This window comes from Ruditapes philippinarum, unplaced genomic scaffold (assembly GCF_026571515.1).
Source record: "Ruditapes philippinarum isolate M1 unplaced genomic scaffold, ASM2657151v2 ctg16_1_1_1_1, whole genome shotgun sequence".
NCBI lineage: Eukaryota > Metazoa > Mollusca > Bivalvia > Venerida > Veneridae > Ruditapes > Ruditapes philippinarum.
In genome coordinates, this window is record NW_026867154.1 from 99,967 (window position 1) to 160,914 (window position 60,948).

General features: G+C 32.7%; 3 protein-coding genes across 3 annotated transcripts; 2 read left to right on the forward strand and 1 right to left on the reverse strand.

Annotated features, from left to right (window-relative positions):
- Positions 1-854: 854 nt before the first annotated feature.
- Positions 855-36,610, reverse strand: LOC132735053 (tetratricopeptide repeat protein 27-like). The gene is made up of 24 exons (XM_060721953.1): positions 36,481-36,610; positions 35,387-35,582; positions 34,748-34,865; positions 34,055-34,195; positions 28,314-28,416; positions 27,442-27,481; positions 26,768-26,892; positions 25,443-25,582; positions 23,790-23,899; positions 23,364-23,433; positions 22,738-22,851; positions 22,084-22,179; positions 18,673-18,795; positions 17,009-17,182; positions 12,465-12,518; positions 11,773-11,871; positions 11,143-11,195; positions 6,750-6,828; positions 6,349-6,435; positions 5,523-5,636; positions 4,991-5,053; positions 4,402-4,513; positions 2,597-2,697; positions 855-2,022 (listed from the first exon to the last, which is right to left on the reverse strand). The coding sequence occupies exons 1-24, from the start codon at positions 36,533-36,535 to the stop codon at positions 1,897-1,899; spliced, it is 2,493 nt and encodes an 830-aa protein (XP_060577936.1). The 5' UTR covers positions 36,536-36,610; the 3' UTR covers positions 855-1,896.
- LOC132735056 (uncharacterized) lies at positions 29,581-31,621 on the forward strand. The gene has a single exon (XM_060721958.1). It carries the CDS (start codon positions 29,725-29,727, stop codon positions 31,489-31,491), a length of 1,767 nt encoding a protein of 588 aa, XP_060577941.1. The 5' UTR covers positions 29,581-29,724; the 3' UTR covers positions 31,492-31,621.
- Positions 36,611-36,613: 3 nt separating the features above from the next.
- Positions 36,614-60,557, forward strand: LOC132735057 (uncharacterized). The gene is made up of 8 exons (XM_060721959.1): positions 36,614-36,708; positions 45,685-46,825; positions 47,234-47,583; positions 49,054-49,257; positions 50,025-50,190; positions 51,279-51,395; positions 52,541-52,688; positions 53,233-60,557. Exons 2-8 carry the CDS (start codon positions 46,506-46,508, stop codon positions 53,452-53,454), a joined length of 1,527 nt encoding a protein of 508 aa, XP_060577942.1. The 5' UTR covers positions 36,614-36,708; positions 45,685-46,505; the 3' UTR covers positions 53,455-60,557.
- The last annotated feature ends 391 nt before the right edge of the window (positions 60,558-60,948 follow it).

The window sequence follows — 60,948 nt, forward strand, 5'->3', positions numbered from 1 at the left end:
TGTCGCCTCATAATGGCCAATTTCATGTTGGGACAAATTTTGTGACAGACGGACAGACAGACGGACAGTGCACAACTAGACTAAGTACTGATTCATCATGTAAAGTTTGGATAAAATTGCACCAGTAGCTTATGAGGAATTATCCTGACAAGCTTTTTGTGTATCTGGCTAAACACACAGAAAAAAAAACACCTTTTTTTATCAAAGGGCCATAACTCAGCCAAAAAAATCATTCAACCGGAAAAACCCGTGCAATATGCGCAAGGACTTGAGCTACAGATCAATCCTGTAAAGTTTCATTGAAATTGCATTAGTGGTATAAAGAGAAGTAGTCCGGACAAACTTTAAAAATTAAAAATTATTAAAGGGCCATAAACTCTGACAAAAATCATTGAACCGGAAAATGCTGACAATATGCACAACTAGACTTGATACTGATCATTCCTGTAAAGTTTGGATGAAATTGCACCAGTAGTTTATGAGGGGTATTCCGGACAAGTTTTGTGACGGACAGACAGACGGACGTTCTCACAGGACAGTAATTATGTGGCTACTCTATTGTTCTCTCTACTGTTCTTTTTAGCCACGCAAAAGAAAATAGCCACATAAAAGCATTACAGAATGAATGACATCAAAGAGAACCTATTGTCCCTCTAGCCACATAATTACTCTCCTGTGAGTGCGGACAGACAGACAGACGGACGACAGAGAAGTGATCCCTATATGTCGCCACTACTCCGTAGAGGCGACACAATAAATGTGTTAAATATTACATAATCTCTAAAACAGTCTTCATAAAACAAAACTGTACAATTGAGAATGACAATTTTATACTAAATGGTCTGGGCATCAATTTTCCTATACACTATAGTACTAACATATAAGGTGAAGGTAAATGTTTTAATTTGTAGTTTTATTCTTTGTACAATAAAATAAGGGGCTCACAGGGCTTGTGAGCAAAACATTTTTTTGGTCCCAGATGTAAATTTATAATTACTTTTGTCAGGGTCATAATTTAAATAACTTTTATAGAAAACTTCATGATAAAACCTCCGCTACTAAACCATCGATTTAAGTGACGATTATTTAAATGTATTTTCCTATGCAAATCTAAGTAAAGTAAGTCACTAAGTGACCATGGGAAAGAACCAGTTATGATCCTGCAGGAATGATTTGCATGATATTTGCAGAGGACCAAATGATACTTTTTCTTATCAATTAAGTTAGCTATATAGAACAGGTTCTTCTGGAGAAGTTTAAATGGTTTTATACATGTAGAAATTGATCATTTGACTCCCAAGGGTCAAGATAACTGTTTGTTTGTTGCTATATTACGGTTTATTAATCAGACAGCAATTATCTTTTATGCTTAAAGTGAATAGGTCTATAATGGAAGGTCTGCATTAAATAATCATGTTGAAAGTATTTAGTATCATAAATCACAGCAAACCTAGAAAGAATTATAAATGGATGTTGTTGGCAAGAGTCAACACAATATTATAACATATATTTATATAGCAGATAATAAATTGTTCTAGAACAATATATTTTTAACCACCATAAAAATGTTTATTCTAAATCATTTTATCAACATTTTTTCTTTCAAAGCAATATTTTATAAAATAATTACAAATGATACACTTCTATTGTTTTTATTAATTTATTTGAAATACTTGTAGAAAAAGTGTATATTCAACTATATTGTAGACCTATTCACTATAAATCAAGATGATTATTTTTCTTTGTACATGTACATAGAACCATTGTCGTTTCAAACATACAATTCAATATATGAATAATATTCATTTATTTGACCATAGAATTTAGTATATTACATGTAAATTGATTGATTTTCAGTTTTTTTAATTTCCAGTTTGACCATTATCACCAGTCACTCTATTGGTCAAGTTTTAACTGTTGTATATTGTGTATAAGATTATCTAGTTGTTCTTGTAGCTGTGAACATAAATCTCGTATCTTGTCTGATGGTATACTCTCTGTTATAGGATCTGTATGTTGTTGCTGAAAATATAGAAAATGATATGTTGTCAAACAACTGAATAGTTAATATAAAATATTGACTTACAAGTCTCAATGACACAATTTGGGTGTTTAAACATGGTCACATTGCCACAATGATGAAACACTAAATACATCACCATGCAGAATTATTTTATAACAGTGGTTAAAGTCATTAAATCACTTCCTTTGAGAATGTAACAAGACAGACAAACAGATAAGATGCTTACAACAGAACATTTGTTGAGTATTTCTATTTTTCAAAAGAACACAACAATCATGTAAGGATATCAAAGGGCAAAACAATTGCAGACAACAAAATAAACAGAGTTAACTGATCCTCTCCACTTGTCTCCATCAAAGTTCACACCAGACATACACTACCTGGCTATTCCTTTGACCTTTTTTATACTATCACTCCTAATTTTGTTTTTTCTATGAAAAATACCAAATAATGTTCGGTTATACACAAACAATTAGCCCCAGTATCTGCTTGGCCTGTACAAATCTAGGACTACCAGAGACAAATAATGCTAGGTTCCCTTTTCATTAAAGAACAAAAAACTCTAACACTGACCTTAATTTTAGTGAGAACACCTTTTATCATTAATTTTGCTGATGACATCAACTGTAGAGACTGCGTTGAAGTTTTCGCCACACTACTAGCTGAGACGTAGCCTATAAAAACAAAATAACATACTTAACACTTTAACAGCAACCAACTTTTCCATTTTGTTAAGTTTTATTCCTTTGATATTAATATAAATTAAGAAACAAGGAAATACTAAGTTATATTGGTAAATGAAACATAGCATAATTTGAAAAATAAAACCTCAAATGACCAAGAAGGAGATATAACTATTTTGAATGAACACCTAATTAATACATCCTGTTAACTTTCTGTGGCTATTTCAGTTATGAATAGATACACAGATCTTTGTTAAATGATTGGCATTTTGCCAACAGTTAGTTAGAAGGTAGTTTTAAAGTGAAAGAAAATATTTAGAGAAAACAGAACATATATGTTTAGCTTTGCTGTAAAATAGTCTTTCACATAAGGTTTTGTAGGGATGTGGCACTGAAGTAATCTAGCCAAGAATGGACAGAGCCTGTCACAAGATGACATACTATATGTTTATGTCTGCCACAAAATTATAATTATGTCATAATCAAACAGTTCTATTCTGTTTAGAATATCAATAGACATGGTCATTTAACTGAGGTACTTTACAATGTATAATTTAGCTTTGTTTAAAATATTACTGTTTTTATGTTGATAGAACTTTATTTAGTTCAGTGAACAATATCTTATTATTTGAGCATTCAGTTGGCCATTTATATTTCTTACTTCACTGGCTCTATGTTTAAAAATATATACCATATTCAAGAGTGAATATATAAAATTCATAAAGACAAGCAATTATCACGGGTTAGAACCCCAGCAACATTCTGATGGGCCATTGGCCATTCAATTATCCCACTGAATGAATGACATCAATGAACTTAAATCTTTTGAGTTCTAAGTTTGTCTATATCATAGATATGTGTGTTAGTTTCCCTGCCAAGTAAGGAAATTATGTTTATACAACAGATTATCAAAAGGTCCAATTTGTTGGAAAAAAATCTTGTTACATTATTATGATGTGGGAGTTTGAAGTAAATCCTAAAAGGAATGAAGAAGTTGGGAGAAAAAATACCTATTTCTCGAAAAAGTTCAAGAAGGGCATAATTCTGTAAATAGTCTTGCTAGAGTATTGAACCTTCTCACATATGTTGAGTGATAATAAGAAACATACATATGAAGTTTGAAGCAGATACATTAAGAAATAAAGAAGTTATTAAAAAAAAAAACTACATTTTTTTCATGAAAATTCCATGTTCAAGGGAGGTAATTCTGATAATTTTTGTGCTAGGTTGTAAAATAGCTAAATACAGAATCCCTAAAGAACGACCAACACGGCAAAATTGAAAATGTTGCAGGCTCGGTTTGATTGAGCCTGTTCATGGACGGTACTGGAAAGTGCAAGTTACCATCCACGCCCCCTAGCACCGGCTTAAGCAGAATTCAACATTTAAACATGAAGTAGTAAAATTTTGAATTTAGAAACATCCGCAGATGTGTTCATACGGCGGTTATCATGGAACCTTCAATGTGACACTTCCGTGCCATTCCATGAAAAACGGCGTATGGTCCCCAAGTGATAAACCTTGTCACATTTAATGTGGTTGATGACCAGAAACTAATATTTAATGTTTGAAGTAAGTACCTTAAGGAATAAAGAAGTTGTAGTGAAAAAGCGTAAAAATCAGACAGACGAACTGACGGTAAACCTAAAGTCCCCTCCGGTTAAACCTGTAGGGGACTGATAAGAGTTGACATACTGTCAGCAAGTTGTAGAGACTGCTGGGCTACAGTATAACACTGATCTATATCTTTCTCCCAGTTTGATGCCTGCATCACACATCTATGTGCTTTCTGAAGGTACTGTAACATCTGAAATAATGTAGTCATGATATTATTGCATACAATTCTATACCTTAGGATAAATAAATGTTGGTACAGGAAAGAAAGAAACGCTTTCTAGATGTAAGAAAATACAGAACCATCTGAAATTTCTATCAAAAATGTATTTTTATTTCTTTGTCCAGTAGTTATGTTGATTACAATGTAGTAGGCTTTTAGTTATATCTCAGTAGTTGGTCAAACCAGCCAGCTTTCCTGGATAACTTATTTACAATCACCAATTTTTGCACAAGTGACCGACTACTTATCCCCCATGATTTCTGGACAACATGACCATTAGTCTCCATGTCCGACATCATATGTCATGGAAATTTCGCCTTACAATAGAATCAAACCAGAGACTGTAACTATTGAGGTAAGCTTGCAGACTTTTATTTATTATTTTATTGATAAAGATAGTAATGACATTAACTGATGATGAATATTATATATGGTAATAGCACACACCTTATCTTGATCATCAGTACACAACTGAGCGTACAATCTCCAGATTTCAGCTTTATCAGTCACCTGAAATAAGTATTCAAATCTTTATACATGTATGTATACCGTAATCCTCTGAACTATAAATGCTAGTGGTTGATTGAAATTGATGTTGCTTAAAAACCTTAAACCAGAAATTTTCTAAGTTCTTAAAAAGCCATAAATAAGTCAAAATACATGCCAAATTTACAACGAATATGTTAAGTAGTGTAGGAGACTGGTGTTCTTGCAAAACTTAAACCGGTTTCTTTAAGTTCACAAAGGGATATAATTCAGTCAAAAACATTTTCAGAGGTCTTGGACAGTAACTATGTCATGTATGAAGTTACAAGCAAATACCTTTAGTGGTTGACAAGAAATGAATTTGTAGTAGTTGTTCACACTACTTTAACCAAAGCGTTATGTAGCCCACAGATACTGACTCCCTGGTTAGGTGAATAGGCCCATTATAAATCAAATATTTAACCTAAACAATACAATACACAGCAACATTTACCCTTGAAGTGACTCTTCCAAACAGTTCACGAAGTTTTGGTTCTATTCTTTTTGCTGGATTACCTTGAGCATCTGGTAGGTTCTCATTAACAGCTCTAACAAGTATACCCAATATCTGAAACATGGTTTAACATGTACAAGTTTACAATGGTTTTACATTTAATAGTTTACCCAACAAGTGAAATATGGTTTATAATGTACAAGTTTACCATGGTTTTACATTTTATAGTTTATTCAACATGTGGAATATGGTTTATAATGTACAAGTTTACCAAATAGTTTACCCAACATGTGAAATATGGTTTATAATGTACAAGTTTACCATAGTTTTACATTAAATAGTTTACCCAACTGGGCCAACATGTGAAATATGGTTTATAATGTACAAGTTTACCATGGTTTTACATTTAATAGTTTACCCAGCATGTGAAATATGGTTTATAATGTAGAAGTATTATAGTACATGTATATTAAAGAACATATTCATGGTTTAACACCTACTACAAATATCCAATATACTAATAAATGAAAAAAAAATATCCAAAATACTATAAAGGAAATATCTTAAAGATAAGACTTTACAGATTTTCAAAATTAAAGTATATTTAAAATAACATTGGATAGTACAACTAAGCTCATGTTGTTCTGAATAGTAGAAATCAATATGTTTGAATAAAATGTTATACATCCATTTATCAAATAAGACGAACATGAGCCTTGACAAATTTCACTTGGCTTACAGGACAGAATATATGACCTACAGTAGCTAACTATATCATGGATGAGGAAACACAGGATGGTATTTTATTACAACACAAACCTCTTACCTCTTCATCAACCCATTTCTCCTTCAGATCACATAATCTGTGATAGGCCCTTATAACTTCACCAAACTCCCCGCAATCTGTTCCAACCTGAATAATATAATATATTTTAATATCTAGCTTTTAATTTTACTGACGTTAACAAGATTCCATACAGGACAATGTTATTTGCTTGCAGCTGAAAATAAATTAAAAGGACTTGAGTTTTTTTTTAACATTTGACTTTTCCTTCCCTGAATAGAACTGGCAATGCAACATTCTAAGAAATTGTAACAAAGCGTTTAATGTTCAATTTACTACTATTTAGGCAACATCTAGCCTTGCTGTTCTATATCTCATTATATCAAATTTTCTTCTCTAACTTTAGAAAAAAAAAAACGGATAATAAAAACTGAATAACCTACCAGTAAATAATTTTCCCAGATCCTCCAGTTTTCATAGTTACATTTTATTGCATCTTTTAACGTCATAAATGCTTTATTCCTAAAATTAAATTTCACAGACAGTTATTCTCAAAATAAATATAAGTGAACAAAATAAAGAGTCAACCGTCTTCAATACAAATACATGTACATGAAAATATATCTGATATGTAAAAACTAGAACTCCGCGAGTCGGATGTGTCGCCTTGTGAACAATGTAGTTTAGGGGAAATGGCCAGGACAAAAATGAAATATGAAAAATAACGATGGGCAATAACTAAAAAAATAATATGTGCAGAGCAGCATTTCTGTATACTGCACTTCTTATCAATAAGATCTATCATTCTATAATGTTTCAAGTCCATAGCTTTCATACTTGAGGAGAAATGACCAGGACAAAAATAAAGTAAGAAAATCAACAAAGGGCAATTACTCAAAAATAAGAAATGCAGAGTATCAGTTCTTATGCACTGCACTTCTTTTTAATGAGATCTATCATCCTATGAAGTTTCAAGTCCATAACTTTTATACTTTCGGAGAAATGGCCTGGACAAAAATTAAGTATGAAAATTAACAAAGGGCCATAACTCAAAAATTAAGAAATACAAAGTACCGATTCTTGTGCACTGCACTTCTTAATAATGAGATCTATCATCCTATGAAGTTTCAAGTCCATAGCTTTTATACTTAAGGAGAAATGGCCCGGACAAAATTAAAAAATGAAAATAAACAAAAGGGCAATAACTCAAAAAATAAGAAATGCAGAGTACCAGTTCTTGTGCACTGCACTTCTTCTTAATGAGACCTATCATCCTATGAAGTTTCAAGTCCATGGCTTTTATACATTAGGAGAAATGGCCCAGGAAAAAAATAAAGTATGAAAATTAAAAAAGGGCAATAACTCAAAAAATAAGAAATGCAGAGTACCAGTTCTTGTGCACTGCACTTCTTCTTAATGAGACCTATCATCCTATGAAGTTTCAAGTCCATGGCTTTTATACATTAGGAGAAATGGCCCGGACAAAAATAAAGTATGAAAATTAACAAAGGGCAATAACTCAAAAATTGGGAAGTGCAGAGTACTGGTTCTTGTGCACTGCATTTCTTCTTAATGAGATCTATCATCCTATGAAGTTTCAAGTCTATAGCTTTTTTAGTTGAAGAGAAATGGCCCGGACAAAATTAAAGTATGAAAATTAACAAAGGGCAATAACTCAAAAAATAAGAACTGCAGAGTACCGGTCCTTGTGCACTGCACTTCGGGTTATTGAAAGAAGCATGCATACCAAGTTTGAAGTCAATCAGACTTATAGTGACTGAGTTATGCTCCGGACAAGCTTTAGCGGACGCCGACAACGACAACGACGCCGACACAGACGCCGCCGCCGACACCGCCGACAAAAGTAACCCCTATATGTCACCTTTTCAAGGCGACACAAAAACCAGATTGATCCACCCCTATCCAGCATGTTTGTCAATATATTTCATTGCAAAATAGAGTGAGCAGATATGTAAAGATTCATGTAAGCACAAACTAGAACTATCACTAAATGTGATTAATACCCCCACAAGACTGCTTTGGAAATGAGGAAGTTACTAGACACAGAATACCTTGTAAAAGAATTGAAAGTGTACATTGTAGTGGTGGTATGGCCGAGTGGTTAACATGTCGGACTAGTAATCTAATGATCGCTAGCCGCATGAATTCATACCCAGTCAGGGGCAAGTCAGCAAGAAACTTTACACTAATTGCTCAGTACTGGTTGGTTCCAGGAACCGATTCAAAGTGTGTCTATAAGCTTATAGCTTCCTACACAATCGAACTAAAATAAATTCTGTATTAACCAAAAGAATTGAAATAGAGTTATGGTTGTGGGCAATTAAACATAGTTGTGGTTCTTGTATGTTGCATTTCCTTTCAATGTGGTTGACCATTGATGAAGTTTTATTGAATTACTATGTTAAAAGTCAAGAAAGAGTTAACGCTTCTTGAGCACTGCACTTCCTCTCATTGCGCTTGACTATTGTATGAAGTTGCATTGAATTCTGAACATTAGTTTTTAAGTTATGCACTTGACAAGGAAAAGGAACAAAGGGCAATAACTCTACAAATACTGAAGATGGTGTTATGGTTAATGTACACTGCACTTCCTCTCATTGCGCTTGACCATTGTATGAAATTGAATTGGATTCCTACTTCTAGTTTTCAAGTTATGCACTGAACAACAATAGTAACAAGGGCAGTAACTGTAATTAGTCCAAATAGAGTTATGGTTCTTGTGCCCTGCACTTCATCTCACTGCCCTTGACCATTGTATGAAGTTTCATTGAAATCCAACCATTATTTATCAAGTTTTGCACTGAACAATAAAAAGTAACAAAGGGCAAAAACTATTAAATGAGTCAAGAAAGAGTTATGGTTACTTTGCACTGCGCTACCTAGTAGTTTTCAAGTTATCCTCTGGACAAGAAAAAAGCAATGGAAAAGTAACAAAGGGCAATAACTCAAAAATTACTCTGGACAGAGTTATGGTTATTGTGCACTGCACTTCCTCTTATTGTGCTTGACCATTGTATGAAGTTGTTTTGAATTCAAACCATTAGTCTTCAAGTTATGCTCTGGACAAAAAAGCAATGGAAAAGTAACAATGGGCAATAACTCTGTAATTACTTAAAATAGAGTTATGGTTCTTGTGCACTGCACTTTCTCTTATTATGCTTGACCATTGCATGACGTTGTTTTGAATTCCAACCAGTAGTTTTCAAGTTATGCACTGGACAAAAGTAACAAAGGGCAATAACTCTGTAATAAGTTAAGATGGAGTTATGGTTCTTGTGCACAGCACTTCCTGCTAATGTGTTTCATCATTGCATGAATATATAATGAATTCAAACCATTAGTCTTCAAGTTATGATTCAGACCAGAAACTCACTACATGGGTGCAATTTAAAAATTTCATAAAACCTGAAAACCATGAATCTAATATTACAATGTATTTCAATTGGTTTTACATAGAACATGAGTGCTTTCAGGAGTACAAAAAAACAGAACTTCACGCAAATATAAATTCCCGAGAACGTGTACCCTTGAGAAAGGTACTGGAATAATTTATTTTAGTGTAACTGTTTTTTAGACCAAATAATTGTCACTCTAACACAACAAACTAACATGCAATCATCAGGTGTTCTCTTAATAATTCAATATTATCAGTATTCTTACACATCAATGACATTTTAAACAAGTCTCACAACTATTCTATGTTTGAGTTCTAATGGCAATAAGTAATGTCTATCCCATCAGAATACAATAAGACAAGACCGCACATACAGGTATATAAAATCTGACCAAACCATTTTTTGTCATCACAATTTTAGTATCTGGATATCAAAATAAAATTAACTTATTACCATACAAAGTTAAGACCAAGTTAAATTTCCATTATTTGACAAGCTATGAAGCTATGAGTTAAGTTTTAACAAGGTATGTTTGTAAAAAATGCATGCCCCCTATCGGCAGCCAATTAGTCATGTGGTCAGGTTATTATGACTTTTGACCAAAAATCAAAAGGGATTATCTACTGGTCATAACTAGTCACTAGGTAATTGTGACTGTAAAGGTTGTGTGCAGCAATTTTATGACAAAAATATCACAAATGGTACCAATAATATATGCATAATTTTCATGAATCATATATGCCTTCTTAATGACAGCCAATTTGTTATATTACATAAGACCTTGAAATGTGTATACCAAAAGCATTTTTAGTTTAATAAAAAATATCAACCAAGGCAACTTTAGTTGTCAAATATTGATAGGAAATCATTTTACCTAAAAGGTTAATAATTATGATCTTGATCTTTGACCTATTGAAACCAAAGTCAATTGGGGTCATCTATTGCCAAGATCAAGACACCTACAAAGTTTACTAAGTTTGAAAGCCAACAGCCTATGGCTTGTCAAGTTATTGATCGGAAACCATTTTACCTACAAGGTAAATACGACCTTGACCTTTGACCCAAAAATCAAAAGGGGTTATCTATTGGTCATGAACAATCACCTTATCAATTTTAAAGTTTCTAGGCCTAAGCGTTCTTAAGTTATTGATGGGAAACCGTTTTTACCTACAAGGTCAAAGTGACCTTGACCTTTGACCCCAAAATCAAAAGGGGTCATCTGCTGGTCATGAACAATCACCATACCAAGTATGAAGTTCCTAGGCCTAAGTGTTCTTTAGTTATTGATTGGAAACCATTTGGTCTACGGACCAACCGACAGACAGACAAATGCAAAGCAATATACCCCCACTTCTTTGAAGGGAGGCATAATAATATAAGGAACTTAATATGATAACAATAATGAAATTTAGGTACTTACTTTTTCCCTAGTTTTATATATGAGGATGCCAGATTATTCCATGCCTCAAAATTCTAAAAGTAACAGGAAAAACAGGTCAGTAAAGTAATTATTCACATTCCTGCAAAGACGATATACATGTATTTTTGTTCTGTCTTTTAGCAACTTTGTAATTATAGTGACCAGGTAAAACTTGGGTTCTACCGGTAAAACTTTGGCATTACCAGATAAACTTGGGCTCTTCCAGGTAAATCTGAGGTACCACAAGTTAAAACTAATATTTACAGGGCCATTACTTGGGCTGGAACTGATTAAATTGCTTTGGCCTGAATTCTCTTTGTATTACCTAATACATTTAAAACATTGCAAAAAGATTGTACTTTGAGGCACTCAGTATAATAGGTGAATGACTGGCTTTTCTCCACTTTTTATAACAATCAGTGTTAAGTAAGCCACATACAGTTTTGTATCTATTTTTAAATCTGTATTTCACTTTCTATAGTTAAGTTTACTAAAATCATACAGAGATAAATTCTCATTACATTATTTCATTTCTCATAAAGGGTAAGCCTGATGACATGCCCTGAATCCTTACTAAGCTAAAACAAATGGATATACCTTACACATGAACAAACTAGCTTATAAACTTACATCATAATCTATGCTCACACATCTTTGGAATGCTCTCACAGCAAGATTGAAATCTTTAGCTGCCATTGCTGCACAACCATATGTAAACCAAACTGGTACCTGAGAAATTATCACAAATATTTGAGCCGTGTCACGACAAAACCAACATAGTGCGTTGACGACCAGCATGGATACAGACCAGCCTGCACATCCGCGCAGTCTGATCAGGATCCATGCTGTTCCCTTACCAACTCTATTACAAGTAGAGAAACTGATAGCCAACAGCATGGATCCTGATCAGACTGCCCAGATGCGCAGGCTGGTCTGGATCCATGATGGTCGCAAACCCACTATGTTGGTTTTAACATGGCGCGGCTCATTTGTTATCTAATCATTAACCATCGGTTAACAGGTACTTGAAGTATCATCATAAATGTGAATCATATAAAAATAATCAACTACCTGAGAATAGTGAAACGTTTTGAAAACTGCTCAATAATATAACCACCATATCCATGTTATTGTTTCTCAAAATAGTTTCAACAAGTAATGTGTAATTTAATTCAAATGGATATTATATGATAAAATAAAACATTTTTATTTTACATGAAGCAGTAGAGTTAGTGATGATTATATATCAAAATGAAAACATTTTATACAAAATAAACAACATGTAAGGTATTGTTTTAAAGTAAGCATCATTATATTATTACCTGTAGAGCATTAACATTCAGAGACTTCTCAAAACATTCTAAACACTTTGCATACTGAAAAAGAGTACCATCTCAATAATACATACTGGATAAATAAAATACAAAATCTTTTTTTCATGATCTAACACCATCCTTTCTTAAAACCTTTAAATACATATCTGTATATGACCTGGTTAACATCAAGTTCTGTACTGAGACTTTAGTCAGGTTAATGGTACAAGTATATTTTTAGTGCAAAGCTATACAGTTACTCAATTTTATGTATACGAGTATATATAAAATATAGACCAACACATACTGACAAATGTTATCATCACCACTTTTATCAACATTTCCTCAAGTCTTTTGTTTCATTAATTTAACATTACAGTGTTAAAACAGAACTTTCAAATAATCAAAGCTAAGGTCAATGTTCATATGCAAATATCTTAGTTTCTAAGTCAAATTTTGGCAAACAAACAGTATTTCACTCTAAATGAAACTTACCAATTGAACATATATCAAGTTGTTTATGTTTTGTTTTATTTTTAGGAAAATGGGGCTTTAAGACATATATACTTAACTGTTAACAAGTCTATGAACAATTGACCTCAATTAAGGGCAGGGCCAATTTTCACCCCAGGGGTATTACTTTCATAACTCTTGTAGATGTCCACTAGGCAATGCTACATGCCAAATATCTAACCTCTAGATATTGTAATTTCACAAATAATACATATATTTTTATCTCCTGTGACCTAATGTATAGTGGGAATTGATTTGCGGTTTTTATTTTCGCTATATTTGCAGTTTTCAAGAATCTGCCAATTAAAAAGTTGTGGTTTATTTTGCCTGTCAATAATATTATGAATATATTAGTAAGTTCTAAACTTGATTTATTTTGCAAAATAAATGTTATAAATATAAAGTAAAGAAGCAAAAACAAGATCAAAATAAATATGTTAAGACATGATTTGACTTTATTTTAACACTCACTTAACAATCTTTACCATAACCATCAATTAAGAACACATGGTCAAACAAAAGCACATTTATTAAAACAAAAGAAAGCCCGATATATTTTGAATCCTATTGTTTAAAGGACTCTGGCCAAAAAGGCATGTTTTTCTGTTTACCGTCAATGAAATTTTAGGTAATCATCCAAACAAAATCATAATATTTTCCATTTTTTAAAATTGTCCAGTTTTCAAAGGATTACGTTTTCAGAAGGTCAAGAGTATTTACTGTATTGGCTTGTCTTTTTCGAAGAAAAAGTCAAGTTATTATAATCACTGCAGCATTGTCATTGACATTATTTTAATGCAAAACTTTAATGTAGCACATTATTCAAACATTTTAAAATATATCAACATGAAACTTGAAATATTTGCATTTAATGACAAGATGCAGTTGTTAGAGTTATGCCCCTTTTTAATTTAGAATTTTTAACAGATAAACATTGATGCTCTTCACCGTAGGGAACGTGTTACAGTATCGCGTTTTTCGGTTACAGTATAGAATTTTCAAGATGGAGGATTATTTGTTGGGAAGAGAGGTAGGTGATTTTTATTCCGGTCCATACTACAAGTAGTTTAGTTTCTAAAAGATGTTTCTGTGCTTTGCTTGTAAGGAACAGAATCCGGTATCTAGTCATATATTTCTTCAGACCCTGCACCGCAGATTTATCGCTATATTGTCTCATTAATATGCAGATTTGACAGTTTGAAAATTTGAATCGAGAGACCAACGCATTTTTCTGCAATTTCGACATTATTTATGCATGCCTAGAAAAAGTAAATCTGCAAAACGTTAGTCCTTTATGTTAGGAAACGTTTATAAAAGTAAATGACCAGTTGAACTTATTTTCCTTTTGGTAAAATGCGTTTGAAAAAATAAACAATGTTACAGTATAGAGCGACGTAATTTGTGCAGGGTTACAGCATAGACCTAGCGATTTGTATCCGATTTTGTTACAGTTTATACCCAGATTTCGGTTACAGTTTAGACTTCGATATTTTCTATATAATTATACTAGGTAAAATGTATGAATGTTACATAGACTTTTAAATCTCTGTGAGCTAATTGGCCCGATGGCTATTCGTCTGTCTGTCGTACACATGTGTGTGCAATCTCATCCGCTCATTAACTACTTGACTAAATGTGATGAAATTTACATGACTTTCTACCAATTAAGTTGTTCAAATGGTTTCGGTTGCAATCGGGGATACCAAAACCCAAAACATAGATTTTGACAAAAGGCAATGTTTAATTAAAGACCCTTCTCATCTCGAACCAAAAGCATTCAAATCAAATCATGATCATGGCGTAATTTCGAATGCTTCTTTGTTGAAGTTACGATTATATTGTCATTATAAAATTAAAAGTCGTTTTTTTTTTATTTCAGACATCCTGTATAGCAGATTTCATGTTTCTGAAAAAGAAAATAATATTGAAAATTATAGAGTATAAATTAAGGTCAGACAATTACAATATCCTCTCTAGTGAGCCTGATGGAGGTACATAATAGTGGCAGAGTCGGGATAAGGCCGTCGACTTCAAATTATGGAACGCCGTGACTGTCTTATGTGATCAATGTTTTTGCTATTTTGTGAAAGGATGATACTATTTTGTCGTTTAAGCATGTTAACATGTGCAATTTACATCTTTTCAAAATACCACGCTGACTTGTTCAGCATGATTCTTTGACAAGACATGATGCAAATTGCACATGTTAACATGCTCAAACGACAAAATAATATCATCGTTTCACATGATAACAAAAACAATGGTCACGTAAGACAGTCACGGCGTTCCATATCAAATCATCTTTCATTTACTGCTGTAGTTGAAATCCAATCATGACTTTGGATTCTTTGTATGTGAGGAATCTATCAAACTAATTTACGGAAGGTCGGTGGTTCAAGTCAGGCGCTCGTGTCTGAAATGTTTCACAAAGGGTATCTGGGGTCTTTCTTTACACTAAAGCAGGAATGTTTTTACATAACCTCAGTGTCGTTGAAACTTAAAATACAAGAAAGCCAAACGTAACAAAATAGAGTTAAACAGAATTCCTAAAGAAATTCCAACACAACAAAATTGAAAATGTTCATAAACCCTTTTAAATACTTACAAAATACATTATGATAGATGGAAATTCCAACTTAAAATAGAATTTAAGGTTGCAGTTTTGCTCAGTTAAATACTGTTTAATCATCTTAGGGTATTGCCTGCTTGTTAATTGTGTCTTTTGACAGCTTATCTATGGTATGCAGGCTTCATAACCTCCGATACCCTCTCAAAATTTCATTTTGTTTAGTTTCACTCATTGTATTCTCGTTTAGGGCACACGCAATTTTTAACCTGGGGGGGGGGGGTAATATGCCGCATTTCATAGAATGGCAATAACGTGTCACATTGAAGGATCCATGATAACCGCCATATGAACACATCCACAGATGTTAAAAAATCTGAAGTGTACCAGTTCATGTTTAATGTGATTTATGCTGAAGTCGGTGCTAGGAGGCGTGAACGGTAGCTTGCAGTTACCACTACCGTCCATGAACAGGTTTAGTCAAACTGAGCCTGCAACATTTTCATGTTTTCCGTGTTGGACTTCTGTTAAGGATTCTTTTTTCTCTATTTTATTACTAATAGGCATTATTATAATGTGTAATGAAATCAAGCAATAATCTTTCTTCTCTCATTACAATTCGATAAAAGTTACTGTTGTTGTCGTGAAAACAGTCCTTACTTAGGGCAAAAAAGTCTCAATCTAAAACTTAAAGTAAGAAAAATAGCAAACTATAACTTTTCTGCTGAAGAAAAAAAGTAATACAACCTTTCAAGAATATATTAAATAGAAAGGTATGAGTTATTTCATAAAAATAATGGATACACGAACTTTGTTTGAAATTTGGCAAGTATCTAAACTGTAACAGAAATCTGGGTATAAACTGTAACAAAATTGGATCAAAGTCGCTAGGTCTATGCTGTAACCCTTCAAAATTAACCTCGCTCTATACTGTAACATTGTTTATTTTTTCAAACGCATTTTACCAACAGGAAAATAGGTTCAACTGGTCATTTACTTTTATAAACGTTTCTAAACATAAAGATCTAACGTTCTGTAGACTTACTTTATCTAGGCATGCTTAAATAATGTCGGAATGGGAGAAAAATGCGTTGGTCTCTCGATTCAAATTTTTAAACCGTCAAATCTGCACATTTATGTGACAATATAGAGATAAATCTGCGGTGCAGGGTCTGAAGAAATATATGACTAGATACCGGATTCTGTTCCTAACAAGCAAAGCACAGAAACATCTTTTAGAAACTACACTACTAGTAGTATGGACCTGAATAAAATCACCTACCTCTCTTCCCATAAATAATCCTCCATCTTGAAAATTCTATACTGTAACCGAAAAACGCGATACTGTAACACGTTCCCTACGGTGCTCTTATTTCTTTTATATTTTAGGTACAAGCATTCCATGTTTAGCTGAATAATATTAAAGGTATGTTGTACAAATCTTACTGCACTCTCCATGTATAAATAGACCAACCTGTTCTTTAGCAAAGTACAAGTATCCCATACATCTCTGAGCTCGTGCTGACCTATGTTTAGATAACTCCCAACCTTTCTCATAATGTTCAATATTGCGTGTTATATCACCAAGGAAACACCACAAGTTCGGAGTTTCTCTCACAGCAAGTTGCTCTCTTATCACTGTCTCTGCCTGTAGAAATAATTATACATAAATAGCACTAGTATTTTTTTTATATAATATTACATAGATTCAACAAACTTGATTTGCAATTTAATTTACAATAAGAGAAGCCAGATTAATCTGCGAGTCGGATGTGTCGCCTTGTGAACAACATAGTTTAGGAGAAATGGCCAGAACATAAATGAAATATGAAAATTAACAAAGGGCAATAACTCAAAAAAATAAGAAGTGCAGAGCACTGCACTTCTTATCAATAAGAACTATCATCCTATGAAGTTTCAAGTCCATAGCTTTTATAATTTATGAGAAATGGCTTGGACAAAAATAAAGTAAGAAAATTAATAAAGAGTAATAACTCAAAAATAAAAAATGCAGAGTACCGGTTCTTGTACACTGCAATTTTTCTTAATGAGATCTATCATCCAATGAAGTTTAAAGACCATAGCTTTTATACTTTAGGAGAAATGGCCCAGAAAAAAATAAAAGTATGAAAATTAACAAAGGGCAATAACACAAAAATAAAAAATGCAGAGTACTGGTTCTTGTGCACTGCCCTTTTTCTTAATGAGATCTATCATCCTATGAAGTTTCATGTGCATAGCTTTTATACTTTAGGAGAAATGGCCTGGACAAAAAAAAAGTATGAAGATTAACAAAGGGCAATAACTAAAAAAATAAGAAATGCAGAGTACCGGTTCGTGCACTTCTTCTTAATGAGATCTATCATCCTATGAAGTTTCAAGTCCATAGCTTTTATACTTTAGCAGAAATGGCCCGGACAAAAATAAAGTATGAAATTTTAACTCAAAAATGAAGAAGTGCAGAGTTCCCGTTCTTGTGCACTGCACTTCAGTCATGATAAGAAGCATGCATACCAAGTTTGAAGTCAATGACTGACTTATGCTCTGGACAAGCTTAAAGGGACGCCGACAACAATGCTGCCAACAAAAGTAACCCCGTATATGTCGCCTTTTTCAAGGCCACACAAAAAAAGTTAAAAGCTATAACATATAGTTATTTTCTGCTGTATGGCATTAGGAAACAACAATATATTCAGTCAAATTCAATTTAAATTGACCAAACATAGACCATATGTCGGCTATTTTGAAAACAGTATGTCATCATTTAAATCGTGGTAATGGTGTTACATTTCAGTTTTATCATGTTTCAGTTCAAATTTTTACATGTTATTGAAATCATCCTAGCTTTGTCACTCAAAATTTATTTTTTCAACAAACAAGAACATTTAGAAAATGATGATTGTTTCAGACATATGCACAGATTTAATGGACTATTATTGCATTTTGCAGAAATCTGTAAAATGTTGTTCTATTTTACGTAAAACCTAGAGATTTAAAATATTTTGCACAAAAACTTTGTTGTATAGGTGTAAGAATAAAATATGTCAATTCTGACCAATTTTAACACTGGTCACATGAAAATATGCCATTACCATGAAATAAGTGATGACGCGGAATTAGTGATGTTGAGTATAATACCTTTTCAGATTTACCAAGTCTCTGGTAGCAGGCCACAGCTTCCTCCCACATCTCTAGCTCCTCATAGATCTGTAAAGCTGAACCAATAGCACCCAGTGCCAACAATAGTTCAGCTAGTTGTTTCTGTAAAATTACAGTTTCATGGTCTCTATTAACAATGTACAATTTTTAACAATCACATGAATTAAAATGTATTTTTAAAACCTTCTTGTGGTGCAAAAAAAAGATCTTTGCCAATACCATGTAAATATTATCTGGCCAGCTATTATTCATAAAAACATATAAGTTTTGACGAGGCCGTTAAGATGGTACAAGAGTTAGGTCCCCATTGTAAACTTTTTAAGTCAGATATTAAGAGCGCTTATCGCTTAATTCCAATAAATCCCTCCGATTTTGAGCTTTTAGGCTTTTGTTTTAAAAATAAATATTATTTTGATAAAGCATTACCTTTCGGGGCCTCAATTAGCTGTGTAACTTTTGAACGGTTTGCTAGGTTTTTAGAATTTTGTGTAAAATCTAAATTTAAATCATTATCTTGACGATTTTTTGGGCGGAGATAAAACAACAAATTCTTGTAACAAGGCTTTAGAAATATTCAAGGACACCATGACTGAATTGGGAGTTCCTCTAGCCATGGATAAAACTGAGGGCCCAACTGAATGTCAGATATTTTTAGGCCTAGAATTAGATTCGGACAAAATGCAAGTTCTGATACCCATGCCAAAAATTCAGGAAATAATTGATATAATTTTGTACATTTTGAGTAGAAAAAAGTGCACTGTGAAGGAATTCCAGTCACTAATAGGTTCTGCCGGGCAATTATTGCAGGTAGACCATTCTTACACCGGCTTATTAATTCAATGTGTGGGCTTAGTAAGCCTTTTTACATGTTCGTATTGAAAAAGATACAAAACAGGATTTACTTATGTGGCTAGCTTTTTAAAAAAAAATATAATGGTATTTCAGTTTTTCATGACAAATTTTAGGTGTCTAATGAAGATGTACAGCTATTTTCAGACAGTGCTAGCGGTGACAATCTAGGGTTCGGTATCTATTTTCAAGGTATCTATTTTCATTGGAGTCAGGCAAAATGGCCGGAATTTTGTCATAAATCTGGTATTACTGCAGACATAACCGTTTTAGAACTTTTTCCGATCTTTGTTTCGTTATTCATTTGGGGCAATCATTTTAGGAATAAGAAAAAGATTTTGTGATTAATTTTTCAGTAGTTCAATCTTAAATAAGGCAAAGTCAAATCAATAGAGTAAAGGGGTTGTAGGGGAATTTTTTAAAAAATTTCCCGTTTAATGTTTAACGGCATTGTTTACCGGTACTTAAAGATACCATCTTTTTTCTTCTTTCATTAAACCCCAAATTCCAAAAGGGGCCCAGACCAAACATCCTTTCCCTTCCCAAAATTCCAAAAGTTTTTAGTACAACTAGACATGGGCAATCGGGAATAGCTTAAATTCTTTTTTTAACAAACATGCATTAAATGTTTTTAATAATTAACAAAATTAAATTTCCCCAAAAATGGCCTTTCCTTTTATTTTTTATTTAGGCTTTTTTCGAAAAAAACCCTTCAAAAAAAATTTCCCCCTATATTCGGGATTAAATTATTTTATAAAATGAAATTTAATTTTTAAATATCTTTGAAATTTAGAAATTGTTAGAAGGGTTTGTAGAAGAGGTCATCCTTGTCGTGATATCCGGGCTCCACTTACAATGCAGATCTTAATTTCCGTATATAATACTCTACCAGGAGTATGTTATAACAACTATGAGTGCAAACTTTTTTCAGCTCTTTTTGTTTTGGCTTACTTCGGACTTTTTCGTGTAAGCGAACTGGTGAGCTCACTCAGTGACGACATGCTTAGCCTTTCAGATTTATCTTTTGTCGATAATATAAAATATATCATCATTCAGTTACGTCGATACAAGACAAATCAGATGGGTATCCCAACATATTTGAAGATTCCTTGTGAGAACGGAAAATTGTACCCGGTCCGGTCCATGTCTGAATATTTAAGTTTAAGGCCTCGTTCACCAGGTCCTCTTTTCTGTCATAGCAATTTAACACCTGTTACTAGATCTCAATTTTCGGCAGTTTTGTCTAAATGTATTAGCAAGACAGTTTGTACGGATTTATGTTTTAAATCACATAGTTTTCGGATAGGAAGGGCTACTGATTTAGCACGTCAAGGTTTCAGTTCGTCAGTTATCATGAAATTGGGTAGATGGAATTCTGGTGCTTATAGATTATATATTCGCCAGTAGGTGCCCTGTAAATCAATTGAACATTGTCTTTTTCTATTCGAAATAACTTTCGTTTCATAATTAAGTTTATGCATTTACATTTAGATGTGTGGGTTTTGGGAGATTCAATCCCGTTTTGGGCTGGAAAGAGAGCACAAGATACTGGCAAGGAGAATCTTCGGTTGAGGTGCAATACTGCTTGGTGGGGTGAACGTGGCCTGCGTTGGACTCATTTCCGGAGGTCAATTGAAGCTCAAGTTTTATTATCGACACCTCAATCAGTTATTATTATCAACTTAGGCGGAAATGATCTTGTGAGCTTACCCCTTGTTTCTTTAAAAGAATTAATCAAATCAGAGATAAACTACCTTCGTGAAGCTTTACCTGATGCCATTATTATATGGTTTCACATTATTCAAAGGCAAACTTGGTCGGGTGCAACTTCTGGGTGGGTTGCCATGGAGAAAAAACGTAAGCGTATAAATGGAATTGGCCGTTATTTTGTCTGTTCATCTGGTAAAAGTGACGTAATTAAAACTGATATTGATGCTAAAACTGGTTTTTTCCGCCCGGATGGAGTTCATTTAAATGACGTTGGCCTTGAATTTTATCTTGATTACCTCAGGGATGCTTTAATTAGAAATAATATCTTGTGTGGATAGAAGTTTGGGGGATAAATTTTCAAAAATTTATTGTGGCCTGAAAATTCTATCAACTGTTGGGCAGGCAGGCGTGATCATCTTAATTGGAGCAGGTTGGTTTGATTGACGCGTCATGTTTATTCCAGACGGTGAATAAGATCTTCAAGTCGGGATCATTTACGGTAATCTTGGACCGATTGTGATGGCCTCATTGGTGGACAACTGTATGATAATTTTTGTTCATTGCTATACTTGCGTATTAAACAATGGTGCATGTACCACGCCTGCTTGCCCTTCGGTCGAACACAATTCTGAGCGGCCAAAATTATTCCATAATATTTTAATAGAATCATTTTTTATCAAATTTGGAGTAAGGTATTGAAAGCTCAATCGTTATATATGATATTGCTATACATATGTATGAAATAAATACAATTGAAGTATAATTGCACAGTTAGTTATTTTATTTTATTTCGAGTATTTGGATAATCTACTGTTATAAGAGAAAGCCCACCTGCATATCCCAGACAGGAACTATCTTTACAGCGTAGAAAAGATGTGACCTCTGACCTGCAGATGGCTCCTCCCTCATTGTCTGATTAAACAACTCCTTCAAGTGGAATATAAAATATAAAATATATATATACTATACACTCTAGAAAAAACTTTAAGGTGTTTAAATTTATATATACATATGAAATATTTACCATAAATTTCCATGTGAAATACAGTCCATGAATTATCACAACTAAAACAAATTGTACAATAGTCATATATAATGAAACTTCTATAATAACACATAAACTTACTTTGTTTCATGAAAATAATAACATTTGAATAAAAAAAAATATGAATAATTTTTGTTTGTATTAGCTTGTCCAAACAGGGGTTTAAACTCCTCAATGATGGAAAAGAAATATATCCTTAAATTTAAATGTATTTTGCTTTACACTGATTATCATTGTTCAATTACATTGAGATTCAATGTTGAAAATGGACAAATAGATATCATGTGAAAATAACAAGAACTACCTTATTAAAGATACAATATTTACTAATTCTGTTCCCTAAGTGGTCTAAAAACATAAATTCAAGTTTGACAATGATTTCTGTTTTTATGCTGTCACATTGTGATATACGAGAACAAAGAATGCAGACATAAACAAACCTCAATTTGTCTCATGGATCTCTCTAATCTCCGACTGCTGCCTTTCTCTAACTTTGACCTCAATAGCAACCCTGCCACACCTACACTCCATGACCTCATCTGACCTAGAACATACTGAAATAAACAAGGTACAATGTATCTCAATTTTCATGATAACCTTTATCTGAAGCAAAAATATCCAGTCTAAAATAATACTCTCAAATTTTCTATTCAACACAAAATTAATACTTGTAAATGATACAAAATGATTTAGTTATGACCTTGACCTCAGGAAGGTCAAGCCTGCACTCTGCACATGGTCTCATTATGGTTAACATTTCTGTCAAGCAGTTTCAATTTCCTTCCACCGGTTGAAAAGATATAGAGTGGACACAAAATTTTGAAATTGATACAAAATGATTCAGGTTGACCTTGACCTGAGAAAAGTCAAACCTTTGCTCTGCATATCGTCTTGTTATGGTTAACATTTCTGTCAAGAAGTTTCAATTTCCCTGCACTGGGTCAAAAGATACAGACTGGACACAAAACCTGCTAACAGGCAGAATGACCGACTAACAACCAGGTGCATAACATTATACGCCGAAATGTTTACAGGCATATAATAAATTATATAGGACAATATTTACTGTTAGATAAGCCTGAACTTCTTCCTCTGTTAACTCATCATGACTTGCCCGACTTCTTCTGTAATCTTCCCTGTAAGTAAAATCATATCTCTGCATTTATGGCAAGAGCATATCTACATTAATCTTATCTTCTCCGTAAGTATAATCATATTTCTGTATTTATGGCAAGAGCAGATCTACATTTATCTTATCTTCCCTAAACATATAATCAAGTCTCTACATTTATGGCAAGAGCAGATTTACATTTATCTAAAAAATAACATTGTGTGCTTTTAAAATCCAAGTATCATTGTCAAAATCTTCCTGATATTTGGTGAATACCTAGTATCAGACTGACTTCCTTATGAAAATTCAAATATTTTGTTCGAATTCTATTAAAAAATAGTATAATTCTATTGGTTTTATAACAGTTTAAGATAAACTTACATGACTCCTAGAATAAGAGCCTGTTCTGTTGCAGATACCTGGGTAGATTTTACATCCCCATCTGTAAAGCTGATAGCATTTAGAATAGTGTCATCATCTAGATTCAGGTCCTGTAAATTGTCCAAACATGTTACCCTGTTACAGTTTTATTTCAAGGTATGACAATGCACTTTTGATAATTTTCTTATAAAAACTTTGTTCACAGACTTCTGTCATAATGACACTTGTTTAAGCAGCCACCAAAACATAGAGTATTCTTAATGTAGTCAATTACCTTATAAACTATGACAACTGTAAAACTTTTAGTTCTCCAATTGTCAACCTTAAAGGACAGCAATTATACTTGCATAATCAAAATAGAACAGTTCTTTGTTGGTAACAAAAAGTAACATTTATCATGCAACTGCTATGGTAACCGCCTGATAACACTTGCCTGATAATTATTTTTGATATCAGATCAGTTACTTGATATCAAAAATAAGCCCCACCTATTTAAACAGACTTTTTCAAATATATTCTCATTTTTATCAGCATGTGAATTCTACAATTTTATCTCAAACCCTTACAAGTCTTGAATCAAGATGCGATATTTATATAATTATATATTATTTCTATTTTGATTTCAATTACGAATTAATTAGATAGCGAATAGTTAAGAGTGACGTCATAATTTATATTGCAAATGACATTATCGATGTCCACGTCATATTATACATATAAACATAACAAACAGGCAAGACAATTTTCTTTGAAAACTTGTCAATGTTTACTTTATTTCGCCAGATAATCATTTAATAAGTGAACAAATTGTTTCGTTAAAATAATAAGACGCATGTTTATGTAGCTTGTGTTTGATAGCCGATTTGACTACTGTATTCTAAGATTGAAATTATCGTGAACTTTTGAATTTGGCAATTCAAGGAAAAAAGTGGCAGTAATGTTTATGTGATTCTTAGGGACTTTTTTTGATTGATGTTAAAATGTAAGAATCTTATCGAGTTACATTTTGTTGTATCTTTTATCACAGGAAATAATCTCGGGTCGAAACAAAAAAATAGCCGCCATTCACAAATTCTAAGTTTTAGTAGCGGAGGAATTTCCTTTTTAAGAATAATTTCTTTGAACAAAAATGCCCCTGTCTACGAAATTTGCTATTTGAAAGTAGATTATTTTGTAACTTTGACAGTTTGTATGTGTTACAAGATAAATAGAAAAACCCTTTCTAGCCCATATCAGCCTCGCCTGATAAAATTGATATCAAAAGACAGTAGCATGTTATTCTCTATATATCAATACATTACAATATTATTTAACACATTTAAACATCCACTTGAGTACATTATCATTAAGTAAGAGGAAGCATTAACCATGACAAGAATGGTGTTCTTTGTTAGACTGTGACCACGATATAAGATGAATGTGTAAGACCTATATACATAACAACTAGTAGAACCTGTCTTGATAAAAATTGTCCCTGTGACAGATGTTTACCAGTCATAGTTTTTTTTCCAAAGCAATGAAGTTCAAACTTCATATGATTCAAGAGAAGCATAATAGAAATAAAAGTAGTCATCATACTACTTTTTGAGTTAACTGCCACTGAAAGTGGTTTTTTTTTAAAAACCTTTTCAAGTAAATACTAGGGGAACCTACCTTTGGAAGACTGGAGTTAGTATGTGAGACCTCCACTTGTGTACAGTCTACATCTGAGGAACTAACAGAATTTCTTGTGACTTCCAGTAATAACTGAGCCTTATCATCTACCTGGAACCTTGTTCTTTTACCCATAGCACCTAAATTAAGGGTAAATAACTTTTAAATACATGTATTGAGTTTCCTATATAAAGAAGTCAAGATGATTCCTGAGCTTGGCCATTCACCCCAGGGGCATTATTTATGTAATGGTTGTAAATATCCACTAGATAATGCTACATAGCTCATCCCTAAATAAATCAATGTAATAAAAGTGACTTGAAGAATGGGGTCATTTTATACTTTAGGCAAACAATTCATACTACTTTTCTGAATGTCCAATAGACAATACTACATATCAAATATCAAGACCTAAAGCTATATAGTTTCAGAAAATACTGCTAAAATTTTACATCATGAAAAACAGTTGACAAAATGCATGGTTTATGAAACTTTTGCAGAGGTCACCTAGATACTTTTACTTACCATTCACAATAGCACAAGTTTGTGCTTATCATTTACATTAGCACTATTTCATGCAGTATCACAAGTGGAGATTTTAAAGATTTTTTCCCTATTTTTATACATATATATATATGTGAAGGACCACTAGGCAATGCTTAATAGCTTATCTCTTGACCTTTTTAATTTCAGAGAAGATTCTAATCACTTTTATTGCAGATGTTTCTACAGCAAAACTAAAATTGGGCTAGCACAAACTTTGACCAAAGGAATATATTTGTTTTAAAAAATTGCAGAGAAGCAACTGGGTAAAGCTATCTGCAAAATATCAAGAACCGGTCCTTGTGGTTTCATCTTAAAAAATCTGTCTGGCTTTTATGTCCTACTTAAGCATCAGGCCAGAACCTGTAACGGATCCAAAAGGAGTTTATTAAAAACGTTTCTAGCGATTTCAAAAATATTATTCAATAATAAGAAATTGTTGATAATTATACACAGCATGAAAATCTGCATCAGGTGATCACAAAAGCACACCATGTTCTAATGCCACTTATGCCAGTACTGTCCATGAACAGGCTCTATCAAACAGAAGCTGCAACATTTTCCAATTTGTTGGTTTGGACTTTCTTTAGGGATTCTATTTCTCTACTTCATGTTCAGATAAACACTGAAGTTAATAACTTTACATTATGCTAAAATGCTACAGTTATTATGTATGTATCCTTTTCTTGAAAATAAATAGGCCTTTAACATGGTCACCCCCCCCCCCCACACACACACACAAAAAACAACAACAAACAAACCAAAAAAACCCAACAAATTACCTGTGAGTTGAATATTGATATCAGCAATTTTCTTAGCTGTGTTGAAGTGTTCATGTGCTTCCCTATACCTGTAGAACACATGACTTAGGTTACCTGCCTCTACATGAAACTGTACCTGTAAATCCCTGGTAAAAAACATGAACATTTTAAATATCATATAAATAGATGCAATATGTAGATGTTAAAATCATGATCATAAAATTTTTCTTAAAATATAACTATGATTTCAACCAAACATTAATCTTCAAATTGAAGTTCTTACCTTACTACATGTATTTATATAACTGCTATATTAGTAAATGCAATGCTCAACATAATAGACAAAAAAAGTCTATAGAATTTAATTGCTTTTAATCTATTACAGCACCTGCATGTATATACTTTAATTTTTTTCTCCTGTTTTATAACTTATTTTTAACTAATAAAATTCACTTTTTAATTGAATACTTGTAAGCTCAATGCTGTATTTGTACTGCTAGTCATTGGACATACAGCTATGTTTGCAGACATACAGCCATATATCCTGTAATAAAGAGCAATGTGTCTGCTTATATAAAGAAGCTAGATATGCTTTATGCAGGTAAATGGTATACCATAAAATCCTCATCAATTCCAATAGAAGTATAGAATACACAAGTAAAAGAAACAACAAAATGTAGCAAGAGTTTACTTACTTGTACCTGTCATCTGTCATCAATGGTTCCGTCTTCTGAACTGAAATAACCAACACTTAACTGTCATTTTGAGACTGTTGTTTTGAGCGAACAATAATAAAACAATATATAAACAAGAATTATCTCAGGAGTAAAGTGCTGCCAACAACATTATCTTTCTATGTGGTGAGATGTTTCCTCATCTCATATGACAATATCCAAGTTTTACTAGAGGAGAACGATGTCAGGTCAATGCATTATTAAAAGTAAACAGGGATTTTAAGATGAATTTGCTGAACCTCTGAATGCTAGGTAAATACCATCCTGACAGAAATGACTTAAACATCTCTGGTATTATTTTAGAAATGGTGAGGTGTGAAAGTATTAGTAATCAGCAAAGTTAACCACTTTAAACCTTAAAATTAACAAGGTGACCATTCCTTGACTTAAACATACTGTTTAATTAAACAGATGGCTCCAACAAATTACTGTCAAAAGCATGGTAATGTTATAATTATTTATTTCTGTATTCTTATGCCTACATATCCTGATTTATCATATCTTAATATAGGCCTGATTATTTAAACACATGTGAATATAAACATTATACACAAACAAGTTATTTACATAATTACAAGAACATAGAGTCAGTTATTCTATAACATACACATGTAGATCTAAAATATGTAAGACAGACCAGTCTGAAAATGATCTTTGTTAACAGGTGACCTATTGAAACTAGAACTTAACATTATGTTGTTCTAATGGAAATATTAATTGACTGCTTTTGGTGGTGTCATAAAAAATAACACAAATGGTTGTTTGCATCAGAGTGGTATAGGCTTGATTGTATATTTGGAAGGCAACAAAAGTGGTAATAAAGAAATGTATACTTAGGTCTATGAGTTGTATGACAGTTTCTCTCAACGTGTTTGACTTGCTGTCGAGAACTTGCTGATGTACATTTATACATCTCATCTGCCACCAGTTTACTGTCTGAAATATATCATACAAAACATGGGCAAATCAGTTCAACGTCTGAAATATATCATACAAAACATGTGCAAATCAGTTAACACTTTACAAGTCTAACATTCATAAATAATAGGCTCAAAACTCAGTAGTTGTATATTCAACATGATAATACATTTTCTTCAAGTTTATGCTCCTGTCACGGTTCAAAACTGTTCACTATTTAGGGGAGAAGATGTGTCCCGGTTTGGAGTCCCGGTCAGGCTGCACATGTTTCTCACCTTGTGACATTTGGCGCCCAACGTGGGGCAGTGACTACATATAGTTCAGAGTTTAATTTACATTGATCTGTAACTCTGTGAAATTCGAGGGCGAATTTCAATATAGCAGAGGAGTATGTCACGGTTCAAAACTGTTTACTATTTAGGGGAGAAGATGTGTAAGCGGCCGGATAGCTCAGTCGGTAGAGCCGAGGTATGGTATTCCGAGGGTCCCGAGTTCAAGTCCCGGTCAGGCTGCACATTTTTCTCACCCGTGACACTCCTTTTCTACGAAAGTTTCAGCAGGTTTACACATTAAAGCATAACAAAATGTATCTGGGATACAACTGTCTTAAACTTTGCAAAATGACTGGAAATAAACTATTGAAGAATAATTTGAAATTAAATATGATGTTGGTATGGTTGATTTTAAGTTATCTGCTCTTGAAAATAGCCTACAAGTGTAAAATGCTCACTGTAAGAGGCAGAGAAATAGGACCATGACCCCTAGGTATTCCCTATATATTTGTTTTCATTGTAAGTTTCTTTATTCATGTGAAATTAAATAAAAATTCTATTTGCTAGTTTATTTTTTCCTTCTTGGCCTATGTAAAAATGAAGTTACTGTAGGAAACATCTTTAAGTGTTTGAGGCTAATTATTTCAAATTATTTTATTTATCCTTTTTTCAACATTTTCATAAAAAGAACTTTAAAGTTTACACAAAAGTTAACAAAACTTTGCAAGGATGCTGCTTAAACAAATAATTCAACAATCATATGATAAGTGGTATCAGACCACATAATGTTTAAAATTATTATTAAATCTGTTAAATATGATATATTATCTATTACCAGAAACTGTCAGCATAACTACAAGTTTATCATATACATGTATACAACTAATGTCAGTGTATTCTACGGTATTTAAACACCTTTCTATAATACAGTGTTAATCCGGGTACCTGACCTTAATATTTACAATACTGTTTACTGTTCGATCAATAATAGGTCATAAGGTTTACACACTGACTTAAATATCACTGAAATAATTTAAATTGTAGTACAGATAAAATGGCTGAGTGTATGGATCACAGCAGGACTGTTATTGGAGGTTCTGATGAAGCAGAAGTTATTTTTTGTGAACCTTGTGAACAAGATGGAAGACAAACGGAGGCTGAAGGTTTCTGTGTGGACTGCTCGGAATATCTCTGTGGACAATGTTACAAGAATCATAAACTTTTTAAAGCTTTCAGGAGCCATGTTCTTCAGGATAAACACACTATGCCTCAAACTGTGAAAGAAACATCTGTCCAAGATGTGTGTGTTTCAACATGTAACCTTCATGTAGACAAGGTCATTGAATATTTCTGTCTGTCATGTGACATGCTTGGATGCACTACATGCATTACATTAAATCATAGGCAATGTGATAAAGTGGAACACATTCCAAAACTTGTAAAGGCTATAAATATCACAGATGATCTACAAACATATGTAACTAAAATTGATGTCATTTCACAGCAAGTTCAAGATGATAGAAATACACTGAACTCAATGTCAGCTATAGCAGATGATATGAGAAAGGTAGCAAAAACTGAGCTGAATAAACAACGTAACGAAATTAACAAATTCTTTGATAAACTTGAGAAGGAAATGGAGAACAAAATTGATGAAATACATGCAAGTAATACAACCACCTTCACTAAAACTTGTACAACATACAATACCATGGATAAAGACCTTAAAGAACTGAAAACGAAGATTGATATTAAAGAGAAAGCTGGTCAACACTGTGAAGCCTTTATAGCTATGAAACAATCAGCTAGGAATACTGAGATAACTGAAAAACAATTAAGAAGTTTATTGGAAGAAAGAAAAATACTGCAGTATGAACTTCTTCATTCTCCTCAAATAAAAGACATGATGGAAAAGGTAACTGAGATATGCAGAATAGAGACTGTTATACCAAAATTACAAGCAAAATCAAACAACAAAACTTCCGAACAACCTTCAAATCGTTCCGATACCGTCTCTACTACAACTAGCTGTATAGTTGCAAATAAGAAATCATTGACACTTGACAAAGAAATATTCGCAAACACTGAAAATGACCAAGGAACTCCCTATGTTGTTGGTGTCACATTAATGCACCAATATTTTCTTATTGTTGCAGACAGACCAAATTGTACCATTAAAGTAATTGATTTGAGAAAACAAATTGTGATTTCAGAACTTAAACTGGAAAAAACTGCATGGAGTTTGGCTAAAATAAATGAGGACAAAATAGCAGTGGGTATACAGCCTGGAATCCAAATCTTATCAATTTCAAAGTCTGGAATTTTGAACAAAGAGCGCACAATATCAACCAAAATGACATGTTTTGCTATAGTATACAGCAATGGCAAATTTATAGTTGCAGAAGGATCATTTGTGGAAATTCTTGACATGGATGGCACAGTTTTAAGAACTATACAAACTGACTCTAATGGTAAACAGTTATTTACTAGCTGTTATGGAATAGCAATCAGCAAAAATCACAAAACTATCTATGTTTCTGATTATGGTAAAGAATCCGTGACCTGTTTCACACTGGAAGGACAACTTATCACCATATACAGGGACAAGGATCTTATAAAACCCTGGGAGGTAACAGCTGATGATGAAGACAATGTTTATGTATGCAGTACTGGACTAGGAAATAACTGTATTCATAGACTGTCTAATGAATGTAACCAACTTCAAGTTTTTCCAGATGTGAAAGCTCAATGTGCTTTTCACACAAACAATCAGCTTTTTGTTGGAAGCCATACAAGTGTACGAATTTATGACCTTAAATGACCTTTAATAAAATAAATCATTTTATATACTACATGCATATAGATCTGGATATAGAAAGTAATAATTGTATGTGAAAGTTTCATTCAGTGATTAACATTTGTGATACATGTTATTATGCTTATACATCAAAGACTGAACCCAAATTTAAAAAGAAAACTTGAATTTCAATATTTTCCAAAAACACTTACATTACCAATAAAATTTTCTACGGTGTAATGGGTTTTGGGGGTTATTTTTTTTTTAAAAAATTTTAAAAAGTAGGGTTTTTTTTTCCCAAAATTCAACGATAAAACATATGTTAAAAAACTAAAAAAAACTTTAGAAAAAATGTTTTCTCATAAATATAGATAAGAAGACTAGGAAAATGATAATCTGCCTTAATCAAGCAATAAAGTATTAACATTTACAGGTGATAATATTTCCTTTGTCTAATTATGCTCTATCTTTAACTTTTATTGCCAAAATTATTGAAATCTACGAAATTTGTACTGAAGTTAACTTATTTGAATTAAAGAACACAAAAGCTACATTATGGAAGCTATATTCCCTATTACTGGTCTAGTTAATTGGCCCTTTCTTTATTCACAATGACTTAGTATTTATACTGTGTTTACCTATAGTGTGTCAAGTTTAAAACATATCTTCTGTGTGGGTATGGAAAATATGTTTATCTTCATATTAAAAAAGAGACTGTACAGCAAATCTTTGTAATTTTCAAATATCAAATTTAAGTGTAATACATGTATATTTTTAAGCTACAATTAAATAAAGGTAATCATGTCTACCTGTTATATCTTAAAGTTTTCCTGTATGTTGATCAAAAATAAAAAGCCATTGCCAAATTTATTGTATAGTCCATATTTTATTTGAATAATTCTCATATAAAGGAAGAGAATATATCTAGTATTCTTGTAATTACGCCAATCAATTTTAATTAAGTGTCTAAAGTTGTTGCTTAACAAGCCATTTCTTTATGATACACAGTCATTTCCAAAGTCCTGTAAGCTATGTAAATATTGTACCAATATTCATATACCTATTCTAATGAATAACTTACTGAACTTTCATCTAGAAATGTGTCCATAGGACAAGGGTGCCCCCACATAGATATTTCTAAATTCAAATTTTCACCATTTTCATGTTGAATTCTCCTTCAAAGTGCTAGGGGGCTGTGGATGGTAATTTGAAATTTTACGTACCGTCCATGAACAGGCTCAATCAAACCAAGCATGCAACATTTTCAAGTTTGCCATTTTGGGCGTTCTTTAGGGATTTTGTTTTTGTAATGTTAACATACATTATATTTATTTACACTTATACACTTTTTCCATGGATTTTTTTCTAATTGATGAAATCAGTTGTGCAGTATGAAAAATTTGTTAAAATACACTGTGGACAGGTTATGTAATAAAACATATATTTGCCTGGAGCCTAATGCTATATAAGCATACAGCCATATATCTTTGAGCAATATAATCTATCTGTATTTTTATAACACTACAAAATACTAAAATGCAATATTTAACATTTTACATTGAAAACAGTCTTTTTTATTCAGAAAATATAAAGATGGTGCAAGTCTACATGTATACTCTAGAAAACTGTTATAGTCAATTCATTTTCTTTAAGCTTCATGCATTTACCATAACTTTATAAACATCTTCATGAATACATTAACAAGATTAATATTGATGATGTACTTCTCTCTACAGTGTAGACTATTTTCACAAAATAATTACACCATCTACGCAAGGAAAATACTCCATTTATAGTAAGGAATGTTATAATAATGGCATCTACAAACTTATATGGTAAAATATGATTACAAAAATGTGGCAGGCTGTTAAAAAATGAAGCAAGGGCAAAGTGCTTGACATAGCTAGATTTCATGAGAATACATATTATAAAAGGCATCTAAAAATGTTTTCATTGTCATGGAATATGATAAAACATTCTCTGTGGCCTTTCAGTCCATGTAACCATCAACCAGCTTCAAATACTACAGCTATACTACTGTTAGTACAACATAATAAATTTTATTATCATATACCTATGAAATGTACTCCCTAAAATGTATCCAAATCCTGAAGTGTGAATACACTTCAATGGTTAGAAAAATCCATTTAATGTTAATGACAAAATACGGTACCATATATGAAAGTGCCCGACTATTTTTCAGTTTGGTTCCCATCTTAGCTGTGTATGAGGTAGCATTTGGAAACAGGAACAAAAACTATTGAAGGCGTGACCTCTTACGCAAAAATTACATATTCATCCCTCATTCATGAATTTTACTTCTTGACATCTATATTTTAGTTTCTGATAGAAGTGTACTGAAATTCTTTTTGTTAAAAAAACAAACAATATAGGTATATAATAAAAGGATAATTATGTAGTAGTACCTTATAAGGCCATGTATTTTGTGGGAAAATTGATATCTTGCTTGTACCTTGATCTTGTGTGATATCAATTTTCCGCCGCTGCTTGTAGCAAAATACAAACCCTTATATATACAACATAATATTCCATATATCTATATAAATAATAATATAATAAATTTTACCTGAAGATGTTTATATCTATTCCTGCATTCAAGTAATAAAAATCTAGCAATGTATAAGAATTCAGGGTATGCAGCAAGGCTGTATATAGGTTCACCATCTATACTGAGTTCATCTTCTAGAAATACACTAATCTTTTCACCCTGAAATATACATTATTCTTCAAATATTTATATTTTTATATACTTATGTCATTGGGCAATATTATGTGTAGACTCTAGGAGCTTTAATAATTTTATCTGAATAAAATTCTATCTATTCTTTATTTATCTCCAAACTTATAAGATGCACAACATACAGTAGCTATTTATATTAGTAAGCATAAAGTAAATTAAATTATTTCAATAATTTCTATGACTTTTTTCATTTGGTTGAGTTTTTAGTCACATCAAATCTATTAAGTTCAACTGGCAATGTTAGATTTTTACGATTGAAGGAAACCTAGAATGTCCTACCTGCAAATTTTTAGACAAAACGAACAACTGAAAAAAATCACCAAACAATTTTACATAGCCTAGCAGAATTGCTTCCTTACTTGAGAGACATTAAAAATCTCTTAAGGACTAAAACAAACAAAGGTGAGGAGCAAGTGACTTGGAGTTAATGACAATAACCACTGCACAATAGAGACTCAAAAAACACAATTTTAAAAAATATGTAACATTATACAATGTAAAATAAAACTAAAATCTTACACAGAGATGATGTGGTAGTATTTGTGATGGGCAGAATTTTGATGGCCGTGGTCCGAGCCAGTTATTCTGTACAAACAGCTGTAGACATGACACGGCAACAAGTAAAATCTCCAACTCCCTGAAATAGAGGATGGTCATAATATTCAAACAACTTTCTTTCTTTCAAATGCAATGTAAAGTAACTGTGGTCAATATAAAATGTTGTTATCTGTCCTTCCATAAAATAAAAATATAAAATTTATAAGGAACCGTAAATAATTGAGAATTTTTTTAAAAAAAAATACTTCAAAGATTTGAAACATATGTAATATTGCATTTACTTGAACATTCATAATGTGCAACTTTAATACTTAAACTATATATCCATACATATGAAAGATGATACGTACAAGACAATGAGCAATTCAGCTCAATCAGATTTAATTATTAGTTACCTGTATCCAGTCATCATAGATCATCTAAGAACATCAATCCGGTAAGAATATTAAACAAATGTTCTGAATAAGTATTGATGAAACACAGGATCAAAATATGTGACATTTTTGTATAAAACATGACTGGTTACAGGTACCTATAACTTATAATTTGTGGAATAACAATGTGTGTTGTATATCAATATACTGACGCATGTTTCAATACCTTTCTTTCAACTGATCTTCACATTCTGCATGTAATATCTGTTCTATATTCTCATGTAGCAATGATTCCAGAGAAGCTCTTGTGTCACCGTGCTCTGAGAAAATCTGTTTAGCAAAATCTTGATTTAAAACAAAGCCATATTGACCATCACAGAATTTTTTAACAACTTCTGAATATTTTGATGAGTTGTCTACACCTGCAAATATAAGAATAATATAATTGTCAATTTTATGACACAATTAAAATGTTTGTAAATTGCAAACCTGTCCACCTAAACATGACCATTTTATGCTAAGTCTTGTTTTGTTCAAGTATGACTATGAACTTATAAATCGCTAATGGAACAATCACAACTTTTTGGATTAATAGCAAGCTCAGGAGCTGGCCCAAAGGGCCTGCTCGCAAGCAAGCTTTATGGTAACGAGAGTCCCTGCTAGATAGTGATGGTTTTGAGAACTTTTGTCTGAAGTAGCAAATTAACACATCGCAACTTTTCGAATCACAAGATGAGGACAAAAGCCAAGGTATTCTGTTTGAAAACATAAGCGTTGACTGGTGCCCTGCGCACTTATATGGGAACCATAATAGGACAGGGAACCAGAATAAATGAAAGCAGTGTATAAAACACCTAATGACAATTTTAAAATGGAAAATGTAAAATAAAAATGAACAATTATTTTATACTATTTCATGTTAAAAGAAAATCGAGCTCGCTTTGAGGCTTTGACTTTTTCATATTAATAATCATCAAGTATTCGAAGTTTTTACCCCAGGGATTTTATTTTAACAAACTTGGTAGACACCCAGGATGATTCTGTGCACTAGAGGATGTACATGCTAAATATCAAAGCTCTAGCAGTCTAGCTCTTTGGAAGATTTTTTAAGTAATTTCTTTCGGTTTAGCAACCAAAATTTAGCATTGAATGTTATTCCATGGACAATTATCAACAAATTTTGACAGCGGACTTGATTTTAAAAGCCTATCCGATTTTGATTAGTCCGAATCACTGCAAGTTCTTATATATGGAAATACCAAATTTAGAGCACCTTTACGATTAGTAAACGTGCATAAAACAAAAGAATATTAAACTTACATGATTGATTATTTTGTTGAAGCACTATAACCTCTAATTGTTGTAAGTTTGTCATGTTTATTTGAAATTTCACATGTGAAACATGGGCGCAGACATTTGTAATGAGGAATTGTGGGTCACTAATTAAAGGGAAGCCACTCTTCCAGTTATTATGCTAATATCTGTCATCATTAAACTGTTAAATGCATTGTGTGCTAAATACAAAAGTGAGAGCGGATCTTTTTCATGGTGAGTTTCTGCTGTCGTTTATCTTGAAGATTAGTTATTATTTTAATGTTTCAAAGTTAATTTTTCTTCACGTTTCTTGCAGGCTTCGTCCTATTTGACATAAACAGATAAACAGATAGTTTATACATGTATAGTAAACTGGTAAACTAAACAGATAAGGACAGTTGTGCAGTTCAAGATATTTTGCATACAGAACTGTAGATATTCTTTTCTTAGTGTTTTTATTGTTTTCTTTAAAAAAAAAATTCAAACAAAAAGATATGCCCGCATAACAGGATCGGTATACATAATAATGTTGATGCATTAATAATTTGAATAAATTTACAAAAAAACAACAACAACAAATAAACAATATATTTTAGACATTTAGTCATGTAATTTGTTGGAGTGTGTATCGGCAGTTGAGTTGAAACCAAGGTAATATAATGTATTGGCCCGCTCATGATTTGAACCATAATAACTCCCTCAACTTTAGTGTACTGTACGATTCGCCACACTTCATATTCATTTAACCATTTGAATTGAAAAATGTAGGAAGTGACTAGCCGTACGGACCCGTACGGCTAGCCAAAAGTTCTAGCCGTACTTGTGTCACGTACGACTAGCCAGGACTCACTGTATTGTCTAGCCGTACGGCACTTTTCAAAGTTATATGGTATTCGAACATGCATATATGTTATTTTATGACTTTAAGCGAGGATTTTAACCAAGAAACAGCAATTGTCTTCGTATGTTTACTTTTTAGAGATTAATCGCCATGTTGGCTACAGTAAAAAAAAGTACGAATATCGATCTTAAATGTCATCTCAATTAAGACGTTGAGAAAAAATAGCGTTTGGTCGCAGTTAAATAACATCAACTGAAATAGTTTACAAAATTTTGATGATAACCCTTTTTTGTTTCATTAAGTTTAATTTTCGACACCTTTAAAATGAAACAAAAAAAATTTATTGTTGTTGGGCTCTGATAATTGCGTCATCGGTATAGAAGTTTGTCCATCATTAAGGAAAGTTTGCATGTTCCGTGAAACGCATTTTAAAATTCTATGGTAGGCTTAAATTAAGGCTAATTAATTAATTGATTGTGCTTTTATGTTCGATATTTATCTACTGTATTTGAAAATTATACAATTATTTTTGCTTTTCACCGTTTTTTTTTCAATGTTCTTTTTATTTATTCCACTCCGATCATTATTTATTCGATGCATGATTGTGCTTAATTAACAAAAATTCATCTTTCATACAAATAAAACTAAAAATCCTAATCATGAGGCACAAAATAACATATGCATGTTCGACTTCCATATAACTTTCAGTTTGAAAAGTGCCGTACGGCTAGACAATACAGTGAGTCCTGGCTAGACGTACGTGACTCACGTACTGCTAGAACTTTTGGCTAGCCGTACGGGCCCGTACGGCTAGCCACTTCCAAAAATGTATAGCCTACATCATTCACAAATTCGAAAACCTTACGCTAAACACTGTTTTCCTGTACTTTCTGTACAAAGCTCTGGGGAATTCACCTTATGAAGTGTAATAATAAACTCTATGTTTTTGGCCTTTTTTGAATTAAAGTGAAATAAAATAGTAATTTCTTTGTAAGAAAATTATTAAATTTATATCATTGTATTAATAACTCCATACAGTACAGAAAATAAAGTAGATACACAAGCAGAGTGTTCACTAGCCATGAAATCCTAAGGGTCATTTTGACAAAGTTTTACTGACTGCAAAGTCAAATCCCCATGATGTTAACAAAATTTGACCCTCCAGCTAGAATATGGAGGGTCAAATAATGCTTTTTGGAAATTTGAAGGGTCAAAGAGTTATTTCAAGGGTCAAACGGACACTCTGACAAGTTTACACAGAAAATATCTTTATTTAAATTATTATGGAAGATGCCATTATGACTGTTAAAATTTTATTGATTTTCATTATAATCAATTAATTTTTTGGAAAATTTGCAATAGATATTAAAGGACTATTGATAATTTTCAAACACATAAAATTTTTCACCTTAAACGGTAAAATAAGAGCTAAATCCGTAACATACCGGAAAACGTTGATTAGCTAAGGTTTTCAAAAAGGTCAATCAGCAGTTGGACCATCTCTCGAACAAATTCAATAATAACAATTTATTGTAATTCTTGTTAGGTTTTTAATTTTTTGTTAAACTTAGCCAAGTTCTCATTTGTAGAGGCATGTATTATATTGTGAACTCACAGGAGTGCATGATTAGTAAAAATGAATTGACCACTTGCTACCAACCATCGAACCCAGTCATTTATAGTGTACATGCAACTACAAATAACATGAAGAAATACGTCATTTATATTGAAACTACATCTAGAAGATTTATTAAGTTTTCTACTGTTACGAAAAGCAAAGCAGACCAAGTTTTCATTAATTTTTAGCTCGACTATACGAAGTATATGGAGAGCTGTCCTACTCGCCCCGGCGTCGGCGTCGGCGTCGGCGTCCGCGTCCGCGTCCAGATTTTAGATTAAAGTTTTGGTGCAGTAAAATATTTTTCACTATAACTTTGTCATTTCTTAAGGTATCAACTTCAAACTTCAAATATATGTTCCTTATCATCAACCACATCTTATGTGACAAGGTTCATAACTCTAGCACCAATATTTTCAGATTTATCTCCCCTTGAACTTAGAATTTTCCTTAAAAAATACTATTTTTTACTGATACTTCTTTATTTCTTAAGGGATCAACCTCATACTTCAAATATATGTACCTTATCATCATTACCATCTTATGTGACAAGGTTCATAACTCCTGCACCAATATTTTCAGATTTATCTCCCCTTGAACTTAGAATTTTCCTAAAAAAATACTATTTCTTACGGTTTCTTCTTTATTTCTTAAGGGATCAACTTCATACTTCAAATATATTTATGTTATCATCATCCCCATCTTATATGACAAGGTTCATAACTCTAGCACCAATATTTACAGATTTATCTCCCTTTGAACTTAGAATTTTCCATACAAAATATTATTTTTACTGTAACTAATTTATTTCTAAAGGGATCAACTTCATACTTCAAATATATTTACGTTATCATCATCCACATCTTATGTGACAAGGTTCATAACTCTAGCACCAATATTGCAAGAATTATCTCCCCTTAAACTTAGATTTATTTACTAGAAAAATGTTATTTTTTATTTTAACTTTTTTATTTTAAAAGGTATCTACCTTAAACTTCAAATACTTATTCCTTATCATCAATTACATTTTATGTGACAATGTTCATAACTCTTGAAGCAATATTTACAGATTTATCTCTCTTTGAACTTAGGATTTTCTTTAAGAAATATAATAACTTCTTTATTTTTTAAGGTATCTACTTCAAACTTCAAATATATATATCTTATCATTACACAAATGTTGTGTGGCAAGGTCCATAACTCTAGCATGACTATTTCTAGAATTATTCCCCTTGATCTTGGAATTTATGTTAACAAATGTTATTTTTTTACTATAACTTAATACATAATTATACATAATTGATTTTTCTTTCATAGTTTTGTCCTCCTTACTGCGTCCAGTATTTTATTAGTCGAGCTTCGCTGTCTCCTGTGACAGCTCTTGTTATGTCATACTGTAGTAACTGGAGTATTCATTGAGCTTTTTAGATACAATTCTTCACAAATCACAAGCAACAATGCATTTATAAGTTATGTCAACAATTGATTATCCCTGTAAAGCATTGATAATAATGGAATCAATGGCGTATAATTATAGAGAAATGTAGAAAAAATATATTTAGTTGTGTTCAACTTGATTAACATGAGATTAACTGTACAAGATAATAAATCAAGGTCAATTAGGTGAATGTTGACAGTTCATAAAACAAAACAAAATATAGTAATATTCAGACCTGGGGTAATCATTAATTGTAATCATTGATTTTTTAATTGATTACATGATTACACTGTAATCATCATGTAATTGATTACCTAGCCCAAAAATGATTAATGTAATTGTAATTAATCAATTACAGCTAAAATTCTGTCAGTAATCATGATTACAATTTGATTGACATTGATTACTTTCAGATTTAACAGGAAACTATTTTAATTCAAATGATGCCATTATTTTACATGATACAGTGTAACTTTTGTTTTACATTTATACAGTAAAAGCCCTTAATTAAGACCATCATCTGGGCTGGACCAACATTGTCTTAACTGTGAACATTCTTATCATTGCTTACATACTTTATGACAATGGTCTGTTTTAGTCATTTTGTTTGAAAAAATAAACAACAGTATGTATCTTAAGCTACAAGCGCAATATAAAAGACACTATAAAAGTATATTTTGATATCTGATGAGAGGAAAACATATAATGATATTTCTGAAAAAAAGTTAACTTAAAATTCTCTTTGGTCAGATTTCAATATCAATTATTATATGATGTACATAAATCACCTATGAAATAAAAAATAATTCTTCACAAAAAATAAATTTGCTAGAAGCAACATTAAACCACTCTAAAATTTACCTTCTCACCTTATTTCATACAATAACCCAATAATAACAGTTTTTCACACCTTGTGAAATTAAGTGTCATGTAAAGCATTCAAGCAGATAATAACAACAAATTTAAGATCTAGATAGGTGTTGATTTTAATATCAGTGGTCTCAATAGTTGAGTCAAATTAAGAATTAAGCAAAGAATTTGGACTGAATTAGGTAGTCTTAAAAGTGGATAAGCGGTTGTTCTTAATTCTGGATCATGTAACAATTGACACAAAGAACTTTGTAAAAAAATAGTCTTATTAAGGGGGTGGTCTTAATTCAGGTATGGTCATTAGTAGGGATTCTACTTTACATTGAATGTAATCAATTATCAATCAATTACTCTCTTAGAGTAATTGTAATTCAATTGATTACAGAGGTAAGTCTGAGTAATCAATTGTAATCAATTACAATAGAATCAGAAAGTAATTGTAATTAAATCAATTACTGATCAATGTAATCATCCCCAGGTCTGGTAATATTACATTGACATTTTCAAGAATAAGGGATATGCTTATTGTTACGATTAATCGAAAAATCTTATAAGTAAAAAGATAACTGTCCAAAAATCCACAAATCCACAAATGAAATACAGGCTGAGTGGTCATGGGGTGGGGGGTGGGGAATCATCAGTGGGGCAAATTATTTTCAGTTCGAAAATACGTGCCATGTTATTGATTAAAAAAACATTAATTAGTGAGATGGTACTTAAATTTACTGAAACTATCTAATTTTTAAAACATAATATGTTTATAGTAATATCAATAACACATTGACATATAGTGTAATGCTTTTCTATAGTTCACTTGCGTACCAGTCTTCAGTCTCTATATATTCTAATATCATTAAAAATATCTGTGCTGTGCATGCAATCATTCAGAGTAAATTCAAGTTAGAAAATTTAATGCTTGCTGCATTTTTCTTTCTGATGATTCTTTTGTCATCACAGCTGTAAAAACAGTCAATTATGTAAAGACAGCATATTTTTGTCTGCGCCTACTACATGTACTATCTATCTCTGGATACTGCCAACCCCTCTTACGAGTGTTATAGGCAGGAATTTAGTGCACATCGGATTGTTAGTAAATGGTGAAAAGAAAAGCTAAAAAATAAAAGTCCAAGAATTAACATGCTTGGAAGGTGAGACTGAAAATGTATTCTAGTCATGGTTAAAACGTTAATATAGAAACAAGATGGTAAGAGATAAAATAGTTTAAAAACACTGGGAGTTAAAGACTAGTACTGCAAACCCGGCACTGCCTGTTTGAACTGACTCAAGTTGGGCAGGGTGGCAATGTTACAAGGAAGTTTATTCCATAGTATAATGCTATGAGGGAAGAAAGAGTACTTATAGTAGTCAGAGGATACCTATATTAGGCGTAGGGATAAGGGGTGCATATGTCTGGTTAATCTATGTGGGGTTTGAACATATGTTGGGAGATTAATTGCAACTAGGTTATGGTATATCTTATAAAACATTATCAGTCTACAGTCCAATCTGCGATGTTCAAGGGACCCCAAGCCCAGTTCTTTCTGCATGGCTGTGACACTAGACATACTACATGTATATATGTTTAGGGTAAATTTTCATAATTTCTTGACTGATCTATTAGTTAGTCAAACTTTTTTTCTTTTAAAATCCCCATCCGCAAAACGGTAAGGGGATTTATAGGAATGGCCTTCGTCTGTCCGACCATAATTCTTTCGTGTCCGCTCCATAACTTAAAAACTTTTGAAATAACTTGACACAAGTGATCATTATTATGAGATGATGTGCAGAGGGCTATGTCCAAGGCCAATGTTACACTTAAAGGTCAAGTGTTAAAAAAAAAGTTTACATTAATTTTTGTGTCCTCTTCATATTATTTAATCCGCTGCAATGTTTTAAAATAACTTGGCAAAAATGATCACCATAATGAGACGATGTGCAGAGCACAAAAATCAAGTCACTACCCTCAAGGTCACACTCAAAGGTCCAATGTTAAAACATTTTTCATGTCCGCTGTATAACTTATTGACAATTCAAGGGGTATTTAATACTTTGGCACAAATGATCACCACCATGACACGATCTGCAGAGCAACATCCAGGTTGCTACCAGCAAGGTTGATCCAGGTTGCTACCCCCAAGGTCAAGGTCACACTTAAATGCCAAATGATAAAGTCCACTTGGACCTCTCCACTCTTTTAAACTACTGAAAATTTTGCGCAAATCAGTGTTTTTTTTTCTTTATATAACTACTACCCTAAAACGGTACTGTTCCCAATAGAAAATAGACATTAAAATTCCCAATTTCCAATGTTTAAATTCCCAAAATGGCTGTTCAAAATTCCCACAAGACCAAGTGATTTCTCTGAAATCACTTAAATCCAACCTATTCATTTATATTACCACTCAATAGTTCTACCTGGACAGTGGAAGCTGTTAGCTATCTTTATTCATGATAACTAATCTTATTTGTAGCTGAAAAAATGCATAAAAAAGTTCCCAATTTAAGTCAAAATAACGCATTTTTTCCCAATCAGTCTGGTACCGGCACCATTCCCAAAGTAGAGAAAAAAACGCTGCAAATGGTCACCATAATGAGATGATGTGTGGAGTGCAAATTATTCAGGTTGCTACCCCCAGGGTCTAGGTCACACATAGAGGTCAAATGGTAAAAGTCAACCATTTTATGTCCTCTTCATAACTTTTTAACTACTAAATTTTGTTATTAAATTGGCACGAATGATCACCAGCATCACCTACAGAGGGCAACAACCAGGTGGCTACCCCTAAGGTATAGGTTATACATGAAGCATAACCAGCAGACCTTGAAATTTCATCTGAATGATTTGTAAAATATGAAAACTATAACAAATAATACAATAAAGTTACAATCAAAGTATTATAAGTAAAACAGGACATATTACTAAAGTCAACAGAACAGCAATTTGCCTAAAGCATGATACAACAAAATATGTAAGAAACTTGTCAATATACATGTATGAAGTCTAAAATTACCCATTGTTACAAAGACCTTGACCTAAAAATTCAAACAAAATAAGAGGGTCTACAAAGGTCTACCTTCTAAATATAAACAGACTTTTGTGATGAGCAAATGTGCTTATGATATGCATGGCACAACATCAAATTATGGTTGGTTAAAGGTCAAGAAGTAAAAATTCATGTCTGCTGCGGAAGGGGATTTAGATGTCCTTCAGATTGCCTTGTTCATATCTGTATCAATTGACAGAAAAATATTGTTGATTCTTTTTGCGATGAGGGCTCAAATGATTTCTCAGTGTATCATCATTACATTACCATTGTGATATATACCTTGTTCTCAAAATATGTATCAGAAAGAAATTTGTAAATGGCACTACATTGCAATGCAATACAGATTTCAATACATCAATGTGACTGACAAGTATCACGATACATCAGGGCTCTCCCTCTGTACATGTGGGGAATTAACATATTGTTTCATCTTGTAGAGGGGAATTCAGGCAGTGGTTTGAAGCACACACAGTCATACCATAGTGATAATACTTATTGATGATGTTATGTATTACATATTTTATTTTACAAGAAGAAAATTTTAAAAGGATATTATTTAGGTATAGGCAGGTCAGTTTAAGGAGAAATTTTGAAAAAGTTGTTTTTCCTCCCAAACAGATATAATATGAAAAGCAATAATGATTATAATTTGTGTTGTAAAAGCAATTTAAGAATGGTAATAAGGTTGTTTGTATTGTACTATATAGTGCCTTTTACATGGAATTTTATTGCAATACTGATTCTAGTTAGTACATTAAGTTAGAAAAGATTATGACATTGTTTCAGGTGAGTGTGAACAATATATTCTCATCTCTTTAGTAATTATTTGAACTTAGTAACTACATATTGAATGTTTTTACAGTTTGTGTACATAGTTCTGATTGTGATGATTGTATAATAATACATTACAAAAATTGTATACAAATATATACATGTATGTTGTATTATTGTTTAGTATATCATTATAACAGCAACTTACAAAGGTATTACTACAGTTTAGACAATGTTTCAGGAATTATTTTCTATTCTGTTTTTGAATTTTTATTTGTTATTTTTGATGTTTTCTTTCCTTTAATATCATCCGAAATGGATTTTTTTCTCTTTAAATTGAACAACATAGAGTATCAGAGAAGGGAGTCACATCCACTTTTCCACACAATTTTAATGAAATAATTATACAGGTATCTTCTATGTTTTTACACAAAATTGATTTAATTTGAGCATTTGCATGTTTAATGTGATTATCTTAGATTTAAAATAGAAAAAAAAAAGATTTTTCTGTTTAACTTTAAATCTGTGGTTATCATATAAAAGTAATGTAGATTATGACTGGGTTATATGCTGAATAATTCTATAATGATAAATCTTCATACTTTACATATATCTTATATTTCAGTCTTCAGGAGAACAATGCAGTCTATCTAATTATTTGCTGACCCAAGGCAGACAATATGTGAATTGAATAAGTGAGTTAGACACGGCTGTGATGTAGAAAGTAGAGTTTACTGGACACTGTTCGTTGATGGAGAAAATCCCCTACTGTGCACTGTGATGTACAAAGTTCACTGTCAGAGACTGTGCTGTGATGTAAGAAATTCTTCTGTGATGTAGAAAGTTTACTTTCTGACACTGTGTTCTGTGATGTAGAAAGCATAGTTAACTGGTAGACACAGTTCTGTGCTGTAGAAAGTTCAATAGTGACTGTGTTTTGTGATTTAGAAAGTTAACTAGTTACTACTATATTCGGTTTTCTGTGACATAGAAAGTATTGTTCATTATTACGGTATATACTTTTCACATCAGATTGGTCACTGGGGAAATTTGTCAGTCGCTAATCAATACCGAGTGAGAAAGGAAGACCACTGGATATATATACAACCTTCTCATAATTACCATGTTTTAACTGGTAATTCTGTAAAAGGTTTTGCCTCGAGAAGTTTCTGTGTTGTAAAGTGATGCTTTTTATTGATTAAATGAGTTTAATTGATGTGCAGCGCTGTCAGTGGTTCAGTTATTAGATAATTTGCTATTTCTCTTCAGATAACATATTAGAGTAATTACCAAAAGTTTCATGTTGAGTTTTAATGATGGAAAACTAGGGAGAATTTTATATGATTTTGAGAGGAAATTGCTTTTTCGTCATACGATGAAAATTAAAGTATTTGAAATGTTATCATGTGCTTGATTTGAACAGTAAGGAGATTATTAGCAGAGTTGATGCATTTTGGATTTTACTGTAAAAGAGTCATGATGGCTGCTAGTAAACGGAAGAAGATGATGTTGTATGGAGGCTTCACCCTTGTCATAATAGTAGCCTTCATACAAGTTACGTATTTCAACGAGGCTTACAGTCCGCTACAAGTGTTGTCAGATGCGCGGAGCGAGGCTAGGAGATTGCTGAAATTTATAACATTATATCATTATCAGTGTAACAATACTATACAAGGTGTAAATGTATCAAACTGGCCAGTATGCTTAGAGAAATCAGGAGGTTTAAATCTGGTGCTAGGAGGTCCGAGGATAATGTATTCTGTTGGGTAAGTTAATCTAATTAATATTATCTATACAATTTGTTTTTTTTTATGGTAATTTCGTTTTACTATATAGTGTTCACTAACTGTATGTTTATTAACCAGTTTCTTCAAATTTGAAAATGTAGCTGGTTATTAAATTAGTGTAATGCTGGAAGATTTCAAGTGTGTGGGTGAGTTTTATTAAAACAACATGCTGCTGGTGCATACAATAGGTGATTTTCTTGTGTTTGTTAACATTATTTCATTATTGTATATCTGTTGAAAAATTCATGATTTCAAAACAGTTTATGACATTTTCAAACAAACAGTCTGCTTCAAGTTATAAATACAATAAACAGTTTTAGTCAAGTTAAAACAGTAATTTATGTAAACATTGTATGACTATAATATTTCTTATTTTTCATTTTTTAGGCCAACAAATGATTATTCTTTGGAGAGGATTTTAGCATTTAACTTTTCATATTCAGTGTATATTTTCCATCATCAAAAATTATCCTTAGACTTTGTAAGAACATCTTTAAAGAATAGGACAAGAGTTGTCAAAACCATAATTGTGCCAAACGACCCTGCAGATTTTGGGAGAAATTCCTATGAAACACAAACCTTGAATAATGTGTTTGAACTACTGAAACAACCTGTAGTAGATATATTAAAAATTGAGACATTGTCAGACATGAAACACTCTCATGAACTCTTACAATATATAGTCAAAGATCATCTTCTTACCAGTGTTAGACAGTTACATCTTTCACTATATATAGGTAAGTTAAAGCTTTCTCTTTTACAATAAATAGGTTAGTTAAAATTACATCTCTCACTAAACATAGCTAAGTTAAAGTTAAGTCTCTCACTGTATGTATAGGAAAGTTAAAGCTTTATCTATCACAATATAAAGGTAAGTTGAAATTATATCTCTGACTATAAATAAACATGTAGATAAGTTTAAGTTTCACATGACAATTTTCATTTTTTAGCTTGACTATTCGATGAGAATAAGTAGAGCTATTGTAGTCACCCGATCGTCAGCGTAACCTCTTGTGTTAAAGTTTTTGTAACACCTCAAATATTTTCAAAGTCCATTGACATATGGCTTTGAACTGTGCACACGTGTTCACCATCATGACCCAAAGCTGTAGACAGGAGTAGGTAACTCTTTAAAGCATTTAGACAGAAAAATTGCCCCTTTTTTTGACTTATAGTTTACATTAAAATTTGCAGACCACCTAAGATATTTTCATATTGCATTGACATCTGGCTTTGAAACAAGTTGAAATTTTATACACTTCTTTGAGAGCATTATAGGACTCTCTCCAAGGTCTATAACTGTAACATGAATTAAAAGAAAAAGTTGGCCCTTTTGTTCACTTAGAATTTTACTTTATCAAGGTTCTTTTACTAACAAGCACTCAGAATTGTCGAGCGTGCTGTCCTACCGACAGCTCTTGTTTACTGTATATAGTTTTGTTACAGTCCAATCCAGATACATATGAGCCGCGTCACGACAAAACCAACATAATGCGTTTGCGACCAGCATGGATCCAGACAAGCATCCGCGCAGTCTGATCAGGATCCATGCTGTTCGCTTACAGTCCCTATAACAAGTAAAGAAACTGATAGCGGATGCGCAGGCAGGTCTGGATCCATGCTTGTCGCAAACCAATTATGTTGGTTTTGTCGTGACGTGGCTCATATTTCACTGTACCTAATAGTTTATAGATTGATTACTGTTCAATTAAAGTTTCATTATATGTTCGTTAGTTACAGCTTCTTGTCTTTCGTTGAATATTGATCTTTTTTAATTGTTTTCTCTACAGTAAAGCATATAATTATGTGCAGTATATTTGTGAAACTGCTTTCTTTAATGGCACAAAACATGATCTTCTTCCAGAGAGATTAACCATGTGTAACATGCCTCTTTTTTTATATATAACTGAAACTTCACATTAAAAAACAGCAACAATTTGCATTCTTCACTAAGAAGTGAAACTTAATGTCATACTAAGATTAAAATTCTGTGACTTCCTTATGATTTAATAATCACTCATTTTGTTAGTAAATTTTCAGTCATGATAATTGGTATGCATTGCAGAAATCTAATTTTAAATCTCTAATTAAGTTTATCTTTTGACATATTATAAGCTATTGTATAGATTATATCTGTATCTATTTGTGTATTTTGGAGGGCTACTGCTGGTAATACATTTAAATGCTATTTCATGTTGTTATTTCAGATAAAGTAGATGATGATTATTTATACAGTTGGTATAAAGCATTATATGAGTTATTTCATCATGAGGGATTCCGCTTGTACCACACGGCAGCCTCTGACACCCTGTGCCTCCAGGTGACACTGATGGAGTCCTGTATCTACTATATGTCGTGGATCCGAGACCCAGGGCCAGAAACTTTTATTCTCTTTCCACCTGCCATAGATGGTAAGGTTTTGATATAAAGCAATACTTGAATTAGGTAATGGTGATTTATATAACTTCTTGATAGGGGTTATTATAGATGTGAGACCATATGTGTGAACAATAAATACAGAGAACTCATAAATTATCTTACAACAATGCATATTGTATGCAAATCATACAAAAAACTGGTAATTCTTGATACACTTATGTGTATTTATTCTACCGACATAATGTTATATTTTCTAAATAACCATTTGTGTGATAAATAAGTGAATTGAGAAAGCATGAATTCTTTGTTTATAAGAAATGATAAATCATGTATATCTTGGCGACAATGTTGTTGAATGTCCATGTAGTTGTACAGACAATGTTCATATATAGATTACAAAGTTTCCCCTGCACTCTTACTGTGTTTAAACATTGAATCATAGTCAGACCTATATTTATAATAAATGTTTACCGGTTTGGAGTTGCACACTTCTAAAACTGATTAAATAGATGAAAACAGAGCTAGATAATTTAATAGCTTTCATTACGTATGAGGTATAATGGATGAATTTGAAATTAATGATTTCAAGCTAGCTGCTCTTTATAATTTAACTGTATGGATGGCATGTACTGTCAATGTATTTATGTAATAATGTTAACAAATGAATAGGAAAAGATTAATTATTTATAAGTTTTAATTAAAACTTGTCAGAATGTTAGTTAAAAATTTATGAATGTCTTTTAAACTATCACTGCATTACATGATTGTAATTTGTAACTAATATGTATTGATTTTGTAGGTTCTGAAGGTTTTGAGGAAGATCGTCTGCTTGACTACATGGATGATGTGGAAGCTTCGTGTAGTAACGACCTTGAAGTAAATTTACCGTCTGCTGCAGTAATTACACTGTGTATGGATACAGTAGACAGAAATCCCAACAAACCATGCCATGTTGTGTTATTCAGGTAGTTATGAATTCATTATTACTACAGATATGAAGCTGGATGAGAAAGCTATCTTATAGAGGATATTCTGTTGTTTAAGTGTAAGCTAACAATATAATTCACTGAGCTAACATAAAAAGCAGTATTTTTTTAAAATGACAAAGGCTATGTCATTGGTATAGCTTAAAGTGAAAATGAAACAGCCTTCTTGAGTGAATATATTAGCTTGATTTTCAAAGAATAATGAGGCTATCCTGCTAAACATTGGTTAGAGTTTTATGTTTAACTTCTATTGCAACATCATATCTCATCAACCACTGTGGATATTTGCTTGTAACTTCACACACTTACTTCACACACTTATTTGAGATCATAAAAGGAGGTCACATTCCAAGACCCATAACTTTCGATTGGATTTTTGCAAGATAATGGCCCTTTTTGAACATAGAAATTTTGCATGCATCAGCACTCTGCAAAAACTCCTGAAGTTGTTCACTGGAAACTTAATACATGTCTGCGAAATCATAGTTAACTGTCCAAGGCCCATAACCCTTATATGAATTTTGACTGAATTATAGCCCTTTGTGAACATAAAAAAAAAGTCTTGGTTAAAGTTTTACATGCAAGACAGCATTCATTTGAAACTTATGACATGTATATAGGATCAGTTATCATGTACATTTTTCTGATAATGGTGTGCTTTTTTGCTGAATTTCTCTTCATATGTGTAATGTTCTTCCACTGAAATATGTTCCAAAAACAGCAACACTACTTTTGATTGGCACTGAAATTATCTCATAAAATTCAAATATCAGTTTCAATTATCTTTTAAGAATCCTGTTATATATATTTAAGCTATATGTATTGTACATGTTTATGATATAATGTTTGTACATTTATCCTGATATTTGATTTCTCATTCATTCATTGTAATTTTTATTTGAAAGGTTAAGGTAAAGAAAAGAACAGTGTACTGTTATATGTATTTATTGGTTATTATTTTTCCGTATTCATTTAAAAATGAAATATCTTTCATTGCTATATTATATTCCATATGTATGTATGAAATAACATAAAAGATGACCTTTTATAAATATCTCAAATTACAGAAGTTCTGGTGTTCAAGGATCTATTACAGCAATACCTAACAGCAGATGTTCAGTTGTTACCTTGGAAATAGAATCAAATAATCAGGGTGAAGTGACATTCTTTGTCAAACATAGGAGGTATGTTCTGTCCATTATTTTCTGTCCAGTAAGTTTTTATATCCTTTCCATAGGGGAATGTAAGGAATGTATAAGATTCTTTATTTGTGTGAGGTTAACCAGTTCAGCAGGACAGTTGTAGTCATCACTCACCTATAAAAGCTGGAAATCCTGCACATGATATCCATAGTTATATTATCACTGTATACAATCAATGATATTTGCCCACAAATTGCCAGAGTAAGCTATATACAATGTATATCGTACAATTTACATCATCTGTCAGTTCTTGTTTTTCAGAAACAACTTTTCTTCTGATAATGCAAAGTTAAGTATCTGAGATGTTTGTGTTCAAATAATTTAATTTCTACTTTCTTGCAGATATTGTCTTTTTCTCTAGACAGATTTAGATATTTAGTACTAGTGTGAACCCAAGGTTGTTGAAAATGATGAGCTTGGCTCAAAATTTAACAAGTGAACATCTACCAAAAATGTTGAAATTATATCTCTTGAACTAAAGATTGACTTAACTCTGAGGGTTACTTATATTTTCACACGTATTGTGAAGGACCTACTTCAGACTTATAGTCGTTGTGTTTAAATATTTGATGTCAAAACATGTTTTAGTGCACCTTTACCAAATTCAATCATATTATGTCTGGAAGCAATATTTGCCCTGAATAATGGTCATAGGTTACTGAAATAGATTTGATTTACTTTTCCTGATTCTTTACCGTTTTCTGGAGTCATAGTCCTTATTAGAATCTCTTTCCTCCTAGCCTTTGAACATTTTTATTTTAACTGAATATCAGATATTTAGGCATGAATCTTTTCTAGTATATCAGGTTAGAGGTAACTATGTCAAGGTTATTGAGGCTATATTGAGAATAATTGATTATGCTGGTTTTAGTATGATATAAAAGTTGTTGCCGACTTCATTCTGATGAGAAATAAAGAGTTATCATGTTCCTCTTGTTGTAATCAGTGGATCAAATGGCAGTTACCCTATTAGTGCTTGCATCAATAACAGACCCGTACAGCTGGTGTAAGTCTAGACCTGACCTTTTATAGCCAGCAGTTCCAGCTGTTACAAATAGATTGTTCTCTAAATAACTATTATACAAAGTCAATGGTAAAATTGTTAATTGAACATGTTATAATTACAGGTATGAGCGGAGTGTCATAGAACCAGTGACATTAGAGGAAGCTCTACAGAAACATCTACCTATGTCACACACCAATCTTGTTTATATTGACTTGAACAAATCTTTCTGGGACATTCTTACTCTTATACTTGATAGTGGAACTTTCTTTGTAAGTTTTATATTTGCTGTATATAATAATAATTGAGCCGTGTCATGACAAAACCAACATAGTGGGTTTGCGACCAGCATGGATCTAGACCAGCCTGCGCATCCGCGCAGTCTGATCAGGATCCATGCTGTTCGCTGATATTTCTCACTATTGTCAGCGAATTTTTATTTGTTGGATATTTTAGATGTTGAAGTTTTTATATGGTTCATAATAATAATTGAAGTATATTCTATCATAAAGAAGAAGAGCCATTTAGCTTTTTTGCAAACATTTAGTTGTAGGGTGGCAATGCAAAGATAAAATTCAAATAAGCAGTTTATGCACTGGGATTTGCATTAACACAAAGATTTATATAAATCTAGGTTGATAATTATTGCCAATTTTTGTGTTAAACCTATTTACATTGTGTACTATACTTTTATATGACCAATCAGTGTTTATTTAATAGAAATATTAAATGCAAATTTTATATTTTAGAATGATACTGAGCTATTACAACTGTATTAAATTGTGTAAATAAGGTAACCTGTATTTTCTGTTTCAGAATGTTGATCAAGTTATAGTAAATATAAAGAAGTTGTGGGGTAAACACCGAGCAATAGAATTACGTAAAAAGTACAGCGAATTACAGCGTATAGAAGCATATGGCTTCCGAAAATATAAAATCAATGAGAATAAACTGATGTTCAGAGGAAAATCTGTAACTGACAATGACAATTTTAAGATAAATTACTTAAAAACAGCAACAGGAAGATCATATCATTGATACAGGTGTTAGTTATAGGAAACAGTTATTTACTGCCATCAGTATTCTAGGATACCATTCATTTTGTTTTACTCATGTGAACTTCACACAACATGTTTAAGCAGCTGTCGATTTTACTTCATCCTAATCGGGAACAGCTTGGCAAACAGCAAAACAAATAATTTAGTGAACATTCTACAAAAAATTAAAGCCACAATTAAATCATGTGTTATCAAAAGGCTATAAATAGTCTTGAATTCAATTATTTATTTGCTCATGTTAAGGTGAGAATGTCTTGCCATTCACATGGGTGCAAATATTTCAGTCCATACATAGCTTTGTCTTAAAAGTTCTGATACTAGTATTAGATTCTGGTAGTAGTGAATGTACCCCTACTCTCCATAGAGTGCCAACAGCAAAATTAACTTGCCTATGTCAGTTGTAAAGAGCTAGGCCAGCCTGTATATACATTTTATCTATTGTTAGTCTATGTCAGTAGTATGGAACTAGGCCAACCTGTACATTAATGAAGTCTATGTCAAAAGTATGGAACTAGGTCAGCCTGTACATACATGTAGTCTATGTCAATAGTATAGAGCTAGGCCAGCCTGTACATACATGTAGTCTATGTCAAAAGTATGGAACTAGGTCAGCCTGTACATTAATGTAGTGTATGTCAATAGTATAGAACTAGACCAGCCTGTACATTAATGTAGTCTATGTCAAAAGTATGGAACTAGGCCAGCCTGTACATACATGTAGTGTATGTCAATATTATAGAACTAGACCAGCCTGTACATTAATGTAGTCTATGTCAATAGTATAGAGCTAGGCCAGCCTGTACATACATGTAGTGTATGTCAATAGTATAGAACTAGACCAGCCTGTACATTAATGTAGTCTATGTCAATAGTATAGAGCTAGGCCAGCCTGTACATTAATGAAGTCTATGTCAAAAGTATGGAACTAGGTCAGCCTGTACATACATGTAGTCTATGTCAATAGTATAGAGCTAGGCCAGCCTGTACATACATGTAGTCTATGTCAAAAGTATGGAACTAGGTCAGCCTGTACATACATGTAGTCTATGTCAAAAGTATAGAGCTAGGCCAGCCTGTACATACATGTAGTCTTTGTCAAAAGTATGGAACTAGGTCAGCCTGTACATACATGTAGTCTATGTCAATAGTATGGAACTAGGTCAGCCTGTACATACATGTAGTCTATGTCAATAGTATAGAGCTAGGCCAGCCTGTACATACATGTAGTCTATGTCAAAAGTATGGAACTAGGTCAGCCTGTACATACATGTAGTCTATGTCAATAGTATAGAGCTAGGCCAGCCTGTACATACATGTAGTCTATGTCAAAAGTATGGAACTAGGTCAGCCTGTACATACATGTAGTCTATGTCAATAGTATAGAGCTAGGCCAGCCTGTACATACATGTAGTCTATGTCAAAAGTATGGAACTAGGTCAGCCTGTACATACATGTAGTCTATGTCAAAAGTATGGAACTAGGCCAGCCTGTACATTCAGGAAGTCTATGTCAATAATGAAGAGCTAGACCAGCCTGTACATACATGTAGTCTATGTCAATAGTATGGAACTAGACCAGTCTGTACATTCATGTACTTTATGTCAATAGTATAGAGCTAGGCCAGCCTGTACATACATGTAGTCTATGTCAAAAAGTATGGAACTAGGCCAGCCTGTACATTCAGGAAGTCTATGTCAATAATGAAGAGCTAGACCAGCCTGTACATACATGTAGTCTATGTCAATAGTATGGAACTAGACCAGTCTGTACATTCATGTACTTTATGTCAATAGTATAGAGCTAGGCCAGCCTGTACATACATGTAGTCTATGTCAAAAGTATGGAACAAGACCAGTCTGTACATTCATGTACTTTATGTCAAAAGTATGGAACTAGGCCAGCCTGTACATTCATGAAGTCTATGTCAATAGTATAGAACTAGACCAGCCTGTACATTAATGTAGTCTATGTCAATAGCATAGAACTAGACCAGCCTGTACATTAATGTAGTCTATGTCAATAGTATAGAGCTAGGCCAGCCTGTACATTAATGTAGTCTATGTCAATAGTATAGAGCTAGGCCAGCCTGTACATACATGTAGTCTATGTCAATAGTATAGAACTAGACCAGCCTGTACATTCCTGTACTCTATGTCAATAGTTTAGAGCTAGGCCAGCCTGTACATTTATGTACTCTATGTCAATTGTAAAGAGCTAGGCTAGACTGTACATTCATGTTCTCTATGTCAAAAGTATAGAGCTAGGCCAGCCTTTGCATTCAGTCTGTACATTCATGTAGTCAGTGAACTAGGCCAGCCTGTATAGACCTGCAGTCTATGTCAATAGTTTAAATGTTGGCCAGCCTGTACATACATGTAGTCTATGTCAGTAATGTAAAAGTAGGCCAGTCTGTACATTCATGCAGTCAATCTGCTTCAACCGGTATACCTTAAGCAAGCCTGTACATAAAACTATTTGCAGTTTACGTTTAAGTTATGAGTTAGGCCAGCCTGTACATAAATTTTGTGCAGTCTATGTCAATAGAGTACAGCTAGGCCAGCCTGTACATAAATACAGTGCAACTAAATGCTGACTTTTTATAGCTCAATTTTAGTGTTTTAAAATTAAAATCTCATATACGTACATTTTAATATTCAAGTTCTAACATGATTTATTTAATGACTGACATGATTAATTTAACGAAAATACAGTATATCTTTATGTTGTCAGTGACCACTTTTTGTTTTGTCTAGCTTTTGTTAATATTTCCAACAACCAAAATGTTTGTTGTTCTTTTAATATCTGATTATTTTCTGTTGTATTTACTTGTACTCTGGTATGTTTGTTTACATTGATCCTGTTAACCTTCATATGCTAAAAATTATGTGTTTTCTGTACTTGATTTATAATATGTCACATTAGATCTGTCAAAACATGATCACAAATCATTGTTCTTCAAATTAAAATGCTTGTATTTTGTAAAGATCTGATTTTATTTTTGCTAGATTTCCAAGAAAAGTATGCCTAAATATTAACATGATTTTTGTTGACCATATTTCTAAATTAATTTATAAAATGTCAGATCAAAAGGTAACTCTGGTGAGTTCTACAAGGTATTTAGATTATCATTATTACATATATTCTTAGGTACTTCATATTGAAAAAACACAAGTCACAAGTAGTATTGTAAGAATTATACAAGAACATGATGATCAGGGTAAAAAACGTCTTAAATACATGTATAACAAGAATTTATTTCACTGCTAATTATCATAATTGGACTTGTCCATATTTCTGTCTGGATAAAACCAGTAATCATTTTCAATCAGTCTTACTGAATAGCAAAGAGCACAGACCATGATAGAAGGCACAGCTGTGCTGGTGCTGGGTGATCTTGGTTAGTGCTGGCTGATCTTGGTTAGAACTGGTTTATCTTGGTTAGAACTGGCTTATCTTGGTAAGAACTGGCTGATTTTGGTCAGTACTGGCTGATCTTGGTCAGTACTTGCTGATCTTGGTCAGTACAGACTGATCTTGGTTAGTACTGGCTGATCTTGGTTAGATACTGGCTGATCTTGGTTAGTACTGGCTGATCTTGGTAAGTACTGGCTGATCATGGTTAGAACTGACTGATCTTGGTTAGTACTGGCTGATCTTGGTCAGTACTGGCTGATCTTGGTCAGTACTGGCTGATTTCCTTTCGTACTGGCTGATCTTGGTTAGTACTTGCTGATCTTGGTTAGATACTGGCTGATCTTAGTTAGTACTGGCTGATCTTGGTCAGTACTGGCTGATCTTGGTCAGAACTGGCTGATTTTGGTCAGTACTGGCTGATCGTGGTCAGTACTTGCTGATCTTGGTCAGTACAGACTGATCTTGGTTAGTACTGGCTGATCTTGGTTAGATACTGGCTGATCTTGGTTAGTACTGGCTGATCTTGGTCAGAACTGGCTGATCTTGGTTAGAACTGGCTGATCTTGGTCAGAACTGGCTGATCTTGGTTAGAACTGGCTGATCTTGGTTAGTACTGGCTGATCATGGTTAGTACTGGCTGATCATGGTCAGTACTGGCTGATCTTGGTTAGAACTGGCTGATCTTGGTTAGTACTGGCCGATCTTGGTTAGTACTGGCTGATCTTGGTCAGTACTGACTGATCTTGGTCAGTACTGGCTGATTTCCTTTCGTACTGGCTGATCTTGGTTAGTACTTGCTGATCTTGGTTAGATACTGGCTGATCTTAGTTAGTACTGGCTGATCTTGGTAAGTACTGGCCGATCTTGGTCAGTACTGGCTGATCTTGGTTAGAACTGGCTGATCTTGGTCAGAACTGGCTGATCTTGGTTAGAACTGGCTGATCTTGGTCAGAACTGGCTGATCTTGGTCAGTACTTGCTGATCTTGGTTAGTACTGGCTGATCTTTGTCAGAAACTGGTCAATCTTGGTCAGTACTGGCCGATCTTGGTCAGTACTGGCTGATCTTGGTCAGTACTGGCTGATCTTGGTCAGTACTGGCTGATCTTTGTCAGAACTGGCTGATCTTGGTTAGTACTGGCAAATCTTGGTTAGTACTGGCCAATCTTGGTCAGTACTGGCTGATCTTGGTCAGTACTGGCTGATGGTCAGTACTGGCTGATCTTGGTCAGTACTGGCTGATCTTGGTTAGAACTGGCTGGTCTTGGTCAGAACTGGCTGATCTTGGTTAGTACTGGCTGATCTTGGTTAGTACTGGCTGATCTTGGTTAGTACTGGCTGATCATGGTCAGAACTGGCTGATCTTGGTTAGAACTGGCTGATCTTGGTCAGAACTGGCTGATCTTGGTTAGTACTGGCTGATCTTGGTCAGTACTGGCTGATCTTGGTCAGAACTGGCTGATCTTGGTCAGAACTGACTGATCTTGGTCAGAACTGGCTGATCTTGGTCAGAACTGACTGATCTTGGTCAGAACTGACTGATCTTGGTTAGTACTGGCTGATCTTGGTTAGTACTGGCTGATCATGGTCAGTACTGGCTGATCTTGGTCAGTACTGGTTAATAACCACCAGCAAATTAATGGTTTGATATATAAAAAATGAAATTAAGACAAAATATTATATATGAAAATGTAAACATTATAATTAGCTGTAAGAATGTTGATATTAAATGAATACAACATGTTACATACAAAAAAAAAAGAAAATTAGATATTTTATGAAGTTGATTTTTATATCTAAATAATAATGTCTTCCAGTCAAGTCATAGTGGGTAGATCATGAAGTAAATATACTTGTTGTTGTTACTTTATATGTGTATATACAATACATATTTACACTTGATGCTGCATGCCTCCAGATGACTGAATGTTTAAAAAAAAAATAACATTCTTTTGTATTTAAGAAAGTGGTAGTTGTAATCTTGGCATTAAGTATTTAGATAAATTGCCTATGTCTTAACTAAGGCACTATCAGCAAAATTTTTATTTTAAATGTCACAATCATTCTAAAATAGCCTTTACTTTGTTAGTTATAAAATGAAAATATGATTAGAAAATAATCATACAATATATTTAGTGTTAAATTATCAAATGTACTATGAATATTGACATAACCAGTATTTCTAAAACTAGTATTTCTAAAACTAGTAACGCTTTCCCTACATATTATTTGTTTGAAACTTGTTTATTTTCTTGTCTGAAGGCATGCTGTTGTTACTATGGTGTGTTATAGGTTTAGAGATACTAATGTTGTAACTAGATATTTAATGTAGTAGTTTTAAATTGATCCATGATGTAGCATTACTGTTAGATACATCGAAAACATGTTTTAATCAAAAACCTAAAATCTTTCGGAGTGAGATCATTAACAAGACTCCCAGTATTTTTAAAGGGAGACACAGGCAAAATTTTTATTTCTTAGTTTTGGAATTTTCATTTATTATTCTGTAAATGCTCCCAAAATGAATACATTAGACAGTCAAAAGAACAAAACTTTTCTCCATATAAAGAATAAAAAGGTGGGTCAGGTTAGAGCGCTAGGATTTCACAATAGTTGTCAAAGTGAACTCTGGAAACGTTAAAGAACACGTCAAATGAATGACTTAGACTTGTTTCAATCATACAATATCTGTTATTGTAATTTCAAGGGTTTATTCAAGTGACATGACTTGTTTTAAAACTATTCGTTGATTTTATTGGCGTCTAAATTTTGTTCAATAAAATAGATATATTTACGCTTCAAACCCAAAATATGTAGAATTTAAACAGAAATTCATGCTAGAACTTTAAGAAATGTCATTTTAGTGTGATTTGAGTACATAAAATCATTTTGATAGTTTTGTCATTATTTTGCCTGAATATCCCTTTAAGGACGAACACCAGACCACCAAATTTTCAAACATCAGTTGTGAAATTTTTAGCTATGTGTTTTTTTTAATAAGTCATATTTGTTTTTTTTATCTCCTGCATGTTTTGGTAGCTGTCAAGTTGGCATGGATTTGTTGAAGGAAAACAATGTTTTTCAACATACATTTCATTCAACAATCTGATATTTATTTGTAAGCAATATATTATGAAGTATAGAATAGAATAGATGGATGTAGTATTCACATGACTCTAAATTCTACAAGTATGTAAGATAACCCTGTTACAAGGAGAGCTTTGGAACAATGATAACACAAAGAACAGGCTGAAAATTACACTCTATATTGAAGTATTCATATGAAATGATTGGGACAGGACTATACTGTAGGTTAAAGGAAACTTGTTTTCATGGGGAAAATGCTTTGTTTTTATATAATATATACTTTTTTTGATACAGAACTTTAAATTTTTTGAAAATTTTAATAAAGAAGATGAGAGTTAATGAAAGCATGCGGCTAACGATATACAATTAAAGCAAAATTCTTCAGAATCATTCAGAATAGCAATATGATTTATGTTATATAGATTTTATATTGTTTTCCACAATTTCCTGTTGTCAGTGTACTGTATTGAATATCCCGTGCCATCATTATCCAGTATATGTTTTATATCATTAAATTATTACTGTAAAATTTCTAGTCGAACTTGTTTAAGCAACATTGTATAGTAAATGGTATACAAATTTTATCCATGTGTTTCTTGTTTGTTTACTGTATGATAAGTATTGTATTATGTGAGCTCTCTGTAAGGTAAGGAAATGTACTTTGACATACAGAAGTCATTTTTCTTCACCGCCGATTCAAAATAATGTGGGATTAGCAGGCGGTCACTTGTGGAGAAATTAGTAATAACTTGTCGGTTATCCAGGAAAGCTGGTTGGTCACTAAGATGTGACCAACAACTGGCTAAAAAAGGTGTAAAAGCCAGAAAAACAAACATACGATTGATTACACATGTCATGAAAACAAGAATCAGTTATATATCACAGGGAAGTGAACAAGGATGACTTGATCCTGTACCAGTGCTTGCCTTCTCTCCATATGTACATTGTATTACTAACTTATCCACATACATCACA

What these genes read in the sequence shown, in the direction of transcription:
- LOC132735056 (XM_060721958.1), top strand. Translation starts at nt 29,725, where the DNA reads ATGGCTGAGTGTATGGATCACAGCAGGACTGTTATTGGAGGTTCTGAT.
- LOC132735053 (XM_060721953.1), bottom strand. Translation starts at nt 36,535, where the DNA reads ATGACAAACTTACAACAATTAGAGGTTATAGTGCTTCAACAAAATAAT. An exon ending in GCTCTTATTCTAGGAGTCAT is followed by an intron (nt 23,434 to 23,789) that starts GTAAGTTTATCT and finishes TTTTACTTACAG; the next exon opens with GGAAGATTACAGAAGAAGTC. An exon ending in GTGTTCTCACTAAAATTAAG is followed by an intron (nt 2,023 to 2,596) that starts GTCAGTGTTAGA and finishes CTATATTTTCAG; the next exon opens with CAACAACATACAGATCCTAT.
- LOC132735057 (XM_060721959.1), top strand. Translation starts at nt 46,506, where the DNA reads ATGCATTTTGGATTTTACTGTAAAAGAGTCATGATGGCTGCTAGTAAA. An exon ending in CTTTCCACCTGCCATAGATG is followed by an intron (nt 49,258 to 50,024) that starts GTAAGGTTTTGA and finishes TTGATTTTGTAG; the next exon opens with GTTCTGAAGGTTTTGAGGAA. An exon ending in TTCTTTGTCAAACATAGGAG is followed by an intron (nt 51,396 to 52,540) that starts GTATGTTCTGTC and finishes TTATAATTACAG; the next exon opens with GTATGAGCGGAGTGTCATAG.